The sequence below is a fragment of the Antechinus flavipes genome, chromosome 1 (assembly GCF_016432865.1).
Source record: "Antechinus flavipes isolate AdamAnt ecotype Samford, QLD, Australia chromosome 1, AdamAnt_v2, whole genome shotgun sequence".
In the NCBI taxonomy this organism is placed as follows: domain Eukaryota; kingdom Metazoa; phylum Chordata; class Mammalia; order Dasyuromorphia; family Dasyuridae; genus Antechinus; species Antechinus flavipes.
The window spans coordinates 431970291-432042379 of NC_067398.1; the positions used below are offsets into that span (position 1 = coordinate 431970291).

Genomic DNA, 72089 nt, shown 5'->3' on the forward strand with positions numbered 1-72089 from the left:
ACATATGCATACTATCCTAGACATCCGAGGACATCCAAAGATAAAGAAGATATAGTTTCTGCCCTCAATGAGTTAGCTGTAAAATATACCACAAATAAAAAAAAAAAAAAGGTGTATCATCTTTTCTGTCATTGATTCCGAAGGTCTTCCAAGCCTTACCAACTTCCCTATTCTCTTACCTTCCAGATCCCTAGATATTGTCATATGACCTTACCATCCTCCCTGTCACTGAAGCCAAAGGGCCATCTATTCCCTATATCTGAATCATCTTGTACATGTTGTCTTCCCAATTATAATGTTGGGTCCTTGAATGTAGTATCTCACTTTTCTACTTTTATCTTTAATGCATAACACAGTACAAGAAATATAGTAAGTGCTTAACAAATACTTTCTCATTATTCAATAAGCATTTATTAAATACTTACTATATATCAAATACTGTGCTTTATCTGGGGATTAAAAAAAAACAACAAAACATTTTCAGTCCTCAAGCCACTTATATGCTATTGAAAGGAAAGAGCACCATCACTGATTGTGGAATCAGAAATTTTCACTTTAAGTCTGGCTGCATCATTTCCTTACCAAGTGAGACAGACACTCTCTGAACAACAGGTTCTTCATTAGTGACAGTAATATAAAAATTCTTGCACTACTTTCCTCATAAATTGAAGAAATGAACAAAATGTTCCATAAACTACAAAGTATAATATAAATGTGAGGCATTTGTAAAGTTAAATTTAGAGTTTTTTTGTCACATAACTTTTTTCTTCATTATCTAACTTGTCCATTTTAAGTTTGCCCATTTTAAGATATTCACTTTTTTCTAGAGAAAAAAGAAAAAGTACCTTCTGGGTAAAAAATGAACCTACCTTACTAGACTTAATAAAAGTTGAGAAAAGCTTTGTTTTTTCCTTCTTGAGTTTCCTTTGACCAAAATATATCATTTTTTCACTTCCATAAAATAATTTGGTCTCTTGTTTTTAAAAATTATCTCATGAGAAAGAGTAAGGATTTAGGACCTCACTGAGTGACATTTATTTTGGAAAAAAAAAAGAAGAAATAAAATGAAAACCCACTTCTGATTTATGGATGGATATTTCAATTTTGAAGGGGAAAAATAACTTCAAAAATTTCAAATATCTAAAAATGATGGCTTGGAATAATTTTAACATTCAATGTGTGTGAACAATTGTTTTCTTCTATGGCCATAACAGGAAGAACATGTTCTGATAACAATGAGCAAACATTTGTAAACACATTGCAAATTAACATTGCAAAGCACAAAAGGGACATTGTCTATCAAGGGAAGTTGTCAAATGATAAGAATTATCTCAGGCTTCTCCTTCATACAAGATACCAGAATTGTGTTAACCAGAGAAATTGTGTAAACTAGAGAAAAGATCAGATTCCACATTCTTGGATTCATTATCATTAAAATACAATAGTGCTAGATCTATATCACAAAGAGATCATTTTAAAACAAGGACCTACATGTATAAAAATGTTTATAGAAGCTTCCTTGTGGTGACAAAGAATTGGAAATTGAGGGGATACCCAACAATTGGGAAATAGCAAGTTGTGATATATGAATATAATAGAATACTATTGTGCTATACATGAAATGATGAGCGGGAGGGTTTAAGAAAAATGTTGAAAAACATGAACTAATGCAAAGTAAAGTGAAAAGAATCAGGAAAACATTGTATAAAATAATAGCAACATTGAACAATTAACTAGCTCTTTTTGGCAATATAATGATCCAAGACAATTCCATAAGACTCATGATGGAAAATTCTATTCACATTAAAAGAAAGAACTGATGGAGTTTGAATACAGATTGAAGCATATTATTTTCACTTGTGTGTGTGTATAGGGTTTTTTTTTTGTTCTGCTTTTTCTTTCAAAGTATTACTAAATGGACATATATTTTACATTGTTGCAATATATAATCTATATCATCTTATGGAGGGAGGAAGAGAGGTAAAAAGAGAGATAATGTGGAACTCAAAATTTTATAAATAACATGTTAAAATTGTTTTTACATGTAGTTGTAAAAAATAGAATGCCATTAAAATATTTTAAAGATATGAGGCTCATTTTTTTACTTAGTCAAAGATGAAGATGGGTCCTTTGATGATAGACAAAAGGATCTTTTATCTTTTATAATACTCTCAGAAATCATGGGCATAAGCAGGGACAATAGAATAATATTTATAGTAGTTAATGACCATATGGATATAATATTTATAAACATTTTTCCCTCATGAAAACCTTATGTGATGGTACTTGTTTTCCCTGTTTTATAGATGGGAAAAGTTTCTTCTGATATTAAAAAAAAAACAAACTTGCTTATGACCCATTAACAAGTTTTAGAGATATGATTTAAATCCAGATTTTCTTGATTCCAAATCTAGTGCTTTTCCTATTATAATTCTGCCAAACAACCCAACTGAAATGTATTTCTTTACTTTAATTCAACTTTAGTTGAATTTAGTTTAAAATTTAATTTAATAACAAATATTTATTATGTATTTATGGAAGAATGGGGGATGATAACCAACTTTAAATGAGATATTCGTTTCTAATTCAGTCACATGTCCTTTAAACTCCACCATGTTGTTCCTAGCTAGGTAAGTGATTATATGAAGTAATTTGAGGGCTACTTGGAAAGCTGCCTTATCCAAAGATCTATTGAATAATTCATCATTTCATAAAAGAGATATTTAAAAGTCCATAATAAGCTACGTGGGTTACTTACATTAGAAAGATTCCCAGTCAAAGATTGATACCTTTGGAAGGAATAACATGTGAAGTCCCAGTTATTAAAGCTTAGGATCAATGAATTCATCAAATGCTTTCCCAGATGACAGTGGCTATAAGAAGTACAGTGACTCATAGTAGATAGTTAACAAATGTCTGTTATTGGATGCATTAATTAGACATTTATAGACAATTTTTAATAAGTTGGAAGGTAGAGAAAGAGGTTTAAAACTGAGGCACTATTCAAGGAAAACAAAATTGAATGAAGTGCTGCAGGTTGATCCTGAATGACTGAGCATGAAGTAGGAGAGGAAGAAGAAAAAGAGAGAAGGAGAAGGAGTTAAAGAAAAGAACATTAAACACAGAGATGGGAGACTGCCCAAAACATATCCCAGCTATTTCAGTGTTGCTTGGAGAAATTCTATTGGGGAAACACAATACCCTATGATATGGACTTAGTGTGATAATATTTATATTCCAGACTCATCTTTTATATAATTTTTCTTATACCTTTAGTTTTGTTTTGTTTGGAATTATGTCTCTATTCTTCAAAAAATGGCTTCTTCTTTATTAACAATAAGTGAAATTACAGGTTGGATAATGTTCAAAGCTTGAGGGGGCACTATAGAAAGAAATAATGGGCATATTCTCACATTTTGCTCAGATTAGTTTATGGAGGTAGTTGGCATTAGATTAATATTACTATTGGCAAGCAAGGCTACTATGGGAATCCCCAAGTGAACTGGATTTAAGAGAGGGAGGGCTGTGCAGAAGGCTGTGCCTCACTTTCCCCTCCAGAGCCATTTGGATCCAGGGGCCAGATATAGATCAGGATGACTGGAGGTAGCCTTGGATAAAATGGGTGATCCTGGCCTTTCTAAGTTAAGGTCTACAGCAGTTCTCAGTTTGACTGAGACCACAGGCATTCAGTAATTAAAGCTAGGTAGCAAATGAGGCAAAGCATCTCCTTTCACATACTCAAAATCAAACCAAAATAAATAAATAAATAACTCTGGGAGGGAAAGACCCTCAGGGTTGCTGGTCAAAGCAGAAATTATTGCTATTTACATTCAATCTGAATCGATCAGGACCCAAATAATGAGGGGGGCTTGGTTTAGGATTTATCTGTAGCCAATCAATAAGAATTAGAATGGTTCTGGATTAAGACATGGTCCTTAAGAAAAAAATCTAGCCAATAAACCCCAAGATATTTTGAGAAGGTTTGGAGATTAAAAAAAAAAAAAAAACCTAAAACATTTAAGAGCATTTGTAGGTAAAGGTATGATACCCTATGGAGACTGAGAGAAAGAAGGAAGGAGAGAGGAAGGAAAGTAAATAAAATAATAGAAAAGAAATTGTGGTATGGTAAATAGAGAACTGACTTTTTTGTCTAGAAGATCTGAGTTCAAATTTAGCTTTCTTCACACACTGGCTATGTGACCACAGGAACTCATCTAAGCTTTGTCATCTGGAAGGGTACAAGTGTAGACCTACAGAGGCACTCACTGTGTGGGTAAGACATAGGTTCAGGGGGAAAAAAACAGTAATAAAGAGAAGAAAGAAAATATGAGCTAGATAGAGGTGATGAAAAAAAAAAGTTCACATGAATTTGAAAGCAACTGTGATGAGAATGGAAGATAAGAATGAAACAGGGAGCCATAAGGTAAAAGCAAGGTTACAAATGAAATGCATGTATATATATATGCATATACATAAGCACACTCATGCATATGTGCATGTTTGCCTATGTGTATCTGTGTGTATGTTATATGTGTTTGTATATCTTTGCTTTTCAAAGCTAGGATTGTATTGTAGCATTTCTATGCATTCTTTTTTCATCTAGAAAGACTAATATCTTATTTATTTGATTGATTCAAGAAATATCTCAAAGAATCATAAAATTTCAGATTTGGAAGAAACCTCTAACATGAATTAATCAATCTATTTTTTAAAAAGTTTTATTTATATGTTTTGTTTTTATGTTTTACATAAATGTTTTACATTTAGAGATGATGCCAGGTTCATGAGAAGACTCTTGTAACACTTAAATAAAACTAACAATACTGTGACCTTATCTGAAACTGTATAAAACATTTCATATATATAGTACCCTTCCCAATGTCACTATTTAAAAAACCCCAACAAAACAGAAATCTCTTTCCCTCCCTCTACTCGACTCCAGTGAGAAGAAAAAAAAGAATTATAAATTTCTTGTAACACATATGCTTAAATAAAGCAAAACACATTCCCTCAATAGTGATATACATAGATTAGATATAGATCTAGACATACACATTAGATGATATAACTATAGATATAATTCTGCCTCCTAAATCTATTGCTGTACTATAATAGAGAGCACATTTCATAATCAATCTTCATAGTGGATAGATAACAGGCTTGGAGTTAGAAAGACCTGAATTCAAATCTATCTAGATACTTACTAGTGATTTTGGGAATCTCTATAAATTAAATTTCCTCTTTTCTAAAAATGGGAATAATAACAACACCTACTTCCTAGAATTGTGAGGATCAAATGAGATATTTGTAAAGAGCTAGGCACAGTCTCTTGCACATAATAAGCATTATATAAATGTTATTAACTTTTACTATTTTTCTTTTGAAATCATGTTTATGTACATATATGATATATCATCTTATCCTATTCCTGAATAAGAATGGATTTTACAATATCTTTGATGATAGAATGCACTCCAAGACATCCAATGAGAAAGTGCTAACAACTTTTCAGTGCTGCACATTCCATTTGCAGACATTATAATGCAGGAAATTGTTTACTTATGTTAAGCTGAAATCTAACTTATCACAACTTCACCTGCTTCTGCTAGTTCTTCATTTGGAACCAAAAGAAACTTGTTTAATCCTTCCTTTGAATGTCTACTATTTTCAAGGAATTGTGCTAGCCACAGATGGGAATATATGCACTTCAAGATTTCTGTCCAGGGCATTTTGTGAGGACACAGATCTACAATCATTTATCTTGTGTTAAGTGATGACAAGTTGGATGGCTAAGACTAAGGAATAGTCCTATTATGAACTCAATCAAATCTAATCACTATTTTTAACATGTTTTGACATGCATAGAAACTTGATCAGAAAATTACAATATGATACAGTTTGGTGCATCTAAAGAAAATTATCCCAAGGTCTATATAAATGCTTAAGCACCCTTGAAATAGCTACTGCTGAAAGGGACCAGGAAAGGTAGAGTGAACAGCAAATAAAATATAAGCTATGGTGAGATGAGTATTAAAAGAAAAATTTAAATGTAAATAGGCAAAATAGACAAATGCTTGGAATTCAAAGAGGATTTAGCCTGAGAATAAAATTATGGATGAAATGATATTGAAAAGAAAGTAACATTTTTCTCCTTCAACATCCCCCCCCCCAGCCAAGAAACAGTAGATGAATGGAAAGATTAATTCTCTTTTCACTGCTACCTCTTGATAAAATAATAAGCATTTTTCATCCACTTCTTTGTCATGGACAATTCTCTGAAAAAAAAATATTTTCTGGAAGTTCCCAAAACTTAACAATCATCAGATACCATGGTCTTGTTCTTTGGCCATCTTCTTTGACCTTTATTCATTGTTTGACACTGATGTCCATGACCTTCTTTAGAAAATTCCTTACTCTTAACCTCTCTCTTAATCCTTTTTTTCTGACCCTTTATATTTTGCTACCAATCTTTCGACAAGATATGCCGCTTCATGGTTGGATTGGCAGGTCTATTTATATGAGATTCTAGATCATTTTACAGATTCTCTGAAAGCTTCCTTATGGCCTCTTAACACCATTAATTTTTTGTGTCCTTTTACAGTAAGCCAAGTTTATTAAATCTTATAGCATTATAATACCATTTTCCAAAATTCTTCATTCATTTTATGCTTCAATGGATGCTATGTCATCATTTTGACTTTAAAGAGCTGATCATCCATTTGTGTAGACTAAGCTATCACTCAAAATCAACTAATTGTGTGAAATATGTCACAATTCCCACTGTGAGTATATCAACCTGTCTTCTTACTCACCAAGCTGACAATTCCACCTCCATCATATTTTCTTATACTGGATAATTTTGTCTACTATTATTTTATTAAAAATATTGAGGCTATCATTTCTAAAATATATAAAGAACTGACTCAAATGTATAAGAATACAAGCCATTCTCCAACTGATAAAGATGAAGAAATTAAAACCATTTCTAGTCATATGAAAAAATGCTCTAAATCATTATGGATCAGAGAAATGCAAATTAAGACAATTCTGAGGTATGACTACATACGTCTCAGATTAACTAAGATGACCAAAAAAGATAATGATAAATATTGGAGGAGATGTGGGAAAACTGGGACACTAATACATATTTGGTGAAGTTGAGAAGGGATCCAAGCATTCAAGAGAACAGTTTGGAACTATGTGCATATCCTTTGATCCAGCACTGTCTCTACTGGGTCTGTACCTTAAATAGATCATAAAAAAGGGAAAAGGACCCATGTGTACAAAAATGTTTGTAGCAGCTCTTTTTGTAACAGCAAGGAACTGGAGGAAACTGAGTGGATGCCCATCAGTTGGAGAATGGCTGAATAAGTTCTGATCTATGAATATTATTGTTCAATAAGAAACTATCAGCAGAATGATTTCAGAAAGGCTTGGAGAGACTTGCATGAACTTATACTAAGTGAAGTGAATAGATCAAGAGAACACTGTAAACAGCAACAACAAGAATATGTGATGATCAATTCCTATGGAAGTGGCTCTTTTCAACAATGAGGTGAGTCAGATGGGTATTGAATGTGTATTACAACATAGTATTTTCCTCTTTTTTTGGTTGTTTGCTTGTTTTTTGTTTTCTTTCCCATTTTTTCCTTTTTGATCTGATTTTTCTTCACCAAAAATATATTAGTGTCCCAGTTTTCCCACATCTCCTCCAATATTTATCAGCATGATAATTACTGAGATTTTCCTGGCTCACACACATATCCAGTCCAGACATTATTAGTGCTATCTCTTCTAAGATTATTTATGTGGGCTTTTCTAAAACAATAATTGTTTTTCTTTTATCTTCATATCCTCACTGTTTAACACAGTTCCTGGAACATAATAAATGCTTTAAAATGTTTGTTGACTTAAGCACAGATATATTTATATATACATATATTTAAATAATTTAAATAAATAAATATTGATTTGCAGTCAAGTTGGTAACTGAGTCTTCTCTTAAACTCTAGGACTCCTAAGAACTTGTGGATATACTAATTATCTAAGCAGGATACATCTCAAAGAAAAAGGAAAATAAACAGGTATGAATATCTGGGAAGGAAACATTTTTCAGCAGGTTCTGCATTCATAAGAACTGCAAATAATGAGAATAGCCACATTGATAAGTGTTTCTCTTTTTAGTAACAGTATCAGATCCTTGCCTCCAAAGGAAGGCAAAGAAGTACAGAGATTGTCCACACCATGTACAAAGTAATCCTATAATTTGTTAAATGACCTTTTATCTTCTATTAAAAACGAGAAGGCCATGCCTAACCAATGTTGTGCTTTTATTGGAGGATTTCCTAATTAGTCTCTTGATGCTTTCAAATGCCTGTGCTATGGTATGGGAAATTTAAATTTACATTCAGAGACCCCATCTCCCCCAAAAAAACTCCCAAAAAACCCAGGAATGCTTCAATCTTAACTTTATTTTTGTTCTCTCTTGCTATAATAGATCTTTATATGTACACCATCTTTATATATTTAGAACATCCTTCAACTGTTTATTCAATGAATCATTGTCAAATTCCTCTTTGATGCCTATCTCTTAAAAAATTTAATGCAAAAATCCTCTTGGTTCTTTGTAGACAATCAACATCATTCCTCCCTGCTTCTACCCTGTTCATTTATCCTCTGCTCCACAACATTCTTCCTTCTCAATATGTAACCATCTTGTCTAAATGTTGACTCAGCATCTAAATATAGAAAAAACCTTGGGAGGTTACCCCATTGCTCATTAAAGCACTGTAACTATATTCAGTGTAGATAGTCATCAGCAGAATGAATTTCTAGCCTGAGTTTTCATACTAATGAAATCACATGTAGACCAATATTAAAGTGAACTATTTTTTATTATTATTGTAAATCTCTGCTTCATCAGATGCTATTTTCTGGTGTTCAACATGTTATTGTTTCCACCCCATCCTGTATTTCACAAACTTCCTAAAAATCCTATCTTCCTAAAGATTTCCTCATCATGTTAAAAATCCCTTATTCAAAACCTTTTATGTTTACCTACTGCTTACAGATGATGTTGAAATGTCTTCGTTGGTTATTCAAGGTCCTTCGCAACCTTTTCCAACTTCTCTGAAAATATTATTTTTTGAACTCCCAACTCTATGGCAATATAGTATATTTGCAGTTCCCTGAGCATGCATCACACCTTTTATTCATTTAATGTCCATCCTAATTCTTTTCCTTTTGTGAAGCCTTCTTAGTTTCTTCCTGCCCAAGCAGAATCACAGAATCAACAAATCTCTGAATTGGAAAAAATTTTAAAGAACACTTACCCAATCCATAATTGAATAAGAATCCCTTCTACATCAAAGTTAAACAAATCACTATCCAACTTTGGTTGGAAAATTCCAATTGAGAAGGAATCCACTGTCTTCTACTACAGCCCTTTCTACATTTGTATATTTTTAATTGCTGGGAGGTTTTTTTTTTCTTATTCCAAAGCTAAATATGGTTCTTTGAAACTTCAGCCTATTTTTCTTAGCTCTGTCCCACCCCAGACCAAATGGGACAATTTTAATCCCACTTCCAATTCAAATTATTTCTCTACTTTCCCCTTTCTTCCACCCTCAGTCTTCTTTTCTCAAGGTTAAATATCTCTATTTCATTCTCATCTAGGTTTTCACCATAGTTTTGATACTCTACAGCTTATCAATATGCAAACTTCTCTCCTGAGATCTGATGCTACTTATTATAGATATCATTCATTTGCCAATGAACTCTGCATGCCTCCTGACATCTTCTGTATTATGTTGAAGTGTTTGTTATATTTTTGTTGTTTTTGCCCACAATCACACAGCTATCAAGTATCTGAGATCAGATTTGAATTCAGTAAGCTGAGTCTTCCTGAATTCAGATCTGAAATTTTATTATACAAACCATCTAGGTGCACTTATTCTTTTCTATTTTCTTACTTTTCATGTATTTATTCCTAGCTTCCTCAACTAGATTAAAGATCAAGAACAATGTCTTTTTCTTTTTTCTGTATCCTTTTTAGTGCCTAACAATGTGCCTTCCATTTAATTGGCATTCAATAAATATTTGTTCAATTACAAATTGATTCAAAATGATCCTCTTTTAATCATTCTTTTAAAATAGTTTGCTGAATCGTGTCAAAAATGTTCTACACTCAGTAGATAGATAACTCCTTCTTCAGTATTATACCAAGATGTAATGGGCTGAGGCTTGAGTTGATGCACTGAGGTCCCAAGCACGTGAGGCTAAATAGTAATTGGACCATACTCTCTTAATATATATGCTTGCAGAAAGAATGGCCCCGCCCACTCTTTGGGCAAGTCCTGATGTGTTGTATAAGAAATGATGTTTTCAGTGGGTGGAGGCAAGGAAGTGGGAAGGGAAGCAGAAGGAGAGACTGCTGGCTGGCGTCTTGACACAACTGCTGGCATTGCCATTGCGATGGCCTTTCATCTCTAATCCCCCTCTGCTAAATGGCTTCCTGTCACAGCTGCCCATATTGTTATTGCAATCTTTCTTGCCCATATTGCTATCGCAATCCTTGTTCACCTCTTCGCTTCAATAAAGATTGAAGATTTTTCCCTTAAGCTGAATTCCTGACTCCGGCTGATTTTAAATACGTGGTCATCACACCAAGAGTCTCTTAAATCATGATCAGCTCAAAGTGTGGTCATAGGAGTGGGATTGCATAAAGTCAACACGTTTGTAATTGTCTGCCCCATGGCAGACATTGTGATAAGTATTGGCCATACAAGCTGGGGCAGAAAGAAAGATAGTTTCTGTCCTCAAGGATCTTTTATTGGAAAACACATCCCTGGTAGAGAAAATCTTCTATCAGGCAAAATGCACAACTTACAGAGGACTGTTGGAACAAATTGTGCTCATCTGCCCATTCCACCAGAGGAAGTCTTTACATACTTGGGGGAGACACTCCTCTTACCATGAAGTTTGAAACCCTTTGCTTATTCTCAACCTAGTTTAGCCCCAAAGAGCATAGCCACTGTAGCTTCTTTTAAATTGTCCTTTTATTTCATTCATTTATTTATTTATTGCTGAGGTTATTGGCGTTAAGTGACTCTAGGCTCACACAGCTAGTAATTATTAAGTATCTGAGTCGGATTTGAATTCGAGTCCTCCTGACTTTAGGGCTGGTGCTTTATCCACTTCGCCATCTAGCTGCCCACATGTTGTACCTTCTTGGAGCCACAGGTAAGTGTTAGGTGGATCAGGTGTACACTGGAGGTGGAAAACAGTCTTCTAAAGAGCTCAGCAGCTTCACACCAGAGGTACTAGTCTTCCTGAGTACACCCTTACAGAGGAACAAGGACATGCTTGCCATGGGTTTCCGCTTTAAAATGCAGGTTCTGAGTGAAAACAGCCTATCAGAGGGAAAGGTCACAGAGTAAAATGTAACAAGTAGACTGTGATAGAATGAGCTTCCACGATAAAGAGTTTCCTATGGCATGACAGATAAAATCCCAGGAAGACAGAGGCAGCCTGGAAAGAATCTCTGAGTTTCTCTATAACTACCCAGGCTTTTTCCTGGAGCAGGTGAGAGTTCCAACGCTGCCCTAGAATTGCCCCACCTGTCAAGAACTATTTTATATCTATGCAAAAGACCTAAGCTCAGCTTCACCTTCAGCAGTGCTTTTTGGACACCAGCTCATCAATTTCTTAAGACAGTGTAGCATACGAGGGAGGCAAGCAGATACTGCTAAGGTTTTCTCATGACTCGAAGGGACCTAATTAGCCTTCAGTCAGAGACTAGGCAGAAACAGATGATCTTACTACCATTTACTTATTCCTTTGTACATATTATGATTGCGTGATTAAGTTGAATTCATTTTACTGAGTTACACTCGGTGTTTTGTGTTTTCAAATAGTAACTTAGTAACTGAGCTTTGACTATATAACAGCAACATTCTATCCACGTTATTGCATGGCCACAAATAATCAAATCTTGTAGTCTTCCAAAGATTCAAAATTAATATCACCCAAAGGGAAATGGAGAAGCAAGCTAGGAGCTGGGGTAGGAGAAATAGTCCAATGTTCCAACCCTCATCTATGCAAATCAGGCTAGTTTTTTTCCTTAAAAGGTAATGAAACCATCCTTAAGACTTGATTGGCTCAGGGTCACCTAACAAGGACTTCCAGACTGATACTTTGCTGCCTGACTATGAAGTTCAATTCAAAGGCTAGGGAGCTTAGTTTAGCTGAATCAAACCCAGAGTGTTGTCAATGTACGATCTTGTTTTATATTCTTCTGCTATGACCAAGCAAAGCTTCTTTTGTTAACATTGAATGATGAGTGATTGTATTATTTTATTCCGATATGGAACATAAACTATCAAGGGACTGGTAAGTCAGGTCCAACCCATGACTGTGGTATGAGCAGACTGCAACAAAAGAAAGGAGCAAAAGGAGTCATTGAAGGAATTGTGATCGAAAAAAAACAATGGACTGGGGAAGGAACTAGAATGAGAACTATCTTGTGCATAAAACTTGCAATGTTACTGGTATTCTTGTGATATTAAGAGAAAGTGAAAAAAATTGGCAGCATTTTGGGTGAACCATGTAGGGTGAACTTATGGGAGGTCCCATATGAGAGCCTCACAGAATAGATCAGCATGAAAGGTGCCATCTGCTTCCCTGGAAAGCTCATTCACTTCAGTAAAAATACAGATTCCTTTGAGAATATGGGTATTAAAAACACACTTGGTATGACAACTAGTCACTATTCCTAATCTTAGCAAAAGCTTTAAATCAGCTTGCAAAGAGGGTTTAGTCCTCCCCCAGCAGGCTCTACACCTTGAAGGGCTAAAGAGCTGATATTTCCAAATGAAAGGATAGGAGAAAAGTACTAGAATATGAATATGAATACACTGCTTTTGGGCAGACCAGTTGCCCTGTCAGTCTCAACTGCATCCAAATTGTAAAATGGGTGTTCTAGGATTACTTTACAGCAATGCCAGGTGCAGAGGCACTGAAAGGTCATATCTATTAAAGCTGGTCTTTCTATTACACTGGGATTTTTACAGAGTGGGTGTCATGCTTTGCCTCTTTCAAAAAGAATATATTTTGTGCCAGAAAATTGCTGTTAATTATCAGACAGTAAAAGATATCATAACATACTTTCCCAATCTTCAGCTTCAGTGTATCTGTCTGCTAGCATAAGATTTATCTGTTTTTTCTTGACACTCACCCCTACTCCCCATTCTTAAGGAGAAAGAATATTTAGACTTTTTTGTAGCCTGTGATTTCTAAAAGTGAAATATTTTCTTTAAAAACAAAACAAACAAACAAATAAACAAAATCTTCCATAATAAATGTCAACTTCACAATGCACTAGTGGTACCCACAGTTCCCATGTAACTAAGTTGTTGCTTCCCTTTGGAAGAAGAGAGAAGGCCTTAACAAAAAGCCTTGTATTCATCCTCATCAACCCTCTCTTACTCTGCACACATAAGCTTAGCATCAGAAGGAAGAGACAAGGAGCCTACAGATACAAGTTCAATAAAAAGAGAGGGAGAGAACTACAACAGCTGGTGCCAGCCTGAGGAGCAGCTCAGTTAAATCCCTAGCAACCTTTCTCTGCAGGAGGTCCTCAGAGAACTCCCACAGAGGCTGGGAGAACAACAAAAGATCATATTGTAACAACCCCTAGCTAAATCACATCACCAGGAATCCATCCTCCCAGATCAAATCACAACCCCATAGTCGCCACACCTATTCCAGTCAGTCTTCCTGAGAGACTTGTTTTACTATTCTGAGCTATTTACAACCTACAGGTCCTCCCTATTCTCCGAGGCCCTTCAGGAGATATTGGATTCTCTAGGTCTTGACTTGGAATTACTGCTGAAGAGGCAGCTGCTATCCTGGCTTTATTTCTTAGTAACTGGCTTTATTTCTTAGTAAACTAGTCCAGACAGGACAAAGTAATGTAATAAAAAAATAAAAAATAATGAAAACAAACAAACAAAAAACATGACCAAGGCAGAGAAGCTAAAACTTGGGTTCAGATTCTACATCTTACTCATTTAACCACTCTGCCTCAGTCTTCTCCTCTGGAAAATAGGATTATAACACTTTGGTATGTACATCACAGGACTGCTGAGAAACTCAAGTGCACAGTTTCCTTTCCTCTGGAATAGTTGTGATAATAGCACAACTCACAGAGTTGTCAGGATCAAAGGTATACCTAAAAGTACTATATAAATACCAGCTATTATTATTGGTATTTATATTCCTCAGGATATTGCTTAGTTATCTGAAATTTTATCAGTTAACAAACAAGTCCAGGAAGGGGTTAGGAGTAGAAAAATCAGTCAATACATAATATGCTTGTAAGAGTTCCACTACAAGATTCACTAATATAGGTTTATAAAAATGCACCAAATTGGAAATGTAGATGTGACTAGCCATAAATTCAGTTATGCCTTTTTACCATTTGTCTAGAGTTTCAATTGAACTAAATCATATAGGAATTTTTCAAGTTATAAATCTAAGTATTCCTCACACATCTCTGTAAAACTAACAATTAGATCTGTAATAAAACCAAATTATAAGGAATTTTTTAAAATTACCAAATTTGAAAAGTAACAAATTATTTTGGTCCCTCCAGTGGATCAAGAAAGGAGAAAGGGAGCCAAGAATCTATTTAGATATTTACATGAGTAATCTTCTTTACTGAAAGCCACTACTAATTCAAAAACAAAAATGGAAAGTTTATCAAAAGATCAGAGATCTTCAAAGTTCCACAAAACAGTTTATTTATACATTATATTGTTTTTTGTTAAAACATCTATATTAATAGTCTCAATTCTAATTATTTAGCTTATATGTGGCACTGCTCTGCAGGGGGAAAAGTTGGAATGGAAATGGAAGGCAAGGAAGAGTAATATATACAGCTCCACTTCCTGTTCCTTGAGTACAATATTGAATATAGCAATGCAGCAATTTGGGAAACTATGATTAGGATATGGCGTGTGATCCCTATATAGTGAACAGAAGACCTCAATTTTAATTAATGTGAAACTGGGCAATTCACTTAAACTTTCAAGGTCCTATACAATTCTTTAAAACTATCCATTACAGAGCAATTTTTATTCTATATTAGGGAAGGTACTTTCTATACTATGAGTATTGTAGTTGTTATCTTGAAAATACCTTGAACCACTGTATACATAATTGCTTCCTCAACTATTTGAGCCTGTCTTCTTTCCTTCCCATTAAAAATAAATCTAAAGTTAGGCCACATCTTAATGGTATATGACCTCAGCTTTGATTTTGCTCCTCAGAAAATCCTCCATTCTGCTTTTATTGATTCCTTATCTCATTACTCAGTTATTATTCCACTTCTTTTCTTCTCTCCTCAACTGTCCAACATTATCTTTACACTTTCTTAGTTATCATAGATGATCTAGTCTTCTGTTTCACTGAAATGGAGAACTTTGAATGGAAACTCCTTCACCTTTGTCTTCTAGTCTTCAAAATTGTTCAACATCATCACTCACTTGTGCTTGTTTCCTCCAGTCACCGTAAAAAAAGGAATATTTATTCCTCAAGAAAGAGTAGAGATTCCAGGACATTTATCCATATAATCCTACCTTTCCATGCTAGTGACAATTTGCTCTGGCAAATCCTTCTCCCCTCTCTCTGTCTCTCTGACTCTGTCTCTGTTTTTGTCTGTCTCTGTCTCTGTCTCTCCTTTTCCCTCTTTCTCTGCCCCTCTTTCTCTGTGTCTTTTCCTTTCCTTGCTTCCGTTTCAGCATGATGCCATATGAGAGTTGTTTGAAGAAAATAGGTATATATAGCCTGGAGAAGAAAAAATTTCTGAAATTATCCATTTTTCTGCTCCTCACAATGTTGAGAGTTCTCCCACCTCTTGCCCCAAGTCTCCTGATTTCCATTAAGTCTTCTTTGCAATCTGAGTTTTAGCCCTGCTATTTTACCTAAATTATTTTTTCAAAAGTCACCAATGACTTCCTTGTTGCCAAGTCCAATGACCTTTTGTTTTTCCCCAGTTATCTTCTACCTTGACCCCCTTATACAACTTGATACTGCTAATCACACATGCTTCCAAATAATGTTTCCTCCCCTGGCTTCAGAGACATCTCATTCTCCTGGTTTACATATAACTTTTAACTTCTTTTCTCCTTTCTAATCTGCTAGCTCCTCACCCTGTTCTTGATCCCTTAAAGTACTCAACATTCTGTTCTTAGCGCTCTGTTCTCTTTTTGCAAATTCTTCTTTGGTAACCTCATTTAATCTCCAATCACTTCAGTTATGACCCTTATACAGATGGCTTCTAAATTTGTATTTCCACTGCCAGTCTCTCTTCTGAGCTCCAAATGGAATCTGCAGCTGCAGTATGTCTCAAGGTGGAAGATGTAGATGCAGGGATACTGTGTTTGTAGTTAGAGGACCTGAGTTTGACTTCTAACTCTGATTTTAAAATATATATACCCTTAGATAAACCATTTAATATGTTTGGGCTTTAGTTTCCTCAAATGGAAGATGAGGGGCCTGGAGTAGGTAGTCTTTATATGTAGAGATAGTTCTAAATATAACAAACAGTTAAAATTTTATCATTTGGGGATTGAATTTTTATTCTTAATAACTCTTCATCTTATTGTACCTGCATATGATTCAAAAAAATGGAGTCACACAAAAATTCCTGACAGTTGTGAAGAATATTCAGAGACCATTTTAAAGCAAATGGCACATGGGTCATCCATGCCACCTCAATGTCTTTAAAACAGAGCTTGGAAACTTTGCTTTTCCCATGAACCTGGACTTAAACAATGAGTCATTCTACAGATAGTTGCTTCAAATACTGTACTAGATATAGTTCTTTTGTAAGCCTTATAGGACAAGAATCACTCAAGAGGGAATTAAAATGACAATCTCCTTTGTACAGAAATGGATCTTCCCATTACTAAAAAAGAATATTTAATGGTAAGGTTATAAAAAAATCAAATATTGTACATCCTTTGATTTAATCATTGACTACAGATAGTGGATTTGACCCAAAAGGAAGTGCACCCTACCATGTTTTGGTAGCTGGCCCACTGGAGTAAAGTGTTTCACAGATCAAAAAAGAAAATGCCAACATCTTTTCTAGCTCAGGAATACACTCAAGAGAGTGAAAAAACAAGCATCTAAAGTCACTTAGTTAACCAATCAATTTTGCAAGGATTTTTGATAGCTTACAATATAATTGGTGCTATGCTCAATTTTTAAGGCATGTGAAGGAAAAGCATTCAATGTTTTAAAAAAGACTATATCATCTTGTAAATTCTTTTCAGTTTCTAATTTTTAAAGATGAACCTGAGACCTCATAAGACAAATCAGGGGAGGCAGTTAAAATGATTTCTTGAGTAGGTCAAGATGACCTAAGAATCAATTAGTTTAGAAAGATAACGGGAAACTGAGGGAGGAAACCTAGGGTTTGGGTTTGGCCATAAGTGACCTTCACCTCCCTTGCTAAAGAGAGTTTGTCTGTACATTTGGGACTTACTTTCATGTTAGGATCTATTAGGCAATTATTTGAATCTCAGTACACATACCATCATTTTGCTTATCTTACTTTTTAACATCAGCATCACTTCCCTAGAGGCAAAATAAAAACAATTTTTTAAAAATTTATGGACAAAAGATTCTGCTGAACACTGTGCATCTGCTTGTGAAAGGTTCTGTCGTCTCATTAAGCCTCAAAAATTATCTGAGAAAAGTTACAAAATGTATTTCCCTCACTTTAAAAATAATTAATCCAAGACAAAAACAGGCATAAATAATTTCCCAAGAACAGTCAGTCATTCTATAGGAGACATTTTTAGATAAATGGCTTTCAACTTCAAGTATAAAGAATGATAATGATAATAAAGTCTTCCCAACTAGTAATTCTAGCTAATATTTGCTTATGATTTAACTTCTTAAAAAATGACAAAATCCTAAACAACTTATCAATATCTCCAATAGAGACTGTTTATATAAAATAATCAGGGTAATGAGTTATTATAATAGTTTATTTGGTTAGTTGGAATTTTTTCTACTTGAAAAATGTATGAACATTAAAAGAGAAGCACAGAATTGGATAATGGATGATGATGATGATAATAATAATTAGCATTTATAAAACACTTTACAAATAATAATTACATTTAATCCTCATGACAATCCTGGAAGAAACATGTAATTATTGTACCCATTTTATAGATGACAAAATGAAGCAGATAAAAGTTGCTCAAATCAATTTTATAAAACTTGGATGCTTGATTCTTCATTGGAACTGTTGGCTAATATTCTAATTGTGTAGGTCACGATCCATCGATTCATTCTCATAAGTCTCTATAAGAAGTTCATCCATGTGCATAAGGTCTTCCTGATAAATGTCTTGATCTTATATTGCCATGTGTCTAGTTGCCATGATATAGTTGGGTAACACTAGCCTATTCTTTTTTTTAATTATAGCTTTTTATTGACAAAACATATGTATGGTAATTTTTCAACATTGACCCTTGCTTTCTGTTCCAAGTTTTCCCCTACTTTCCTTTACCCCCTCCCCTAGATGGTAGGTAGTCCCATACATGTTAAATATGTTAAAGTATATGTTAAATACAATATATTTATACAGTTGTCTTGCTACACAAGAAAAATTAGACTTAGAAAGAAGTTAATAATAACCTGGGAAGAAAAAAAAGCAAGCAAAGAATAACCAAAAAAGTGAAATACTATGTTGTGGTTCATACTCATTTCCCAATGTTCTTTCACTGGGTGTAGATACATTACAGATCAATTGGAAGTGATTTGGATCCTCTCATTGTTGAAGAGAGCCACTTCCATCATAATTGATCCTCATATATATTGTTGTTGAAGTGTATAATTATCTCCTGGTTCTGCTCATTTCACTTAGCATCAGTTCATGTAAGTCTTTCCAAGCCTCTCTGTATTCATCCTGCTGGTCATTTCTTACAGAACAATAATATTTCATAACATTCATATATCACAATTTACCCAACCATTCTCCAATTGGTGGGCATCCCTTCAATTTCCAGTTTCTAGCCACTATGAAAAGGGCTGCCACAAATATTTTGGCACATTCAGGTCCCTTTCCCTTTTTTAGTATCTCTTTGGGATATAAGCCCAGTAGAAACACTGCTGGATCAAAGGGAATACACAGTTTGATAACTTTTTGAGCATAGTTCCAAATTACTCTCCAGAATAGTTGGATCTGTTCACAACTCCACCAACAATGCATCAGTGTCCCAGTTTTCCCACATCCCCTCCAACATTTATCATTATCTTTTCCTGTCATCTTAGCCAATTTGACAGGTGTAACACTAGCCTATTCAATGAAAAGGTATTTACTAGTGCTTTGATTTGGATTCTAGCTCTATTATTAAAATAGTCAAATCACATGAATGAAATATCATCTACAAAATGGAAATAATAATGCATAAGCTACCTAAGGTTGTTTTGAGGAATGTTCTTTTTAAACTTAAAGGTCCTATATAAAACTGAGTTTATTCCTTTCCTGGGCCATCCTGGGCCTTGATGTGTTTTATCTATTAAACAGAATGCAAGTTCCCTGATGGGTTTTCTGGCACATAGTAGACATGTAAATGCATGATGGTTATGATGAGGATGATAACATTAATGGGAATAATAAATAGAATGACTATTTCTTTCCATATCCTAACAGATTGACTTAATGAACTTTTGATTTTACTTTGCAATTTAATATATATGTGTGTGTGTGTGTGTGTGTGTGTGTGTGTATACATGTAAAATATTGGAGCTTAAAGAACCTTAAAGATCATAATATAAGATCATAGATATAAAGTTGGGAGTGACCTTAAAAGTCATTTAATTTAACTTTCTCATTTTACAGATGAAGAAACTAAGCTTGTGAGCTATTACATGATTTGTTCAGGGACATTTGCCAATAAGAATCAGAGAAGGATTTGATTTTTGGTCTGTCTCTGGATCTCCTGCTCTGCAATTACTCTTGGTTGGAGGCTTTGATGACTTGTGGCATCTTTGGTAATAGCAATATCAACTTATTTCTGAATTCTCTATCCCCAGTGATGTAGGGACAAACCAACACTTTGGGAGGGGTACCTTCTACCCCTTTGGTCTATAAATTGCCCCAGTAAGGGCTTCTGCCTCTCCTCTTCTGTTCTATGGTACAATAAAAGTTGGATTTGGAGTCTAACACACCTCTATAATTAAAAAAGACTTTATGGAAAGTCGATTAACCTGAGAGTCAGTTTCTTCATCTGCAAAATGGAGGTAATAATAGGCACAGGGTTCTTGTAAGAATCAAATGAGATCATTTAGATAAAGTGCCTTGTAAATCTTGAAGTAGTATATATTAGCTATTATTAGTGAATGTTTTAAAGTCAAATCTTGTAATTGAGATATACTAAATAATTGTAGGGATAGCTAGATAGCACAATGGATCATGAGCCAGATCTGGAGTCAGGAAAATCCAAGTTCAAATCTGGCATTAGACATTTATTAGCTGACCCTGAACAAATAATTTCACCTTGTTTCCCTTGATTTCCTCACCTGTCATATGAGCTGGAGAAAGAAATGGCAAACCAATCCAGTATTTTTGCCCAGAAAAGCCTCTAATGAGGGTATGAAGAGTCAGGCACAACTGAAAAGTGAATGAAAAACAACAGAATTATAGAGGGTAATAAAAGTTATGTCATAAGATGTAACAGGGGTAAAGGTTAAGTTGGGATTTTTCTTTGGTTAAGATTTCTTTATTATCTATTATAATCACTATAGGGAAAGCAGAATACCTTAAAATCACTTGAATTTTGTGGGTCGGTGTGTTTTTTAAAACATTTTATTTCTTTTCCATTTTTCCTGTTTAATACAAAAAATTTGACAATTTTTCTCTTATGATACAGGAGCCACCTGCCAGTCACTGCTGGAAGTCTAACTCAGACCTGTAGAATGGATTTCTTCATGCAAAAGGATGATAATGATATAAGGAGGCTGAGAGGCAGTTGCTGTTCTCTGACCTTTCCAACTGAGAGGCAGTTGCGTTGTCTGACCTCTCTCCTCTTCCCTTCCAATTATAAAATATTGGGACACAGTAAAATGGAAAGCATTATAAAAACCACAGGTAGAAGTATAAAATAAACATAAGAGAGAATTTGTATCTAACACTATTAGTCACATCAATCACAGCTCTGTCAATAGAAGAAGAAAACAGAAGGACATGACAAGTCTGAACTGTTTATATGAGGGAGAAAACGGTGAGCATTATTCTACCCTTCCACAAGAGAAACAGAGGATCTTTTGGGCATTCAGGACAGGTATCTGAAACTACAAAGGAATGAGTTAAGAGTTATAGAAGCCGATAGGTAAAAGAATATTTTTTTTAATAATGACAGTTCTACCATTTAATAGTGGTCAGTTCTATTGGTACTATTATTATCAGTGATAGTGGAACCATCATGATGGTACTACAAATTTACCTGCCTTTTGCTTTCATGAAATATATATTATTCATCTTTGTAAAGTTAACAAGCATTTTAGTGTGAAACAATACAAAAAAAAACATTCTCTGATGCTAGATTTTCATTTACTGGCATGAAATGTCACTTTTAAAATATTGTATATAACAAGATATTTAATATAAGTTTAATGCAAGTATTAGAGAAAAATTTTGAAGTAATATAGTTTATTAAAAAAACAAACTATATATCAAGAATCAAATGAAGATTTGCATATTTTTGTATATGTGTATATATTTTATCTTTCTAGGATCTGAGCACTGGAGCAAATTCTACCCCATTGCTAATGGAAACAGTCTCCTATTAACATTAAAGCCAAAGAGGTTAAATATGACACTTCTCTGAAATCCATTAGTATCTCCTACAACCCAGCAACAGCCAAAGATATTGTCAGCATAGGTCATTTCTTCACTGTAAATTCTGAGGACAAGGATAATCAAGCAAATGAGCCAAAATATTTTTCAGATCAATCAACCACCAATATTAATTTACCATCTACTATTTGATAAATACTCGACTAAGTGCTTGAGATACAAAGACAGTGAGGGAGACTGCATGTACATATACTGGTATTTTCAGAAAGCATAAAAAGGAGATATAAGGTATTCTTAAGGAAAAACACATTAGCAGCTGGGGAACTAAGAAAGTTCTACTGCAGAGAGAAACATTTGAGCTGAGTCTTCTAAGAAAACCAGGAATTCCAAGAAGTGAAGTTTAGAAGAGAGCATTGTAGGAATGGGAGATCATATCAGTTGTGTATGAAAATAGAGAATATAGGTCACTATGGTTGAAATGTAAGGTGAGTGGTGGAAGCCAGTTGGCAGAGGGGGTAGTGTATTGCATTTACAATTAGAAAGATTGGAATTCAAATTCGGCCATGAAATTCAAATGAATGAACAAATGGATGAAGCAACCATGATTTCAATGATGGGGCACCATCTCCAACAATATAGATGAAACTTTTTATCAAAGATAGAAAATTATTCAGTTGTGCTAAGTGAAGTGAGCAGAAGTACACAGAACAAGATTGTGATGATCAACTGTGATGGTTTGGCTCTTTTCACCAGTGAGATGATCCAAGACAATCCAACAGACTTGGGGTGGTAAATGTCATCTACATCCAGATAGAGAATTATTTCTTGGTCTTATCTGAATGTGGTTCAAAAATTTTTGTTGTTGTTGTTGTTTGCTTTTTATTCTATCTCTTTTTTTCCTTTTGAGCTGATATTTCTTGTGCATGATGAAGAATATGGAAGTATGTTTAGAAGAATTATACATGTTTAACCTATATTGGATTGCTTGCTGTCTTGGGGAGGGGAGAGAAGGGAAAGAGGGAGAAAAATTTGGAATACAAAATATTTGGAAGATTTTTCAAAGATGAATGTTGAAAACTATTTTTATATGTATTGTAAAAATAAAGTACTTTTAAAATTATACAATTGAATAATTTTTAAAATATAGTATTTTCTCTAGATATTTCTGAATATTCTAGAAAAACAGTAAGCAATCAAAAAAGGTAGGAGAAATTGAATTATTTTTTCCATTAGTAATATCTTACTTAAGAAATTCTCAGAATTTTAAGGAATCACATCACCTAATATTAGATTGCTTCCTTGTCATTCCTAAAATCATTTAATTAATGATTAAAAATCATTTAACTGAATAATTTTCTACAAAAATTTAACTTTTCTTCTAACAGTATCTGTCTTTGATTTGAATCTATTTTATTTCTTAAAGAAAGCATCTGAAAGTAAAATTTGGCCAAGTTCCCTGCTTTGTTGTGAACCATAACATGATCTTTATAATATTATAAAAAGAAAGTCGTATAATATAGAAGTTAAAGAATAATCTAGGTAAGAGAAAGGAAAGAAAAATCCATTAAAATTATATAATCTTATTTAGAGTATATTACTTATGTGAACTACATAAGAAGCCATATTTACCTGTTTGGTAAAATGACAGTCAACTCTGAATCAACTCCAAGTGCTTACTTTGTAGGGAGCCAGGTGAGATGTTGGAGAGAGGATTGAATCTAGAATCAAAAAGATCTGAATTAAAATCTAGCCTCAAATACTTGTTAGCTGTGACCCTAAAGAACTCATTTAAACTCTTTCTGCCTCACTTTCCTCATTGATGAAATAAGCATAATAACAGTATCAACTTTATATTGTATGGATTAAATGAGTTATTTGTAAAATTCTTTGCAAACCCTAAAATGCTATATAAATGCCAGCTATTTTTATTTTTTCCAGCTCACAATTTATGATAATATAAAGGGTTTGAATAAGAGAGAGAAAACAACTTTAGCTACTGATATAAAAATCAGTCAGCCAGTGTGCCATGAATGAATAAAAGCCCTACTGAGTTCTTCATCCCCAAGAGTGCTAGAGGAAACAAGATGTCATTTTTTTAAAAGTAACTACAGCATAGGAATGAAAAGAAAAGCACTTTCAAAGCTGAGGATTTTCATTTTATTTAATTCTGCCACAGAATATTAATTCAGTTATCTAACAGTAAGAATCTGGCTCATTTCTGCTTTCTGGCTAAATTTTCAACATGATTGCCCTCACTTCAGTTTCTTCTTTCTAGATCAGGTATTAACTTTTTTATGTTTCAAAGATCCCTTTGGCAGGCTAGTGAAGCCCATGGAAGCCTTCTCAAAATAATATTTTTAAATGCATAAAATAAAATACACACTTCTACAAAGGAAATCAATTATGTTTAAATATAGATATAAATTATTTTCTAAAAAGTTAAGAACTCTTAGTCTATGCCAGGGCATCTTTCTCTGGACTGCCAAGTGAAAATGTGCTTTGGTTACTAGTAACTGTTATCTGCATATAGAGGTAAAGAATAAGCCACAACTTAAAAAAAATTTCTTTTAAGTTACACTTAATTCACTGGAATTCTGAAAATATGCCAGCTTCTGTGAAGCAGCTCAGAAATTCAATGGCTTGGCAATTGTTGGTGTTTTTATGAAGGTAAGTAAGAAAACTATGCAAATGTTTCTTTTGTCCAGATTAGAGTTTGAGATAGAATGGAACAAGAGACCAACAGTATTTAGTTGTTCTGAGAGTTTTAATTTCATTCCTAATTCAAAGTAGATGAAATATCTCAGAATGCTTTGTATTTGGTTTTTCTATTGGCTTTGTTTCATTTGGCTTCTCCCTCTAAAGAGAGGATTGTGGAGGAGGATTCTGTCAGGAAGGAAAGAGGAGAAGAATCTTCCTCTCTTCACCTTTGTCCTCCCAAGCTTTCTTATACAAATTGCTTGAAGAAGATTCAGGGGTTATTTAATTTCTGTTTCAGACTTAATCTCAAAATTCCTCTAAGGATAATATATTAATAAAGCATTTTTAAAAAATTTTACTCCAATTGATTTAGGAGATATAAAATCAGATACTGGTCAACTTAATATACCAAGAAGTTCTTGAAACAAATAGAAATTGTATCTATTTGACCACTGTAGACATAAAAGGTTAATAGAAAACATAGAAAAGACCAGAACTAAGAAGGATTTTCATCTTATTATTATTCCTTGAGTTTTCATTATATATATATATATATGTATACACACACACACACATATATATATATATTACATTACACATAATAGGTTCTTATTTGGACTGAAAATATCTCTTCGTAAATTTAATATACTTTTTTTTTCCTGAGGCAATTGAGGTTGTGACTAGTGACTTGCCCAGGATCACACAACTAGGAAGTATAAAGTGTCTGAGATCAGATTTGAACTCAGGTCCTCCTTTCTTCAGGGCTGGTGCCCTATCCACTGTGCTACCTAGCTGCCCTTTAGTATACTTTAAATAAAATGTTACTACATTTTTTTCATATACTTAAAAATAGAAAATGTACTCCCACATACACCATTTTATTACAAAATGCCCTCTGATAGAACAGAGAAAAATGCTTAATTTCTATTCATTTAATATTTTGAATGAAAAGTTTATATTGACTTTATTTTTAATAGTATTTGATTTAGTGTCCTATATGTCAACTACTTTTTGGACAATTCTGGAGTCAAATTTTATAGTTATCTTGTAGAAAGGTACCTATGAAAGAATTCATAACTTAGATATGTAAATTCACCTTGCAAAGTTTATCCTATTTAAAATGTGATAAACTTTCATTTCATAAGCAAAGACATTTATTTTTCTCTAATAGCACAAAAGGATAAGTATTCAAGAAGCATTTTTAATACTAATAAAGAATTGACTATTGAAACAAGCTATCCTCATCTGTTAGCTGAAATGAAATCATAGGTTTAGAGAAAAAACTAATCAAAATAATTATTTGTCAATGACTTTTTAGCTCCAATATGATCTGGTATCAGTTCTATATACAAAATACATATATTCATAATGCAAAAAAATTACATCTACATCTATAGGCATGTTATATATATTTTTAAGAAGAAATCTTTATTCCAACATAGAAATACGTTTAGTACTTGCCTCTTTTTAGCCTTATTCAAAAGAGAAGAAAACCTAGAGGTCAAAACTTCAGAGTAGAATTTGTCATTTTATCCTCTATCACTGATAATTATGTCTGGTGAGATAATCTGAAGCAGTTTGGTGGTAACAGTTGCTAAAATGCTGACCCTAGATGCAGGAAATTGTTGTTGTTGGGTCATTTCAGTCATGTCCAACATTTCTTTAGACTTTGGGGGTTTTCTTGACAAAGATTTCCTTCCTTAGTTAATTTTACAGGTGAGGAACTGAGGCAAACAAGTTAAGTGACTTATCCAGGGCCATATAATTATTAAAATATCTGAGGCCAAATTTGAACTCATGAAAATGATTCCTCTTATTTCCAAGTCCAATGCTCTAAAACAGAATTCAAATCCAGCCTCAGAAATTAGCTGTGTAACCCTCAGCAATTCCCTTAACGTCTTCTGTCCCAATTGCTTTATCTGTAAAATGGAGGTAATAGTAACAGCACGTAATTCCACAGTACGAATAAAATGAATTAATATTTATAAAAGCCTTTGGAAAGGTTAAAGAGATTTTTTAAATGCTAGCTTTTATTAAAACTTATTTGCTCATTTTCTCCATTGTACTATCTTAAAATGTTTCAAAGACTGGTTAAATCATCAGAAGAAATAAGGTCATGTCTATAGATGATCATGAACCTATAATTATTCAAAACATTTTATATCATAACATTTATTTCAGGGCATGCGAGTTCAGGGCAAAATTGCTAATTTTGACCCATTTTATCTGCTGCTTCAATCCTTGGATTACTGGACCTACTTTGGCTCCATGACTCATCCTCTTCTTCATGAGAGTATAATCTGGATTCTCCTTACGGATCCAGTCAGTATTAGTTCAGAATAGGTAGAGTATTACTCAATGGGTAGTGGGAGGTAACATTAATTAATGAGAGAAATAGAATTTCAGTTGGGTTTTTAGAAATGTTAGCCCCCTTTTAAAAAATGCACAATAGTTTATTTTTGTTGTGGGTCTTGTTAAAAATTCATTAAAATATTGTTCCTTGTATTTACTCTTGACAAAGAGCCCTGCTTTCTTTCTTAAAGGAATTTCCACCTATTTTAATGTTTTTCTGGGCTACAAAGAAGAGACATGTATCTGGAAATTCTACTAGGCAAACATGCAGTTAGATCCCTTAGTTCAGACTGTGGTTCTGAACTATTACCTAACAGTTATCAAGATTTGTTTTTTTTACTGTTAAAAAGTTCATGATTTGAAAGGTCAAAATATTTATTTGCTCTCAGATCCTTGTCAAAAAAACTAAAATTCAAGGTTCATTTGGCATCCCTGAATTGATTAAAATTTAAAAACATGTTTCCAACCTATTCTTTAATCTATTAAATTTTGTTGAAGCAACTTTTGAATAATAAGTCTGGAAAAGCCACTATGGAGGATAGTTCAGTACATTCCTAAAGACAATAAAATTTATGACCCAATTTTTTTGAGGGAGTAAATCATTAGAAAATTAGGTTTTCTAAACACATGCTTTGGTTTTCCCAATCAAATTTTTTTCTCTTTAACTCCACAAATGAATTTATCATACCTTTCACAAAATGAAGAGTTGACATTTGAAGCTATCTCCCCTCCTCTTTGCATTAGTGAAAAGAATCTACTTCTTATTGTGAAGTCATTTTTGAAAAGAGAATTGCATTAATTCCATTGGGTATAGTGAGTATTGGATTGCCTTTAACAGATTTCAGAACTCAAAATAAAATCAATTTTTTCCTCCTAGCTGGCTCAGTTCTAAAGTCTTCTGTCAAATTTTAAAGATGAAAAAAATTGTCCCATACTATGCAACCACAGATTATCTCAAATATTGAGAGGAAGAGTAGTGAGAGCCTTATTCCAATGAATTGGTTATTAATTACAGTGAACATTATTTTCTAGTCTAGAAGACAAATAACTTTTGAAGACTTAAGAACTCTCATCAATGAAATTACCAATCCTAAGCATGCTCTTCATCTCCTGAAATAAAGGTGATAGATTCAAGATAAAGGATGAGACATACATTTTTGAACAAGACCAACGTGGAAATTTGTTTTGTTTGACTATATATATTTGTTTTAAAAAAAGTTTTGTTTTTATTTTAAGAGAGGGAAATGAAAGACAAGGGAGCGAAAATAAATGCTTGTTAATTAAAAATTTTTTAATAAAGAAAAAGGAGTAGAGAAGCAAGTTTGATTTCTATATTTAAGAATAGAGAATTCAACTTATTCTACATGCTGTAAACATTTATATTTACATCTTCTTTAAGAAATATTAAGATGAAATTTCTATCAAAAACTGAATAGTGCTTGTTCTAATTTATGAGGGGAAAAACAACTGTTCTGGGGAAGCAGGATGGATGTAATGAGTAAGACTCTAACAAATAACAGGAATTTAATAGGGTGGCATCTCATGGGATTTCTTGACTGATCTATAGTTTGGTTAAGATAATGGAGAAAAGTTGGGAGATATATCTGAAGCAATAAAAAAAGGAAATTCAATTTTTTGGGGGGAAACCATTGATTCTCAATAATTTTAGCCTTAATTTCTTGATAGAGATAATAATTGCATTTACCCCACAGATTTGTGGTGAAGATGAAATGAGACAACACTTACAAAGTACTTAAAGTACTACATAAATGCAAAATATTAATTATTCTATTATTATTCCCTTCATGGATTAGTTACTTTCTTTATTCCTGAATCCCTAACTATGACTAGCTATTTCCCTAGTGTGGACTGAGGATAAAAAAGAATTGGGCAAGAGTGCGAATTGACCATGTAATTCCATCACCAATACTGAAGTAAAAATTCACAGCATATGTTCTGCTAATGATGTATCAGTAGCAGTGTTTTCTCATACAAAGGGACAGAATCACCAATATTATTAAAAACCAATAATAATATTGCTCACAATTAATCTTTTAAAATGATTACTGTTTTACTGGAAATTGGCATTATTTACTAAATAATTTGAAAGCTATGAGTTAGGTGCTGGAATTGTGAAAACAAAATGGAAACAGTTGCTACAATCAAGTAGTTTATGTGCTATCATAGGATACAATGTAGAAACATATATAAAATCAATTCAAAATCAAAATAAGTTAATCAGAAGAAGAGTACACTAACAATTCAAAATTATGAAAAACAATTCATTTTTAGAGTGATATATTTATTGGAAAGAAGTATAATTTATATATTCACAAACCTAGACTAGAAAATAGGTTGTTATGGGATATTCAAAAATTGGCTATGGACATTCCATGGGTTGATGTTACCAAAAAATAGTTAATTATAATTAATTATTTACTAAGCAATCTAGCAATCAACCTTCTGTTAATAAGCTACTCAACATTCAGCTAAGTTGGTCCTTTGAGATGTGACATAGTTTGTCAAAGGACCATCCCTGAAGTCATTCTGGCTTTGTAGCACTTTCCAGAGCTTTTGTCTGGCATAACTTTTTACAACCCAGAATCATCTCCACAACAAGAAGAAGCTCTGTAGTATGAGTTTCCTAAAATAAAGAAGAAATTCCAGATAGTTCGTTATATTTCCTTCTCTGAATATAATGCCAAGTTCATTTTTTTTAATGAAAAGAAATTCATATTCTCAGGCCACTCTATCATTTTCAATGGACAAATGATTATTTTGTCAAAAATTATAATTTTTTCTGACTTAGTTTTGTCCCCTTTGAGTATAATAGTCCTAAATTCTGAGAACACATAATTTGTAATGGTTTTAGAATTTGGGAGCACATCTTATCCAGGCCAATTTATTTGTAGTCAACAATATAAGCCTGCCAAAATTTGTTTTGTGTCTTCTAAAGGCCTGTGAAGCACTATGAATTCCTGGCTAAGTTCTGAAAGTTTTGAAACAACTCCTAATTATAATACATGCTTTGAAAGTTCACAAACAAATGCTGTTCAATAATGGAATCAACATGCTTCTGAATTCTTTTAACCATAATCAAAATAAATATTAAACTAATTCTCTTCAAAAAGAACAAGAGACAGTATATTAAATAACTAGAATTCTATTTTTAATTTATATTCTATGAGGTTCAGTTCAATTTAACAAGGAATTATTTAGAACTTAATACATTCCAGGATTGTGCTAGATCCTGGGAACATATTAAAAAAAAGTGGGGGTGGAAATCCTAGTCTTTAAGGAGCTTTCATTCTACTGGGGGAGAGAAAAAGATTATATATATATATATATATGTATATGTATGATTGTGATGAGATGAAGGATTAATGCAGATAAAGTCTTTGAAGAAATGATATGGAATTGGTGAAAAAAACCAGCTCAGAGAAGTGGCATTTGAACCAAAACTTAAAGGAAAAGAATGATTCTGAACATAAGAATGATCATGGAGTAGGTTCCATTCATAAGCATTTACAGTGTAAATGCAATAAGTATTTTGAGTTTAGGGAACAGCTAGTTGCCCAGGGAGGCAATATGAAATTAAACTAGAAAGAAGAGTGGGAACAAAATTACATAAAATTATTTTTTTTCTTTAAAGGTGTTGAGTTTATCCTAGAAACACTAGGCAGTCACTAAATTGGATATCACCAAAAGGGTGACATGGTCAAAGCTATCTTGGATTATTTTGGCACTAGGTGAAGAAAGGGTTAGATAATCTTGACTACCGAGGATTGATGATAAAATGATATAATTTTCTCCTTTCTCTACAAAGATAGTAGACTATTTGGATAAAATAGTACATGTGATGTCAGAAATGGTCAATGTATAGTGTTCTTGTTTTACTTATCCATATTTTGTTGGTTATAAGCATATTCTGTGGAGTGGGGATAGAGAGAAATGAGTGATTATATTACAACAAGCTAATCAAGAGTTAATGAAGTCCTGAATTAGATTAAGCATCTAGGTAATGCAGTAAACCAAGTACAAGATTCAGTGTCAGAAAGATCTGAGTTCAAATCCTGCCTTAGACAATCACTAACTGTGTGATCCTGGGCAAGTCACTTAACCTTTGAGTATAATGAACCATCTTAGGGGAAACAATAATATTTCACAAGATTGTTGTAAGGAACAAATGAGTTAGTATGTGTGTGTAAAACATTTTGCAAGCCTTAAAGTGCTATATAAATATTAGATATTATTAATGGCAAAGCAGCAAAATTTGGAAAGATAGGATCAATGAAACTTGGAATTGATTGATTGGCTGAGAGAAAGAAGAACAAAGATGACTCCAAGGTGTTGAGTCTATATGAGTGTGAGTATAACAGTGCCAACAGCAGAAACAGAAGATTTTGGAGGAGGGGAGAAAGTTATCAGTTCCATTTAGGAAATGTTGAGTTCAAAGTTTTAAAGTTATCCACACCAAAAAGAGATGTGAAATTGACATTCTGAGAAGATATTGGGCCTAGTGATATTTGAAGTGGTCTTTGTATTAGAAGCAGCAAGCCCATGGAACAGATTAATTTCAAGTCATGTAAGCAAGCATTTATTAAGCACCTACTATAGTCACTGGGACAGCTAGGTGGTACAGTGGATAGAATGTTGATCTTGGAGTCAAGAAGATTCACCTTAAAATAAACTGTTGAAGGCAATGGCAAATTACTCCAGCATCTCTTTCAAGAAAACCCTATATGGGATCACAGCCAGATATAACTCAAAACATATTAGGCATTAAGAAAAAAAGAGACAAAACAAATAGTGCCTGCTCTCAAGAAGCTTAAATTCTATTAGAGCAAAACAACAGAGACAAAACATTGTTAGTAAGAAGAGCACTCAAAAATCTAGGAGAGGTTATTGTAGATTTTAATTTTGATATTTATAAGGAAGAATTACAGCAGGTACTCTTCAATAATATCCTTAGCTACTCAAAGACAGACCTAACAATACACATAAGAAAAATTAAGTATGTATTTCCCAGATTATGACAAACAGTTATATGGACAGGACATTGAATTAATTTATTAGGATACACATTTAGATCAAATATTATGGATTAATGGTAACTTGTGTCTGAACCTAAACAAGACGAAGAGAGTGAATAGTATGGTATTTGTGATAATTCTGAAGTATTCCTGGTGATTCCCAAAGTGTTCCCAAACACCAAAACCTGTCTCTTTTAACACTGGATTAGATGGCCTCTGAGATGTCAACCAGTTCTTTAATGCTATGAATAACAATATTATTACTGTTATGATATCTAGTTGTTATTTATGAGATTGCAGAGCCTACAAAGGACCAAAATTCTGATCAATAACCCAAAGTGTTATTTGGAGAAAGAAAGGATGGGCATGAACAAAAAGGTAGAATAAAAGTTATCATCCAAGAAATGTGTGATGGGAAGAGGAGTTGGATTGATCTTCTAGCATTAGACAGTCTGACTCCTAAATTATTACCACTGAGAAGAATTGTTTGCTAATATAAAAATGAAGGGAAGTGCTTATGCCATCTTAGATATGTGAGGAAATGATTATGTTATCTTAGATATGCAGAATGTAGAGGAAAAATAAGGAAAATCTTATGACTTAAAGTTCTTTAGGAGAATTTTGACTCATGAAAGATGCTAGGACCCAATTGTTAAAAGATCTGGAAGACCTTAGGTATGCTGGGTAGGACTTTTGGAAGAATGTGAAGAAGAATAAAAAGGTATGGATAGATCACAATCTACTCTGATGGAATGAATACCTATATTGAGGATATCTTGAATCCACTGACATATTGAAAGAATTCTAGTCAACCACATAAGCAGACACATGATACATAATCCTCAAATTTCCAACTTTTGACTTTAAGAAGTCATGTAAGTTTTCTTGTTAAATATCACTTCTTCAACATTTCAAGATATTCATGATTTTATAAAATCCTAAAGTTGAAAGAGAATGCAGTCTTCTAGTCCAATTGTTCCTAAATAAGAATTCTGTCTAGAACAGGAATTTATCACCTAAATGGAGTATTTAGGCAGTCTGGTAGAGTCTATGAAGCACTTCTCAAGAGTAGAAGTATAAATGTATAAAAATGATAAATGTATAAAATAACATATATAGCATTACAAAGGAAATACATTATAATGAAATAGTTATAATATTTTTTTCAAACAAGTTGACAAACCCTTGATTAGGAATCTTTTTTCTATAATATTCCTAATAAGTATTTATCCAGCCTCTACTTAAATATTCCCAGTGATAAGGAACCAATTACATAGTGAATTATACCTTTGCACCATTCAAATTGTTAGGAGCTCTTTCCTTTGTATCTCAAATGTATTTGTGATCTCAATAATGTGGACATTACTTTCAGCAATACAGATTGCAACCCACTGATGCTCACCTATGAGGAATACCAAAAAGGTCAAAAATTTTCTTTACCTTCTCTTGACATCATGAGAGTACACAGACTTATTCATTCTTCATTTTTTATCATTCCTACATCTCTTTGATGACATTCTTTGCTTTGTTTCTCTATTGTAATGTCTTATGTGCTGTGGGATAGAGGCTCTTCATGTTCACCCACAAGCAGCCTAAGTGGAGGTTTATGTCATTATTGAGGGGATCATGGGACCTTCCATTCTGCCTATGTATGTTTTACTGAAGTCTACCAATCAATAAGAAAAGTACAGTACCTTTCTGCTCTTTAGTTCCTATTACTTGGTTCCCACCAGGTGCTGAGTGCCCACTCTCAGATGGATGCAAACCTTCCCCTACCTCATCCCAACTTCTGTAGCAATAACCTAGAACCCTGCTCAACTCTTAAATCCTCATTCATTGCAAATCTCAGCTGTGTTTTTCTTAATGCTTCTATTATTATTCTTATAGAACTGTGTCACTCTTATATTTAAACTAAGTTATTATCTACCTTTGCTTTTATTTTTTTTCCTTACATGTCTTTCAAAAATCTAAAATTTTTGGCCCAGCCAACAATCTCTTTAGAGAGATATTCATTTTCTTCTTCATCAGGAGATTTTATTTTGATTCTTAAGGGCACTGCATTGTTCAAGAGTCAAAGTTCTCCTAAAAAACTTTACGCCATAGGATTTTCTTTATTCTTCCTCTAAACTTTGCATATCAGACTTTCCCCCACATATCTAAGATGTCATCATCACTTCTTCCTTCATTTCTATACTAGCAAATAATTCCTTTCTGTGGACCAAAATCCTTTAACATTTCAGTTCCTCTCATCATTACCACATCATTTAAAGATTAAAATTATCATGGCCAAGAAATTATCAGTTGCACTACTTTTAACAAAAGGAAAGCTCCTGATGATGTCCAAATATTTAAAACTCCTAATCATTACTATGGAATAACTAGGTGATACAACAGAGTGCTGAGCCTGAATTCAAGAAGATTCATATTTCTGAGCTCAAATTTGGCCTCAGACACTTAACTATCGGGGATAAATCATTTACTCCTGCTTGCTTCAGTACTTTATCTATAAAAATGAGCTGGAGAAGGAAATGGCAAACCACTCCAGTATCTTTGCCAAGAAAAGTCCAAATGGGGTCACAAAGAGTCAGACATGCCTAAAATGACTGAACAACAATAATCACTACTTTGTCAAGCCACATTTGTTACATAAACAGGTCACAAATCTGTATATTCTTGCATTAAAACTCACTCTAGTGCCCTCCTCTTTATAATTGATATACTTTCTCATAGAAGTGTTTTTTCTTCAGACACAATGCTACTACACACAGCCACTTTTGCCTAATATATTACTTTTTTACTAAGATATATATTTTGGTAGTAACACATCCAGAGTTTGTGATATGTTAAAAAAACATAACTACAACAAAAACAAAATAATTTTATTAACATAGTGACCATTATGTTGAGGAAAATGCTATCCACTACATGAAAGACAATCATAACCAATTATGGGACTTGTCTCCAACACTACCACACCCACCCTTTTCTCCCAACATTCCCAAACAAAACCCTCTCTTTTTCCACATAAGCTCCCAAACATACATCTTTTTTAGCTGGGCATTGACTTCTCAGGACAGACATACAGTGAGAATGTAACTAGCACTGGGGCACATATAGCAACAGCTACATAGTATCTTTTCGGAAATTCCATGAACTCTTTTCTAAGCATATCTACCACTTCCCCCAAATCACCTGGTAGTTTGGCTGACATCTGTTGGCTCATCTTTTGGCATAGTAACTGGTGAGCAACATTCCCAGGAACCCCATCCCTATTTTTTGTTTTGGGTGGGACAGAGTGAGTCACACAGAGCAAGCAGGCATAGGTTCTGACCTGCATCTCAGATTTCATTATAAAAATTTTCCCTCCAAGTCTTCACCTTTTCCAGACTTTTCCATTTTTGTCAAAGAAATCAGTATCCTTTCAGTCACCCAGACTCAAAATAATATTATCACCTTCAACTTCTCATTTACCCTCATCCAAAACCTAATCATTTAATAATTCTTATTTCTGCTCTCACAATATCTTTGGCCTCCATTCTTCTCTCTACTCAGACAATCACTACCATAGTACAACTTCTCATTACCTCTTACCTGGGCTATTTTTGTAACAATCTAACTAGTCTCTCTCTGTCTGGAATCTCTGTCCATTCCAATTGACCTTCTACACAGCTAGTAAAATAATGTTCCTAGAGGATAGATCTGACTATGTCACTCTTTTACTCAAAAGAAAAAAAAAAAAAAACAAATAAACCTATAGCGGTTCCTTCTGAATTCTAGGGTAAAATATGATTTCACATTTATCTCAACTATTGTCAATGTCTACTTCTGTAGGTGCTTTATAATGTCCATAATTATTTCTATAGCAGTAAATGTAGATAATTTATAATTACACAAATATACAAATAGGGATAGCTCAAACTTAAAAAAAAATTTCTATCTTTTTTACATTGTGGGGGGCAATATTTCTGTGCCCTAGTACATAGTTGCTTTTTATAAAAATTCTATGTAATGCTGAGTAATTTATAAAGTTTCATATTATCAATTTTTGTTTATCTTTCTTCTAGATTTATCTAGAATTGAGAATGGGAATCTGAGGCCCCCTGTCACCATTGTGTTAGTTTGTCTTCTTATAGTTCAGATAATGTTTCCTTCATGAATGTGGATGCTAAGGTATTTGCAATATAAAAGCCTATACATGATATTGGTTTTTCTGTCTATAGTTCCTTTCAGTATAACTTTTTAAAATTTATTTCTTTCCTTTTAAAAAAATGTTTGTTTTTGCTTTATCTGATAGCATGATTGCAGTGCCTATATTTTTGATTCAATTGATGCATAGTAAATTTTTCCATCCCCTCAGTTTTATTTTGTGTGTTTTTGGTTTTTTTTTTACACTTTGTAAACTACAAATTGTAACCTTTTCTTTTCTTATTCAATGTTATTCTTTTTTCATTTCATTGGAAAGTTTAATCCATTTACATATTCTTTTTCACTTTATTGGATAGTTTAATCCATTTACATTTAAAGTTATAATAAGTTTATAGTTTTCTCCACCAGATTCTGAATTTTTCAAGACATTACTTTCCCCCTCTTCTGCTGTAAACATAGTACTATGTTCCTTCAGTTACTTTATCTTAATATCTTTTTAAAAGAAGCTCTCTTGCCACTGACTCTCTTCCCCTCATTCCTTTTCCCTTTGGAGTTTTGCTTATTATTGCTTTTTCTCCTGTTTTTATCTGGTAATAACCTCCCCCACCATCATTTTTTTCTCTCTTAATCAAGTTGATTGTCCTTTCCCCTTTCCCCCATTGTACAAGTTTTTTTTTTTAATTTCATTTTTGCTTCCCTTTACAAAAAGAATATTTTTTTATTCTCTTCATTATCCATTCATTCTCTCTTTTTATCTAAAACTGTCATTATATGATTCACAACCCCTATAATTATCTGGTCTCTCCCTTTTCTCTACATTTCTCATTCAATCAAGGCTTCCAGGTATTCATTCTAAACTCTCATGCTATGCAACTTCTGCTGTTGCTGTAGAATTTGCTCCACGGATTCCTCCTTTCTATTGAGTTATACTCCTGAACAATAATAATTGTTGTAGGTATCAGAGATGACACTGCCCCATAGTAGGGGCCCTCCCTAATCAAATATGCAGTCCAGCATCAATCTGTATCCTCTGTTATGAACCTTTTCCCCCCATTTGCCTAGAAAACTTCTTTCTGTGACCATGTTCTTTCATTCTTTCAAATGCCAATTGGCCTAACCCTAGGACAAATAAACTTTTCAAGCACCAAATTCCCCATTTTTCCTTCAGGGTAAGGTCTTTTCTCCCACCTCCAAAATAAGGCTTCCTTCCCTTCCTACTCCTTTTCAATCTTTCCCCCTCATAAAATTTTCTTTTTCTATGACCCCAGGAATTGCCTTTCCCTCATTGCTAATTTTTTATTTGATCCCAGTATATCACACATGCCTTTTTCTTCTCCAGGTCTCCTCCCTTCTCTTTTATGAACCCTACTACATTCTAATGAAGTCCCACAAAACAAATAAACAAAAATATTGATTTATTTGTATGCAGAGTGTCACAAGTTCTGTCCATTATATCCCAGACCCACTTTTTCACTCTGACTTCCACCAATCTTCTATGTTCATTCCTCTCTCCTTTTGTATATTTAGAAAGAAGTTTCTTACTGGTCTCTCTACTGCTCACCTGCTGCTGTCCTTCTCTGCTTCATTTATACTCCTTCTGCATCTCTGTTGTTTGGAACATTTACAAAGCAAATAATCCCTTCAGTTCTGATTCTTTAAAAAAAAAATTTTTAAACAAGTTTTTTTTCATATATGGTTAAATTTAGATTTCAAGATTTATCATCCTGGACTGCATTCTGAATCTACAATATCTGATGGATGCAGAATTATCTCAAATTATTTGAATATCCTTTCCTTTGTATTTGCAGTTCTCTCCCCTGATAGCTTTAGAACTTGTTTTTGAACTGAACTGTTAAATGTAACAACTTGGAGCTTGTGTCTTGGAGCTTGAAGCCTTGGCTTTATTTTCTCCTGAAAGTGGCCCATGAATTCGTTTGATTGGAATTTAATTTTCCATGTTCATAAGTTCTTGGCAATTCTTTTCTATTATTTCCTGCATCATGGCTTTAAGATTTGTGATCTTGTCATGTTATTCTGGTAGCCTTATAATACTTAGGTTGTCTTTACAAATTCTGTCTCTGAGATCAATATGTTTTGCTTGCAAAATAACCATGTTTTCTCCTAAAATTATTGGGTTTTTCCCCTTCTCTTCAGATTTGTGGATTTGTATTTGCAAGCTATTGTTATTTCTTTGGTTTCTTTGGTGAAACTTATCATTTCAGGTTCAAAGCACAGTGTGTGGCATACAGTGGGTACTTAATAAATGTTTATTGATTGATTTCAATTTAGGGATTTTTTGCCCCCCCCCTTTTTTTTTGCTGTGCATGACATAAGTTTTGCTCTCATGATTTCCATTCTATTTTTTTTTTAACTCAGGAACAGAATGTTGTAGTTCTCCATTCTCTCCATATACCAGAGGACCTTCTGACTTACCACTTAAATCATCACATGTGCTTTATCTGTCATGAAGTCAAAGTTCAGCATTTCTTTAAAGGAAGGGGGAAGAGTATCAGACTTCTCCTCTATCTCTTCAAGAAGAAATTTGAATAAACTTGACCTAACATGTAAAAAGAAACAAGACTTAGGACAGATCATTGCCCTTTTAAAGATCCATTGAAGCACCATCTCTTCTGGTTCAGTAGCCAATAAGGAGATGACTTCATCACCTCAAAGTTCTAGTCCTGTAGAATTTAACCCTATATTTCCTCATTGTCCATAGAAGTTTCATGGGGAACTCCAGGACAAATCTAAGACTTGGTCCATAGGCCCTCTCTCCAGCATGATCCAATCTTGCACAATACTCTATGACTAACAAATCAATGCAAGAATTTGCTTTGCTTAATTATGCATATCTGTTACAAGGGTCTTCTTTTTGTTTGTTTCTTTCATAGCCTATACCTATCTCGACTTTTCATGTTTTTATTTAATAATACAAACTCTAAAATAACCCTAAATGATTAAAGGAGCATTGGGGGTGAAAGTGTGGACATGATAACAACTATCTTAGAAATGGATCTTTGCTTAATTTGTAATTAAGAGAGGACAGGAGGACCATTTTGAACCATGTGCTCTCTGATTGGGGGTGGGAGAGTTACAACCAGAACTTTTATTTAACCAGACTCTCAGGACAATCATGTTCTCATTTCCCACTTGACTCTGGACTTCTCCAATCTGTATCTATACTAAATACCCTTCTCTTACCCTTTTTAGCTTTCTTTTGTGTATTGTCTTTCCCCATTAAATTTTATGCTCTTTGGGAACAGATACTGTCATTTCTCTTTTGTATATGTACTCCCAGAGTTTAGCACAAAAATAATTTAGCACATAAAAGGTACATAATAAATGTTATTGACTGACTGATTTTAGGCCAGAACTAGGATTAGAAATAAGCAAGTTAGGTAGCCATCTCAGATGCAAAATGTACCAAGATGCAGAGGAACACTTTTTAACTTTATTTTTTTTATAAACATGAATTTTTAAATCCAGAAAATATCCCTTTCCATTAGTATAGGGATATTTATTCTGTTAAAAGTTAAGTCTGGTATATCACATCAAAGTCTCAGTCTTGGACAGAAATAAATACAGAGAATAAATTTCAAGTGTAGGGCAAAATTTTCAAACTTTGCTTCTGATATGTAAGTGTTTTATCCCAAACTGCTTGGACTCCAAAATTTGAGCCTGTGTTTCTGACTATGATAGTAATTTAGCCACATCTAAACAAAATGTTCTTTTCTAAATGAGCAAAGTGATAGCGACTCTTACTACATATTTGCTTAATATTGATAGAACATCCAAGTCTCTTCTTACATTCTCTTATCCCCTCCTTGATATGATTCCTAGTTCAGGATTTTCAAAGGTCATTGGTGAAACTGATGATAAAGGATGGTCAAGGAAAGAGAGACGAAGGGTCATTTTGAGAAATTCCTCAGCAAATAATGTCCAGAAAGAATTCTGGGAAAAGAGGAGCAAATGTACCATGAAAAAAGCCTTTTACATAAGGGAATTGGAAAGGTCTCTCTAGATGCCCAATTCTTTTTAATGGAGTTAAAAGCTGATCTCAGGATTTACAAATGTTAGCCCTATTTCAGCTGATAGAAAATAGATGATGACCAGCAGTGTTCATGCCTCAGGCTTTAAGCTGAAGATCAGCTGAGAAAGCTTGTTTCCCCTAGGGCTTCTGGCAGAATTTAATATATTTGGCTCAACTACCTGGGTGCATTATGGGGGATTTTCACATTCCTCTGAAGTAGCCGATATAAGCAGCTGCTCAGAGAAAGTATGTGGATAGGCTGTCTATTGGTCTATTCTAGCACACAATTCATTTGTTCCTTTGACTCCCCCCTGCTATGCACCCTCATCTTTTGCCAGCTTAGGTAGAGGTTCTGAACATCCTGCAAAGATTCCCAGATTCTCCATGGTGGTTGGCAGCTGACCCTTTCTTGTGCCAAATATATTGGGTCTCTAAGAACCTAGAATGACAGTGGCAGCTGATAGGGCTGGAGTAGAGGGGTCATGGCTGGACTTAACTTTTAGCCCATTTTTGTTTTCTGTGTCTTTTTGTTCTTCAAGAACACCATGCTAAAAATTTGTAAGATTTGTCTTTCAATCATAATTATTGCCCTAACATTCTCAAAAGTTTTCTATTTCTAGAAGTTTGAACAAAGTAATTATTTTAACATAGTAGAATGTCAAAGGTGTCATCATCATCAATATCATTACCAACAATATCTATTAAATCCTGCCTATGATATATGTAATAAACAAACATGCCCCAACCCTGTACAAATCACATCCTAAGATGATAAAGAGAAACATATTGACCAGTATTGATAGAGAGAAGTTTCTTATTTGGTATTTATATAATTTAATTTAAAATGTAAATACATTTTTATTTATTTTATTTATTGACATTTTTTTATTGACATTTACTTCAATATACACCTTTCAAGATATTTTTTGAGAGTCATCCTCCCAACAAAACATACTTCTCAGTGCCAAATGGACTTATGGTAATCTACCATATATTTTTAAAGATGAAGGGGAAAATAATGTATATTATTTTATATATGCCCAATATATCTCAATTTTACACTCACTATGATTATCTTAGTTTTAAATACATACAATTTCAGAGTTGCAAGAGACTTCAAATCATCTAATCCAATGCCCTCATTTTTACAAAAAAGGAAACTGATATTTATACCAAAGAAATGAAGCAATAGATGAGGGAGGCCTACTTTGGGGAGTTATAAATCTGGGAGGACAAGCATACTCCCTTGGAAGCTTTATACTATGGGTATTTGAGAGTGCTAATCCCTTTAATATGATAGGGGTGGAAATAGAAATTGTGTCAGATAGGAAGGAAGCTTAAGTGGCTTCATTTATTTTTTTTTCCAAAGACAAGAGAATCCAAAAACTTTTCAAAGTCAGCAGTAAATATTTCAAAGGCCCTTTTAACAGAGATACATTTCAAGCCCTAATCTATTTGACCATACTTAATTTTTATCCTTTTATTATGTGTTACATAAGCTATCCAGCAGATATGTTGAACAACATCATTCCAGGGGAAAGAGGAAGGGAAAGGTTTTTCTGCTAGTCTTTGTAGTAGATGCTGGGATGAAACATTGAGTTTCTTGACTTCTGCCTCAAGACTTGATTTTCAGAGTCCCTTCCCTTAGATTTAGCCTCAAGAATACTTTAATTTGTCCCCTATTCCCTTATATTGACAGAAGCACAAAGGATTAAGAGTTAGAAAAGAACTTAAAATTATCTAATTATCTAATCCAATTCTTAATTTTAAAGTTAAGGAAATTGAATACCAGAGTTAATAAGTAATTTACACAGATCACAGTGAATAAGTTTTTGAAGCCTGATTTGAACTTTCATCTTCCTAATCCAAGCTCATCACTTTAACCACTATTATCAATAAAGTTCCTTTTCTTCCAGAGTAAGAATTGATAAAGCTATGGATGACTTAGAGATAGGCAAATTTAGATGCTAAATGTAGAAGAAAGAAAAATCCCAGTCTTTTCTAGCTTAGGAAATATTTTTTTGTATCTGTCCTTTAGGTATCAGTCCTTGCCCACCCCTGCCCAATAGAATGTAAGATTCTTGAAGTCAAGGTCCAGGTTTGCACTTTTATTTGTATCCCTAGCATTTAACTTGGCACCCCCTAAGTGCTTAATAAATGTATATTAAATTGACTTACTCAATATCTTGTATTTGGATGCTTCCCTCCAGTCACCTGAGACTCCTAGTCTATCCGTACCTACATTCTTCTCTCCATTTCTCTCTGAGAAATCTGTATTCCTTTCCTACCATTTCTACCAAAATACAAACTAAACTTTCTCTGAGCCTCTTTGGCTACTGAAAAAAAGCAATTCCATCAAGTCCTCAAGTTCCTGGATTATGTCTAATTCCCCTGACTTACTAGACAGCATGGTCTTTTAATACTCAGGCTCCCACAAAATTCTTTCAACTTCCACTTCTCTGTTTCACTAGCTGTCCCTTAATAATGTACTAATCTGGACACTTGCATCTTAATTTTATCTCTATATCTCAAATTGGGATTTGACATTTATCCCAGAACCTAGAGGCCCTTTACTTTTTTATAAATTTTTTCTATTTGTTAATATATATGAAAATAGTAATTAAACAGAGTTATTGTTTGTCATTCATGTGTCGTTCTCAAAGAAGACAAATGACATCCAGAAAATGATGTCTTGACTTGCAAGTGTATTGGACTTAAGAGACTGTACAAAGTCATCAGCTTCCCTCTCTCTTCCAGAGCTATTTGCATCCAGTGGCAAGACATACATCATCAGGATGACTAAAGATGGCCCTGGATGTAGTGGGAGGTTTTGGCCTTTTTAAGCTAAGGTTCTTCCCAGGGTCTCAGTTTGTCTGAGGCAACACCCATTCAGTGATTAAGATTAGGTAAGAAATGAGGCAAAAAAATGACCTCTTTACTAAAAAAAAAAAAACAAAAACAAAAACAAACAACCTAAAGAGGGAAGAGTTCGAGGGTTTCAGGTGAGAATAGAAACAATTGCTATTTACACTTACTCTAAGCCAACAAAATCCAAAAATGACCAAATGAAGTTTGGGTTGGGATCCATTATTGGCCAATCAATGAAAGCCAGAGTGTTGTGAATTTAAGGCACAGTCAGGCAGCTTTATTTAAATACAAATGGTCTTTATCAAAATAATTTATTTAATAGGGATCTATTTCAAGACATTAATATTGCTTTGAGCAAAGCACTCACATGTAAATTATGATTTGTGGAGAGAAGAAGGAAAGAAAGGAAAAAGTGAAAGGGAAGAAGAAAGGAAAGGAGGAACAAGAGAAGGGAAGAAGGAAGGAAAGAAAGAAGGAGGGAAGGAAGGAAGGAGAGAGGGAGGGAGAAAAAAAGGGAGGGAGGAAGGAAGAAAAGGAGGGAGGAATAGCATTAGTAGAAATAAATAGCCAAGAAAAGTCCCCATTTTTTTTGTTCTTAATTTTTACAAGATAAGGAAACAGGTAAAATGACTTGCCCAAGTTCATGCAGTTAATAAGTAGCAGAATTAGGATTTGAATTCAGGTCTTCTGGCTCTTTCCATTTCACTACTACATAGACAGTGAAAATGGTCTTATACAAATGAAGCTCTACCACAAACATTAAAATAGTTCTAGAGACTTCCAGTTCTATTCTTACATAAATATATTTCCCCACAAGTGGTTTACTGCTTCCCAATAATAGAATTTTTGAGCTGAAAGAAATCCATCATCTTGTTCAATTTTTTTCATTTTACAAAACAGAAAATTGAAGTCCATATGACTTGCCCTATATATCATATAACTATAATCTGGAACTGGTCCTAGATTCCAAATGTTCTGACTCCCTGTTAAGTATTCTATTTTCTATGCCACAATTTCTCATGATCTTGATATCTTTCCTCATGGGCTTTCCTTGCCAAACAATTTAGCCAAATTGTACTTTAAGGTTTTCATACACTCATGATATCAGTGATGTGGTCCCTCCCTCTAATGGTATATGCATTCATACATTCTCATTCTGTGCAACCCTTATTCTTGTCCTCTTCTAAAGGTTTCACCAAGTGTAATGGGAACCATTCTCTAGGCATCTAAACATAAGGTAGGTACCATTATGTCACCTAGATTGTCCATTTGCCATCCCTCATTTATATGATATAACCATCCCATTGCTTTTTTCTAAACCATACATTCCTGGCATAACTTTCATGACACTCCTTGTATTATATTGTTTGTAATATGCTGTAATCTTTTTATATATGTAACATGTCCTTATTGTGTCCTTGCTAAAGCTTATAATTGTGTTTTTTTTTTTCCTCCCAAAGGCTGAAATTCACAGCTATTTAGCATGAAAAGATGAATTTTTGTTTCAGGGAGAAGTTTGAGATCACTGGAAATACTGGCAATCAATAATTTCTCTCACAGTTTTCCTCCTATTCAGTTCTAAACACAGATAATCATCCATCTGCATCCGAAGATATATTCTTGCTTCCAAGTATCTGCATCCAGGATCTGTATCTAGGATCTATATTCAAGGATCTGCATCCAGGATCTGCAACCAAGATATATCCAGTGTTGTACTAAGTCAATGGATTGTCTGTACAACTACATATCATAGTCTAGACAGTAAAAAAATTTTCATCTATTTGCATTTTTATGTGGATAATTAGCCCTGCCCAGATGATTCCACCTAACATTCCCTTCAATGACTATATCCACTGAAGTGAATGTGAGATGGGAAAATTAATCTACTGTTTTCTTTTGAAAAATTCATCCACTCACATACCTTAAAAAATAATAATTTAATCCTAAATTTCTCATTCTCTCTTATCAAATTCCTGTTCTCCCTTCAAGGACAAATTACAAAATGCCTGTGATGAGTACAAATAGGAAGGAATTTTTAAAATAGGTATTAAATCAAAATAATAATATCTACATGTGTGGTTGTCAAATTCCCCAATGCCAATGCCAGATTTATTTGGCAGTTGTGATAAATCTGTCCCACTAGACTCTTCAAGGTCAAATGTGGTCAAACAAAACTAAGAGAAAGTCATTTTAAGCTAAATTTTATTTTAGAAGGAAATGACTCAGCATTCTGAAGAACAAATGGGCTATTCTGTAAAAACACAGGATATTTAGGAAATCTAAGAAGTCCAAATGTTTCCCACTGTGGAGAGTAGACAAAAGAATTTGCCAGTAGTCACTGAACTACGGGGGTCATCCAACATATGAGAACAATTGCAAGACAAAATCTCAATGATCAACATTATACATGATCTGACAGAACTGTGGAATGAACTTGTGAAATCTATGAAAACAGTGGCCAAAGAATTCTTCAAGTAGAAAATTAACAGAGTGACTTAATAACAACTTTGTCAAGATTTTCTTGCTACATACTTTCCTTAGAATAAATTCTTTACCATCATTTGGTCATTTGTTTTTTGATATGTGTTGTTTAAAGTTGGCATAGTGTTGGAGACTCCAGTGTTCACTCACTGATTGTACTGTGTATCTTGGCTAGTTGTTGTCATGATGAAAGTTATGGAAAAGAAATTAAGTAGTGTCAAGAGTGCTCTAAAAGGCTCTCAGTAAAATCATCAAAGAATATCAAATGAAACTAGACCTGGGTAAAGGGAAAGGAACAATAATCAAATTCATTCCTTAACTGTTCTTATCAGCACCAGGAGACAACATCATTGGAAAGGTGGAAAAAAGATGGTTCCATATTATAAAATTATGTTAGAGGATGTTAGATGGACAAAAGATTTTCTGAGGAATGGGTGTCCCACCCATGTTAATATTTTAAATTAACATGCTTCCTTATTCCACTACCCAGGTTGATTTTAAAATTCAAAGCAGAGACAATACTTAATTGATTCTGTCATATGTATTCTTCGATTTTATTGCTACCTGATTTTCTTTGCTATCAAGTAGGCATGTCCTGCTTTAAAAAAACAAATAAATAAAATAAACCAGATCTGCAAACCTATTTGCATATGAGATTTATCATGAAAAACTTCCTTTACCAATGAAGATTAGCAACTTCCCTTTTAACTTACATTCAGAAAGTTGTCTAGAGTACTGACAATTAGTGACTTGCACACAGTTACACTTTTTATTTATTAAGCGAACTCCTATTGTGAGGGACTATGGTATGTACTAGAGATTCAAATACAAAAATTAATTAGGCCCTGCCCTCAAGGAACTTATATTCTCTTAAAGGAGACAATAAGTAGATAAATGAATATATTAAAAAATAATACAAAATAATATTTGGGGAAAATAGTTGGGAATTCAGGATTCTACTAAAAATGAAACATAAAAGACTTTAAAATTAAGCAACTGATTATGGATTATTTCACATTAATTTTGCAATCAATTTCTCAGGGACCATTGTTTTAAGATTGCAAACTGGAAGACTATTATAGTTTAATTTTTTAATGTTAAAGTTAATCATGTAATATTATATAATATCACAAAATTGCAGTAACAATAATAGCCAAAACTTATATATGAGATACATATATAAATAGAACTTATCAAATATAATTGATTGTAATTATAATTATATAAATATATTTATATCAATAAAATTATCATCATGTGAATTTAAAAATAACATGTCATAAAAATATCTACCATACATATATAGGGGGAAGAGAGATAGAGAAAAAGAGAGTGAGAGTGAGCACTTTACAATTTTCAAAATGCATTATGTATTATTTCATTTCCAGTCTACATTTTTAGAGATTGGAAGAGTGAACAATATTTGATCCTGGATTGCAAAGATATAAATATTTTACAGGTGTAGAAAATTAAAAATAAAAAAAAAATAGCAACAAAGCAATATATTTTGTGGGTTTATATGACTAAGTCTAAATACTAATGAATTGAGTCAATGAGCCCTATATTGAATCCAATATATCCCTAAAAAGGACAGAATATTGACATGCCCTGTGAATATTGCAATCTGTGCCAATAAATTAATTTTTAAAAATCCATAGAAGAGAACTAGCAGGAAAGCTGAGCTAAACTTAAGAGTAGGTTATGCCACACTAACCCCATTTCCTTTCTTGACAAGGTTGATAAACTGGTAGATCAAGGAAATGATGAAGCCTAATTTACCTAGCTTTTAGTAAAGCATCAACTTTTCCACAACTACTCTTGTGGAAGATGATCATATAATTAGCTGAATTTGGAAATTGGTGAATGGCCTAATTTGAAAATTAATCGTTATTAGTTGGATGTCCACTTTATAAGAAACATTGCATTAAGTACCCAGGGGATTTGTATTTGACCCTGTGCTATTTAACATTGGATGGTATCTCTTGTCAAAACTGAAGATGACACAAAGCTGAGAAAGATAGCTAACTCCCTGAAAAATAAAGTCAGAATCAAACATGACAAAATAAAATGCTAATTGAATTAAGTAAGGCATAATTTAATAAATAAAAATTCATTAAATAAATAAAAGATATATATATACATATATATATATAACCCCCAATTAAGCACCAAATTGAAAATCCTACAAACTTAAAGTGAGATTAATAAAATGTAAGCAAACCATTGAATTAATAAATAAAACTAGGAGCTGTCATAAAAAATAATAAAATAAACCATTGGTTAATATGATTTCTAAAAGAGATCAGAAAATCAAATCATTAGTATCAAAAATGAAGGGTGAATATATCACTAATGTAGATGAAATTAAATAAATTATTAGGGGTTTTTGCCCAATTATATGCCAATAAATTTAACAATCTAAGTGAAATGGAAGAAATCTTACAAAAATATTAGACTCAGATTAACAGAAGAGCTAATAGAAAATTTAAATAAACCTCTTAGAAAAAGAAGTTAAACATGCCATAACTGGAATTCCTAAGAAAACAGCAGTAGTGGCGAGACTTACATGAACTGATGCTGAGTGAAATGAGCAGAACCAGGAGATCATTATATACCTCAACAATGATACTGTTTGAGGATGTATTCTGATGGAAGTGGACCTCTTTGATAAAGAGAGCCTTAATTGATCAAAGATGGACAGAAACAGCTACACCCAGAGAAAGAACACTGGAAATGAATATAAACTGCTTGCATTTATGTTTTTCCTCCCGGGTTATTTATACCTTCTGAATTCAATTCTCCCTGTGCAACAAGAAAACTGTTTGGTTCTGCACACATATATTGTATCTAGGATATACTGCAACCCATTCAACATGTAAAGGACTCTTGCCATCTGGGGGAAGGGGTGGAGGGAGGGAGGGGAAAAATCGGAACAGAAATGAATGCAAGGGATAATGCTGTAAAAAATTACCCTGGCATGCGTTCTATCAATAAAAAATTATTAAAAAAAAAAAAAAAAGAAAGAAAAAGAAAACAGCAGTAGTACAAGATGGCTTTGCAAGTAAATTCTACCAAACCCTTACAGATCAACGAACTCCAGCATTGACTTGAAATTTGTCCTCAGAAACTTTTCCTCATGTATAAAATGAACTAGAGAAGGAAATGACAAACCACTAGAGTATCTTTGCCAAGATGGATTCACGAAGAGTTGGACATGATTGAAAATGACTTAATCACAATGAATTCCAATATTAAATAAATTATTTTGAATAATAGGCAAAGAGGGAATTCTACCAAACTCCTTTTATGAAAGAAATATGCTGCTGATATGTAAACTAAGAAGACCAAAAATAGAGAAAGAAAAATATAGGCCAATTTCACTAATGACTATCAGTACAAAAATTCTAAATAAAATACTAATTAGGAGACTACAGCAATATATCACAAAGATTATTCATTGTATCCTAGTGGAATTTATACCTGGTTCAACATAAAACTACTAATACAATTAATTATTTCAATAACAAAATCAGAATGATGTCAATAGATAAAGAAAAATCTTTTCACAAAAATATAACTATAATATTAAAAACACTTGAAAACATAAGTATAAATGGACTTTTCTTTAAAATGATAAGCATCTATCTAAAACCATCAGCAAGCATTATCTGTAATACTGATAAGCTAGTAGTCTTCTCAATAAGATCAAAAGCGTAGCAAGGAAATCTATTATTACCATTATTATTCAATATTATACTTGAAATGGTAGCAATAACATTATAAGAGATAAAAGAAATTGAAGGAATCAGAATAAGCAATGAAGAAATAAAACTGTTATGATGGTATACTTGGAAAATTCTAGAGATTTCACAAAAATTAGTTGAAACCATTAATATTTTTAACAAAATAACAGGATATAAACTAAATCCACATAAATCATCAGGGTTTCTATTTGTTACCAACAAAGCCCTGCAAGAACAGATGACAAAAGCTATTTCATTAAAAATAACTATAGACAATAAAATACCTGGGAGTATACCTGCCAAGACAAACCCAGTTACTGTGTGAACATAATTATAAAACATTTTTGTACAAATAAAGTCAGATTCAAATAATTAGAGAAATATTAGTTGTTCATGAGTGGGCTGAGCCAATATAATAAAAAATGATTATTCTCCCTAACCTAATATATTTACAAAATTATTTTATTGTGCAAGAAAAAATAATTACACAATTTATTTGAAAGAATCAATAGAATTGATATTTTTTTAAGTAAAGGAAGGAGATCTAGTGTACCAGATCTTAAACTGTATTTAATTTAAATGATAATTAGCAAAACTAAAAGAGTGTCTAAAAAATAAAAGGGAAGATCAATGAAATAAAATAGGTATATATTACTCATTAATAAATTGCTAATATCACCACATGTTTGATAAACACAAAGATCAAAATTTGAGTATTACTTATGTTTTGTTTAAAAAAAATGGTTGAGAAAATGAGAAAGCAGTCTGCCAGAACCTAGGCATAGACCAATATCCTCACCTTACATCATAATGGATACATAACCTAGCTATAAAAGGAGACATCATAAGTAAATCAGAAGAGCATAGAACATATCACCTATCAGATTTATAGAAAAGAATAATTTACAAGTAAACAAGATGTGGGATGTAAAATGGATCATTTATATAAAAAGGGGTTACACAAATAAAAATATAGCTCAGATTAGAAAGCAGAAAATTGAAATAAAAATTTTATAGCCAGTTTCTGAGATAAAAACCTTTTTTTCTCAAAAATAGAAAAGAGTCAAGTTTATAAGAATATGAGTCACTAAAAAGAAAAAAACAAAGTTTCTTGTACCTCAAAGAGTAAAGTCAAAAAGTCATCTGCCCCAAAAGAATTCACAGAATTTAAAAAGACTTTAAAAATCAAATGAGATTGACAAGGAAAAATAAGAATAATCCAAGAAAAACAAGATTATGAAAAGAAAATAAAGCAACTAGAAAAGGGGATCCAGAATCTTAAGGACAAAAATGATTCCTGGAAAACTAGAATTAAGCAAGGGGAAGCCAGAGAAGTTATAAGAGACCAAGAAATAATAAAACAGAATATGAATAATGAAAAAAATTTAGAAAGAAATATAAAACATCTTTAAGAAAAACAACTGATCTGGAGAACAGATCAAGAACAGAAACAAAAGAATAATCAAACTATCTGAAAGCTCAATAAATACAAATCTTGATACAATAATACAAGCAATAATTCAAGAAAATTGTGTGAAGTGTTAGACCAAGAGGGAAAAGTATCAGAAATAGGAAAAAAAAATCCACTAAAACCATCTGAAAGAGATCCTATAAGAAAAATTTGTAGGAATGTCATAGTTAAATTCCCAAACTCTCAGGTCAAGGAGAAAATACAAGCAACAAAGAAAAAAAAAAAAAAAAGACAATTCAAATATGTTAGAGTCACAATTAAAAATCACAGAAGACCTAGAAACAACTACATTAAAAGATCCCAGATTTTAGAACACTATATATCAAAGAGCAAAAGAAATGAAGTTGCAATTAAAAATATTATACCCAGCAAAGTTAAGCATAATCCTGAACAACTCTGCATATTGCAGAGGGAATTCTTTTTGGGGTCTTAGTTGGAGTTAGGGTGACTACTAAAGTAAATCGGGGGACATTGTTCTTATCACCAAACATGGCTTGGCTATAAATAGGACTTTTTCACTCAACAGGACCATGATAATGAACATATATTAAGCATTTATCCTTGTGCCAAGCTATAAAATATGCTAGCATAGATAGAAGGATAAACAAGATACAGTCCCTGACCTCAAGAAATTTATATTCTTGTTAACCTCTCCCAGTCCAACTTAACCTTAGTGCTCTCCATCTGAAACTAAGACCAATTTGTCTGGTATCTCTCTTGTTTATATAGTTATTTGTATGTTGTTATTACCTTCATTATACCAGAAGCTCCATGAAGGCAGGATCTGAGAGGATTTTTGGTGTTGGAAAGGGCTTTCTTTTGTTCGTCAGTACTTAGCCCAATAACTACTATATAGTAGGTATATAGTAAATACTTTATAAATGCTTATTGACTGATTGACAATCCAGTGGGGATGATTAAACATGTATAAAGATAACTATAATACAAATAATAATACACTAAGTGTGTAGAAATATGAATTGTTTGTATATCAGATGGGTAGGAGGTGAGAAAGTATTTCCAGCTGGGAGTTTCAAAGAAGACTCCAAAGAAAGATATGAACTTTAAAGTTTAGCCAGAATTTTGATAGGTGAAGATATGGGAAAGGGGGTACATTCCCAGCACTGAGTACAACATGACAGAAGGTACAGAGGTGAGAGAGCACAGGGTGTGTTTTTATAATGTCAAATAGCTCTGTTTGGCAGGAACATACAGTACATGAGGGTAGAACAAGAACTAGAGAGGTCATCAAGAAAGGCAGCAGCCTTGGAGAACACACATGGAGACGTGGAGAGTACAGAACACTGTTTAATATTCTTTTTTATAAATGAAGTTATTTTCAATAACTGAAGAGTCTACTCTTCTTGGAATATATGCACTCATTTCATGATGGAGGGTTTCCTATATAGAAATCAACACTTAGAGTAAACAGACGGACAATATAACATCATCCACTGGGTCCAGGGATGGAATGGACTAAATCTGAAGTAAACAAGTTTGTTTCTGGGAGCCACCTTTATGTTCTTCCTTTCCTTCCCTCATAGTGCTCCTTTCTTTATCTGGTACCCAGAAAATCTTGCCTGTCTCTACCCTTCTCCCTTAGCCCTTAGCTCCCTTTGATCTCATTCATTTATACTACAGGGAATTTAAAACAAATATTGGGTCCTATATAGACTGAGAGATGGATGGGGAGCTATGGACAAGAGCTGCTTAGAAGAAGGTAAGAATGAGTTAGTACTCATACTACATGGGTTGGTGCACACATTACACACTATTCTCTTGCTTGAGAGATTATGGATGCAATGAAGTACAAATCATACTCTCTCCCAGGATATTTGCATTTAAGCCTTTTCTTTAATTGCAGAATAGAAGCTCGCATGCCCTGGTTACAAAAAAATATCAAGTATTAGAAAATAGATAGTAGAAGGACTAAGTGGAGATAAGAGGAATTTCCCTCAATCACTGAAATTATAGAGAATAAAATAACAAACATTGGAAGGAACCATGGAGATCTACTGGTCTAACCAGAGTTTTAATTAACAATTCTATCATCCTGAGTAGATATCTTTGGAACAAGTTGCAAGAAAGAGACCCTTAAATCAGTTTTCTAAGCCAAAGGCAGATGATGAGAGAGAGAGAGAGAGAGAGAGAGAGAGAGAGAGAGAGAGAGAGAGAGAGAGAGAAAGAGAGAGAGAGAGAGAGAGAGAGAGAGAGATCTCTTGGATCTTGAAATACCCCATGAACATAAGACCCCATGAGACTGAGACTAAGGAAGTGATTAGCAGTGAAGTTTCCCATGTCCCATCATTCCTCTTTGGTACTTTCAGCCTCATATTTTATAATCGCCAATATCTTTCCCCCAAACAGAAATTGCCAACAAAATTCTGGATCTCTGACATCCTCAAGGTTTGCTAAGACTTCCAGCCACATATTTTCCTCTGACTATTTGATTGTCCTATTCCTTTCTTACTTTTTTTTCCCATTTTGTGTTTTTAAAGATCTTAAATGAGGGAAAGAGACCTGTATGTGCCAAAATGTTTGTGGCAGCCCTGTTTGTAGTGGCTAGAAACTGGAAATTAAATGGATGCCCATTAATTGGAGAATGGCTGGGTAAATTGTGGTATGGAATATTATTGTTCTGTAAGAAATGACCAGCAGGATGAATACAGAGAGGCTTGGAGAGACTTACATGAACTGATGCTAAGTGAAATGAGCAGAACCAGGAGATCATTATACACTTTAACAACGATACTGTATGAGGATGTATTCTGATGGAAGTGGATTTCTTTGACAAAGAGACCTAACTCAGTTTCAATTGATAAAAGATGGACAGAAGCAGCTACACTCAAAGAAAGAACACTGGGAAATTAATGTAAACTATTTGCATTTTTTGTTTCTCTTCCCGGGTTATTTTTACCTTCTGAATCCAATTTTTCCTGTGCAACAAAAGAACTGTTCGGTTCTGCAAACATATATTGTATCTAGGATATACTGCAACATATTTAAGATATATAGGAATGCTTGCCATCTAGGGGAGGGGGTGGAGGGAAGGAGGAGAAAAATCGAAACAGAAGCGAGTGCAAGGGATAATGTTGTAAAAAAAATTACCCTGGCATGGGTTCTGCCAATAAAAAGTTATTATAAAATTAAATTAAATTAAAAAAACTGTTTTCCACTAACTTTCATTCTATTTTCAATGCCTCCTATTACTTATTAGATTCACCTTTTCTATTGCAACGAATTTCTATTTCTTCTTACTGGCTAAAATCCCTGGGTGAGATTTACGCTGCTAGTTATTGGCTTTTGTACATTTGTATAAGATTACCTACTAGAGCTGGAAGACATTTCAAAGAACATCTCATCCAAATCCTTCATTTTGAAATTGAGGAAATGGAAGGTAAGAGAATGAAGTGATTTGCTCGAGATGCCACAGGTAGGCTTTGTCAAAGGGAGAACATCCAGGTCCTCTGAGAGTTCTGACTACTACACTCCACATTCTCCTGAAGTATTCAAAGCATCATTTCAAAGTTCTCTTTAGCCATAAAGACCAAGGATCTAAGGATTTAAAGCTGGAAAAGAACATAGAAACCAGTTAATACAAACACCTTATTTTATAGAAGAGGAAAATAAGGCTTGAAAAGCTTTAGTGCCTTGCTGATGGACACAGCCATTATTCCACTCCAGGTCCTCTAACTCCAAATACAATATTCCCTTATTACCACTTGATTTCAGGTTTTCTTATAGTAAGATGTGACTTAAACGTACTCAATTGGGGCATCAGAAAAACTGAATTCTCAGTTCAGCTTGTCATCAATTATGCAATCTTGGTCAAGTCACTTAAAACACCTCTGGGTTTTGGTTTCCTTTTTTGTAAAAAGGATGTGGATTGGATAAATTGCAAAGCCTCTCATTCAGCAATAAAATTAAACTAAATGTTGCCAGAAATATCATATCTGTCTCAATAATCAATCTTTCTCAATTTTCTCACCAAAAAAGAAAAACCAAAAAAACATTCAATACCATTCAAAACATTTAAAGCTTTAACAAACCTTTGAATAAAAAAAAAAAAAAACCTTTTATTTTCATCACCTCTATGTGGGCCTTTTAAGATTCAGATTATTACCAGCCTTTGTAATACAATATGAGAATTTGTCCCATAGAATAACATAGGCTGTGGATTAGACAGATCTCTGGGTGAGGGAGATTTAATCCTAGCTGGCTGTGTCTCTATTATGAAGTATGAGTTCAAATATAGGCCACTAAATCCAACTAAAATGAGGTACTCTTGAAAGGAAAAAAATTATATATAATATAATAAATATAATATATCATATTATAAATATAATAATATAACATAACATAATATAATACATTATATTACACATAGTATAACAAAATATGTTATACTATATATTATATAATAGACTTATACTTTATGTAATATATGATATAATAATATAACAAAGTATATTGTATATCATTTTAATGAACTGAATCATACTATAATGTTGTATTATAATAATATAATAATTTCTAACAACATAATATAATATGTTACAATGTATTCTCATATCTTATTCATTTGTGCCACATTGTACTACATAATATTAATATTTCTAATAATTTGTATGTGTGCATAAGTGTATATATGTGAACATACTATCACATATTAACAATATAGTTATCAGGAGAATGTATATTTACTTAGAATTTTTTTTCATATTTCACTACTTAAAATAAGATGTTTGATTAATGTTTATCACCACCGTTCTTCCCTTGCTTCTTCATGATTCTTTTCTTCTCCAACTTCCTATGCTAAAGCATCTTTACCATTTTCCAGCACATTTGAATTGTTCTGAAGCCATAAAAGAAAAACTGAAGGTATTCTTTCCTGTGCAGTTAAAATCTAGTTTCATAGATTCTTTTGCTTTTTTTGCCTGTTGTTAGGACATGACCTACTAACGGACTAGCGAATTATGAGCTACACTCTACTTTTGAGTAAAATTGAAGATAAAAACATCAGCTCTTTATGGAACTATGCATTCAACAATTACATTCAGCCTGGCTTTATACAAATAATACTAACAAGAGGAGAAACTCACTATTCTCTGACCTTAAAAATTGGTTTGAACCTGCCATATCTATTCTCACAGGAGCAACATGGCATGATCAGAAGTTCCCTGGGCTTAGAGTCAGAAGCACTGGATTTGCTTTTCAGCCCTGCTCAAGTTCTTTAACTTTCAGTGGCACCTTACTTCTTAGAGACTCAATTTATTCATATGTAAAATGGATATAATTGTATTTCCACTACTGACTGAATGGATTGTTGTGAGAAGCAAATGAGATTATGTATATAATGTGTATAAATTGGACAATTATGCAAACACACATATATGTATCTATAGACACATAGATGCATGTGCATCTATATGACACAGACACAAATGTCAGCTATCATATTACTGGAGCCAGCATTGCTTGATGATAAAGAAAATGCCTTTTGGAAGACATACTTGTTTGGATTATTATATCAGCCATGTGCTACTCTTGTTTCTCCAGTATCTCAACCCTCACAGATTTAATTGGTGATAGATGTTGATATTTTGTATTTTCTAGAGCACAGATAATAGCAGACACAAATCATGATTAATAAAGAAAGGTCAGAGGACACAAGATATCCTGGGTACAATTGCCATTAGACCCAGTATTCTATTTTGTTTTGCTCAGATCAGATTTTCTAACTTCACATTGGGTATCCAAAGTCATGACCTGGTTAGGTCAGAATTTCTTAAAGCTTCTTCTTGTTCCTCTTGTATTCTTGTAGCCACTATGAGCCACGCATTTTCTCCTAATAGTTTATAAAAATCTTATCTCAGGAAATTTTTCTTTGAGAGCTAATATTTATGAGACCAAAAAAAAAAAAGAGCAAACAAATCATGTATCATTACACAGTGCAGATAGGATTTGAGTTCTTATTGTTGGTTTCCCTAATGGTGTATTCTCCAAAACAATAGGCAAATAAACTGAATCTCATATGGCCCTTAAAGAATTTGATCTAACTATAAAAGAACTCTATTAAGAAGTTTAAAAATATGCCAATAAAAATGGAAAACTACATAACCAGTGGCAAGTCTAATGCTAGTTCGAGTATGTCTCTCTTTAGGTTGATGAATGCCAAGCTCTGTGAATTTCTGTTAGAACAACCATGTAAAAGGAATATGTGCTCCCCTTAGTTTGCTTCAAAAAGATGTTTTTAAGAAGTTCCTTCAGAGGATTTAAAAATTGCACACAATTTAACATTTTTAAAAAGCACCTTCTGAATTTGGTCTTAAACTACATGGACAAATGAACTCAGAAAGGAGGTTTCTATGGCTCAGTCTTTGATACTATGCATCATAGAAGGCATTAACAGTATGTTACATCATTTGGCCATTTGTATCTCAGTGATTCTGTCTATGGAAGCCAAGTATGCAAAATGTTAGAGGGAGAAATGAATTTATGAGCAAAGTAAATGAAAAGATAATAAAATAAATTATATGCTGGTAAGAATGGCTCCCTGGAGCAAATAAATCTAAAATGCAGCTTATGTCTATTTTATATGACATAATAACTGTTAGAGATATATATTACTTACCTAATAAAGCCTTACCCAGATAGTATAAAAATATACCGAGCATCTTGTATGCAATGTTAAATGCTCTGGCATAAAGAGGTAGTTCAGATATACCCTGTGCTAAAAACTGCAGTATAAGAATGTTCAAGGCATTCAGAAAGCACAGTCCCTACTATTATTTTTCTTCTTATCTAATGAACCCCATATGACTGTGATTACTGAATTATCTACAGACTTCTATTCCCTATAATTCTTCTTTACTTTTACCCCATTGGAGATATTTCTTGTTTATCTTATGAAAAAATGTATTTTTTAAGTCTATCAAATATATGTGTCTGTCAATATATGTATATATCAATAATCTATATATATAGATACAGTAATCAATACATATTGATTACTGATATATACATATGTTGACAGATACAGACAGTAGTTTATATATATCAGATTACTGTTCTGTTAAGTAAGGAAATTGAAAAAATAGACATTTGCTAAAAACAAATAAATTTCTTCACCCATAGAATTTTAGAACTGTCATCTGTCTTGATTTTTATCTTGATTTTGGTCAAAGAGAGAAAGCTCCTGTTTCAATGTCCTTCCAATTACTTAGTAAGAAGCAGTCAAGGATGACAACTCTAAAATCTTTATGAAGAGAATTGTCTTAAAACAGAAAAATATGTGCTTTTTTGCTTCAAGAAAAATGATCTACCTTAGCCCAAATTCAGAATGGGCCAGAATAGAACTCATCATGAATGAACCAAAGACATTGGTTTAATGAGGCTTCTCTGGAAAGGGTCTTTCTTGTACTTTTAACAACTCTCATAGATTTTAAAGTTCTGAAAAAAAAAAGTTTTGCCCCCATGTTCCTTCCATTCTATATTTCATGTGGGCTCTTTGGGCAATTTTTCCTTCTTTCCCAAACCAGGACAAGAAAGGATGTTGAAGATCCATATGATGAACATTTGTCTGACTATATGCACAAATTTTATGGCGTGAAAAGCAATGTTTTATAGCTATGTATTCCTTATCTGTAATGAATAAAGAACAAAAGTGATTTATTGTGATGACCATGCGGTGATTTAAAATCAGCCGGAGTCAGGAATTCAGGTTAAGGGAAAAATCTTCAATCTTTATTGAAGTGAAGAGGAGAAGAAGGATTGCAATAGCAATATGGGCAGATAGGAAGCCAGCTAGCAGAGGGAAATAGGAGGTGAAGGGCAGTCGCCATAGCAATGAGAGCAGCTGTGACAAGACACCAGCCAGCAATCTCTCCTTCCACTTTCCTTTCCATTTCCCTGCCTCCACCCACCAAAATCGTCATTTCCTATACAACACATCAGGACTTGCACAAAGAGTGGGCGGGGGCCATTCTTTCTCCAGGCATATATATTAATAGAGTATGGTCCAATTACTATTTAGCCTCACATGCTTGGGATCTCAGTGCATCAACTCAAGCCTCAGCCCATTACAATTTACCATACTATTACCTGGCTGGTCCTCTATATGTACTCTTCCTATACCCTATTCCTTTAGATTATTCATCTATGAGAATATAAATTCCTTAAGGGTATCTTCAAAGATTAAGAGAGTCCTAGAGACCCTGGTATTTTTTCATTAATTCCTTCATTGTGAAATTGTTATCCCTCCCCAGAACATTAGGGTTTGAGGAGGGAAAATATTAATTAATATGAGGTCCCAATTATTGGTATGATAACTTTGGGCCACGACTATAGCTAGTTGTATTACCTTTTCTCTTGTTTGTTCTATATCAGATATTTCTCAGAGTAGTCTCATACCTTCCTCTTATTTCACTTATATACCATTCTCTTCTCTCAACCTCTCCCTCACTCTTCCTTCCATAACCTTTTCCTAAACAGACCTGCATTTCTTCTAGTTAAGTCACCTCTGAGAGCTCTTATATCATGCTGATTTTTTTTGCCACATTCCTTCCTAATACATAACTTTTCAAAACAAATACCCCCTCCTTCATATTCCCCTTGCTTGATTTTCTTATATGTTTCTTATCTTTAGGAACAAGTGAAAGGGCACAACTCTGGCTGGGGAAGGAAGAGAAGGGGAATGGAGCTAACTCTTTTCCCACAGCTCCCTTAAATTTATTTCAAAGGACCAAGTTGAGAAAAATGGTAAGATAAGTCACTCACTTAAGTCATCATGTAGATTAGAGTTTCTAAGCCTGAGTTGCACATATTCTGAAACATTTTGTAGACAGATTCCAAGGGTTTCAAAATGTATATATTGATCATTGTATTTCAATGTATTTCTTTTGTAATGTTGTGTATTTTGTTCTTTGTATTTAAAAACATTATTATAAAAAAGGGAGCCACAGGCTTCACCTGACTACCAAAAGTGTTTGTGGCATACCAAAAAAAAAAAAAAAAAAAAAGTCCCTGATGCAGATTAATGCTTGATAAAAAACTAGGCAATGAGAATTTGATTACCCTGTTGTATGCTAAGTTGTAAAAGGCCTTCAAAAGGCATTTTAAAAACAAGTTAGGAAAAAGTTAAAAACTCTTCTTGAATTAGAAACACTTACTTTCTACCCTGAGTACTAAACCCAGGAAAAGAAATAAAACACAAATACTTTTGTGAAGGGGTAAATTGATATTCATTGGGTGTTTTCTGCTTCTAGCCAAGAACAAACAAATTATTCTCATTTAAAAACAACTCCTTGAAGGAAATATTTGACCATACTTAATTCTTCAACTAAACTGGGGGATGAGGTAAAGAATAAGAATAGAAAAAAGATAATCTGATATCTCAGTAGGTAGGGTGTTACTATCCCTACTTTAAAGATGAGGAAATTGAGACTGAAAGACACAGTGATTATCTTAAGTCACATAGCTAGTAATTGAGGCAAAATTTGAATTTAAGTCTTTCTAACTCAAGTCCAGTGATCTATATACCATACCACTTAGTTTGATACTTTTTCTTCCCATTTCCTTCTCAAGCTGAAATAAGACAGGAATCAAGTATAAAGCTAAAGAAGTTAGAATCCCACTATACTCTTCCTTAATCAGAACCACTCTGGAGGACTGTGTTCAGCTCTAGGTACCACATTTTAGAAGACAACTGGATAGCATATGGAAAGGAAGATAGAGAGCCCCACGATCATGACATTTGAGAATGACTTGAAGGAAACAAATAATATCAACCTGTACAATAAAAGACTTAGGGGGACCTCATAGCCATCCTTGATTATTTGTAAAACTTTCACATGGAGGATAAACTAGACTTTTTCCTGCTGGGCTCAAGAGGGCAAAACTAGGAAGCAAGAAGTTGAAAAGAAACAAATGTCAACTTGAAGTAGGGGAAAACTTCCTAATAATTCATAACGTCCATAAGTGGAATGGGTTGACTTAGAAGGTCCCCTGAGAATCTTTGAGCTAAGACCAGATGAACACATGTAAGAACTATCTTATGACATCCAAGTCCTCAAAACATGATATCATTCATAGCATATGCATAAGAAAGGTTTTTTGAATTGCTACTTATCTAATGCTTTTTGAGGGTTACAAGAAGCATTCAACTAAAAAAAAAAAAAAAAATCCTTGGTCTTTCTGTGTACTCTTGTCAACAGAGAGTGAATTTCTCTATGCCTTCTACTTCTGTCTATCCAAAAGAGGTATCAGGTCTCAGATTTACTACCTGCCCTGTTTAACTTCTGGTGTACGTCATACTTTTTAATACATGCTATACATTCAGCCAAAAGCCTTATTTTCTGCTGTCATCACAGTGAACTATGTTGCCAGACTACTAAATCATAGATGGATACTAAAATTCCATCTTGCAGCCAATGTTAATCATTTCTGGGTCACATTAGCAAGAGGTGCCAAAGAGTTTATTGGGAGTTGTGTTGGACTCCTGGAAAACTGGCACACCAAATGAAGCAAAGAAAGAAGGAAAGCTGCAGATTATAACACACAAGAGCTGGGCTGGTGGGCCATGTTACTCTTTTCCATCTTTGATTTGCTTCAAATCCTGACTAGACATTCTTCTCCTAAGAGAGAAGATAATCTACTTTTCTCCTTTCTTTGCAGAGATAGGGGAGCAAACATTCTTCAACTGTCCATTGATATGTAAGTTTTGTTGTTTTGCTTTTGTTCCTCCAGTTTTTATTTTTTACTAAAAGCTCACTAGATAGAAGAGAAGGGAAATATTCAAAAATTGTTCTACAAAAACAATATATCAATAAAAATAATTTTTTATGAAAAATTAAATTTAAATTTTTAAGAAGAAATTCTATCCTTTATCACTTCTTGTGTCTGTTTGGATTTCTATACCTACTATAGCAGCTAAGTAGCATAGTGAATAGAATGCCCAACTTAAAGTTAAGAAGATCTGATTATCACTTGTCTTACAGGGTTGTTATGAGGATCAAATAATATAATAAATGTAAAGCACTTTGCAAACTTTTAAATATTACATAAAATTATTTATTATTATGAGATCATTGAGGTAAGTCTATTGTCTTTATTTCCTCTTCAAAACACCCTGAATAAAAGGCCAACAGTGTACCAAGAACAACTGGGCTTCTCCATGTATTTTCAGAAGGTCCCATCTTATATGCTGTATCTGCATTACATAGTAAAAATAAAATATTTAGTATCTTACCTTAACTCCAGTGAAAATAAATTTAAATTAATAGGAGAAATTACAAAGTGTTTTCCTCAAATTAACCCTATAAGGTAAGTACGCTGCATAGTTAGTTGAATGAATTATAGGTCCAGTATCCCCATTTTACAGATGAGCAAGCTAAGCATAAAAGTAAATGAGAAGCAACAGGATTATACAGCTTGATGGTAATAGAACCTGGTTCTCCTAACTGCTTGTCCAGGATTATTTCATTGGCACAAAACTTCTGGTCAAAATATAACATTGTCTTTTGAGAAGCAAACAAGGAAAACTAATCCCATAGGTAAGGAAAAACCAAAGTATCAAAAGGGCTTTTGTGCTATTCTGGAGTGTCTGCTCAGATACCATGCATGAGGTGACTGACGCCAGCTGGCTGAAGCATGCATAGTTTCCAAAATAGGACTCGTTTTATGGGGTTTGTTCCATTTTCTCTTGTTTTTTTTGAATGGTTTTTAAATGCAGCCCTTTCAATAGTGTGGGAAGGTAGGGAATGGAGCCCAAACCTCTGAAATTCTCTTTAGTGTTATGATTTTCTGCACCTGAATTTTTCCTCCTTGTATAGTAGAAGAGTGACTATTACTTCTGTCCAAGCCCTTTTGTGGTTGCCCTGTGACCTTTATGAAATGCCAGTCAACCATCTCAAGTTGTCTCTTCCCACGTCATGGCTCCTTCATAACTGGGATTCCCTGTATACCTCAGTCAAATTAGGGAGAGGTTATAGTAGGCACTAAGATCTTTGGAGACATTCAAAATGGGAAAGTACTTCAAGGAATTCCGTGTGTGTGTGTGTGTGTGTGTGTGTGTGTGTGTGTGTGTGTTTATCTCTGTCTTTCTCTTTCCACCTGTCTCTTTGTCTCTGTATCACTGTGTCTTCCTTAGTATTCCTCTGTGTTTCCTCTTCCCCTTCTCTTTCTAATTGTCTCTCTGCCTCGCTCTTTCTCTATTTGTCTGTCTCTTTGTCTCTGTTTCTGTGTATGTTTGTGTGTGTGTCTATCTCTGCCTTTTTCTTTCTGTCTCTTTGTCTATTACTTTATTTCTCCCTCTGTATTCTACTATCTCTCTTCTTCTCCCTTTTCTCTCTAATTGTCTCTCTGCCTCTCTCTCTCTTTCTCTATCTCTGTCTGTCTCTGTATGTGTGTGTATATCTGTCTGTCTCTCTCTGTTTCCTCCCCCTTTCTTTTCTGAACTATGCTCTATTTTCTTCCCTGACCAGAAGGAGGTTACACACGTGGTCACTGGCTAGCTCCCTTATTTTGGATCTTGCCCATAAGTAATTTGCTACTTCCACGATTCCCTGGATGGACTGGAACAAAAGCCTCGAAATGTAGCAGTGTTTATTGAAATCAGTAACTGCCTTAGCATTCCTCTTGCTATTCCACTTGAAATTGTCATTGCTATCAGAATTAGAACTGTGTTTGAGAAGAGTAGGCTGAGGATGAAGAACTCTGGACACTATGGGAATACTAATAATCAGCAGAGGAATAGGCAGGATACAGGGGGTGGGGTGATGGCACGAAGTTGCCAAGAGCTGAAATGGGGTCAGGAGAAACCTAGTTTTGAGCCTCAGCCCACTAGGTGTGTGATTATAAGTATGTCATTTCACTGATATCTAAACTATGTACTTTATAGAGCTGTTTTAAGGAAGACCACATAAACAAAGGCAGCTTGGTAATGCAGTGGATAGCATAGTTGGTCTTAGAGTAAAGATAACCAAAATTTAAAATCTATCTCAGGTAGTTTCTAACTGTGTGATTCTAGATGTATCATTTAACTTCTCTCAGTCTCAATTTTCCTCATCTCCAAAATAAAGATAAGAATAGTACACTACCTCATAGGATTACTTTAAGATAACATGCAAATTGCTTTGCAAGCTATAAGTACAATATAATTATTAATATTTTAATAGCTTTTTTATTTACAAGTTATATGCATGGGTAATTTTACAGCATTGACAATTGCTAAACCTTTTGTTCCAATTTTTCCCCTCCTCCCCACTCCCTTCCCTAGATGGCAGGATGTAGATGTTAAATACAGTATAATTATTATTAAAAGCTAAAGTACTATACAGCATTATTGCTATTGTTAATTATGATGATGATGGTAAAGAACCCATGTCTCATCTCAAATTGAACACTCATGTGAGTGTTCTTACCAGTACAAAAAGGAGGTAGAAATCTCAATCATCTCTTCTTTGAAGAAGATTTGAAGATTGCAGGGTCTTACAAGAGTTAAGTTTGCATTATGTTGCTGTCATTTGTTCTTTAAAGGATTTCTTTCCTTTTTTTTTACTTTTTCCTCTACATTAATGAAATCAGAGAAATCCATTTTATAAATCTACAAAAACCTTAGGGGAAATATGAAATGAATGTGATTCAGTTTTCCAAATACTCCTTTGTATAATTCAAAGGTCTAGTTTTAATATACTAAAATATTTTTTCCCCAACAAATTTCCATGGGAAAGAAGTTCTATTATTGCAAAGTGAGGAACACAAGAAAATTAATATACTACCTGTCATGTTTTAATATCAATAATAAGAATACAGTATGCCTCAAGCACAAACAAAGCCTTTTCCAGGAATAGATTAGTAGATCTTTCTTCTCAGTTTTTGGATATTAACCCAAACCCCTTAATGCTTAATTTGGGGCTATCACAATTTGCCTAAAATCACACAGTTGCTTTGTTTCTTGAATGACAAACTATAGGCCTTCCATGCCAGTCCTTCCAGTAGATTCAGATCTGCTTACAGTCTCTAATTTGTGCCTTTGTACTAAGTGGTTAATACCATAGAATATTAAACTTGGAAAGAATGTTAGAGACCATATAGCCAAATCTCCTTCTACATTCACAGAAACCAAGCCCCTAGTAAGTTTCAGTGACTTTTCCTTTGAAGTCACAGCTAGTTAATGGTAGAACCTGAGCAAGAATCTAAGTTTTCTGATACCCCCAGCCCCACTCCAGTCTAATACTCTTGTACCACATCAAGATGTCCTCTTAGAGGGATCTAGTTCATACAGACATCACGTAAATATTAGTTTCATATCCCCAGGACCTAAGCACTTGTCATTCTAAAACAATTGAAATTTATATAGCCTTTTACATTACAAAGGAATTACCTCGTAATTACAAAGTCACACAATTACCATAAAATTACAAAGCAATTTCCTCACAAAATCCAAGAAGTACAATGTTGTATGATGAAAAGACCACTGGAGATGAAATTAGAAGACGTGAGTTCAAATTTGGCCACTGTCACTGTGTGGCTGTGGGCAAGTCAGTTTTTTAAAACACATTTGCTTATTTACTTTTCCCCTATTAAACTGTGAGTTCCTTGAGGGCAGGTTTTGTCCTTTGCATCTCTTTGTATCCCTAACACTTAATAATGCCTATAACATAGTAGAAATTTAAAAATGTTTGCTAGTGATAAATATAAAATATATGTTTAGAAGAATTGCAACTGCTTAATCTATATTGGATTGTCTTGAAAGGGGGGAATGGGGAAAAGAGGGAAAAAAATGGAACATAAGGTTTTGTAAAGGTAAATGTTGAAAACTATCTTTGCATTTATTTGGAAAAATAAAATATTATTCTAAAAAATCTGCTGAATAACTTGGAAATTTTGGAATTCTCTAGAGACCATAGGGATCATTGTTCTTGAACTACAGACTATTAAATCATCTAGTCTAACCCTCTCTTTTCACAGATGAAGAAACTCAGACCAGAAAGTTGAAGCTTTTCATCCAAGGTCATACACATAGTAATTGGCTTAGGCAGGATTTAAATTTGAAGAATCAGAAAAGTGAATTGATTTGCCAGTGATTACACAATCAATAGTGGTCAGGAAGCTAAGATTTGAGCTCATATCTCCTACCATCAAGTTTACTCCTTTTCCCACTACACAATTCTGTCTCTGCTTTTTGTAGTTATATCCATGTTCTTTTCTGTACCCTACAACATGACAGCATTCTAGCTCCAAGAGCCTCTAAGGCATATAAAGAGGCAAAACCATAACAAAGTTAAAACAACCTATATCACTTGGGTACAAGTCCCTGAAACAGAGTTGGAAATCTCCAAGGATTTTGAACCATACTGTTCTGTTGTCCTGCACAGGCAGTTCCTCATGACATCAATAAGATCTGAATATGTAGGCAGCTGTGAGGATGTTATGATCTGATGGGGTCAACACGCAGGCCTCTGCCCCCGACTCTGCAAAACTTCAAATGAGCTCTCCTCTCCAAAAATCTAAACATCAAGATATCAAAGCTAAAAACTTCAAATAGAGTTTTGATAGGAAAATTCCTGGTTGCTACTTGATTCATGGATTTAAAGATAAAAGATTAGTTCTTCCTTTTTCCCCTTCCAACATGAATGGTTTCATCGATATAATCCAGTAGACTAAGTCCATCTGTTTCATAAGAGGAGACATGATTACAGGGAGTGGAAAGTCAGAGGCTCTTAGTTCAAGTGTGAGCTCTGCCATTCACTAAGGTCTACAACTACATCATTTAAACTCTATAGTTTCAGATTCCTCACCTGCAAAATGAGGAGACTGGACCAGATGATCCCTAAGGTTCCCCCACCCCAGTTCTAAATCTATGAAAGTAATAAAACCTCGGGCAAGACACCTGCGTGAGGTTTATTTATAAGCCCATCTTCCTCTACCTTATCACCACAAAAAATGCTAAAAAATATTCAAAACAATGAAAAACATAGATGCAAAGAGAAGAAAGAAATTTCAGGGGAAAAGCAAGGAATCAGCAGAACAATTGATGATTTCACCAATCAAGAGGGGAAAAAAACTTCTAATATAGTGAAGAAACACTATTGGGCAAGACAATAGGGTAAAGAAGGAGAGACTAATTCTTTGATAACTACAATGAGAATCCCAGAATGACCTTATGAACTCTGGCAGTACTTAGAAGACTTAATAATGGAAGTGAGGGGGGATCTTTGAAGGGAAATCAGAATCCTTATATTTTATCAGGAAATTATATCTCCTCTTCATTCCATAAGGGATGACATTTTGAAAAGTGCACAAAGACACAAGACACAATTGCATCTTGTCCTCTTTGCTAAGCTTACAAAAGAAAAATGCCAGCACTAGATGTTTTATACCTTTAGTTTTCCAATAAGAGACAAGTGAAAAGAGATCAAGGCAAAGAATAAAGGGGCCTATGCTAAACAAATCTGTGTGTGGCCTTAGGTGTGACCTACTACTACTTCTCAGTTTCCTTATCTGTAAAATGGGATAGCAATACTTTCACTATTAGTCCTTGTTAATCTAAAAAGAGTTCAAGAAAACATAGTTATTGCTTGTGATTAGCTGGGTAGCAATGCATACACAAATAACCACAATATAAAATTATGTTTTATTATGTTTATGTAAAGTTTGCAGAGGCCTATCTCACAAAGACTCTGTGAGGTTGTTAGTATAAATAAGTATTAAAATTGTCTTTTACAGAGAAGGAAATAGACTCAGAGAAATTAAATATTTATAATCTCAATATATTTTAAATAACTTTTTATTGACAGAACTCATGCCAGGGTAATTTTTTACAACATTATCTCTTGCACTCGCTTCTGTTCCGATTTTTCCCTTCTCTCCCTCCACCCCCTCCCCCAGATGGCAAGCAGTCCTATACATGTTAAAAAGGTTACAGTATATCCTAGATACAATATATGTGTGCAGAACCGAACAGTTCTCTTGTTGCACAGGGAGAATTGGATTCAGAGGGTAGAAATAACCTAGGAAGAAAAAAATTAGAAATAGTCACATTGTCCAAACTTCTTTTTCAACAGATAAGAAAAGTAATGCCAGAGATTTCTCACCTGCAAAATAAGGAGATTGCATCAGATGATTCCTAAGGTTCCCCTCAGCTTTAAATTTATGAAAGTTATGAAACCTCTAGCAAGATACCTAAATGAAACATTATGTATAAGCACACTTTCCTCAACCTTATCACCACAAAAATACTAAAAAACATTTCAAAACAACATGGATGCAAAGAGGGGAAAGAAAATCCCACAAAGAAATCCCGGGGGATTGTTACCAAAAGCCACATAGATGATTGTGGTACATATGGTATTGGCTAAGAAATAGATTAGTTTATCAGTGGAATAGGTTAGGTTCACAAGACAAAATAGTCAACTATAGCAATCTAGTGTTTGACAAACCCAAAGATCCTAACTTTTGGGATAAGAATTCATTATTTGACAAAAACTGCTAGGATAAATGGAAATTAGTATGGCAGAAATTAGGCATGGATCCATACTTAACACCGTATACCAAGATAAGATCAAAATGAGTCCATAATTTAGGCATAAAGAACAAGATTATAAATAAATTAGAGAAACATAGGCTAGTTTATCTCTCAGACTTGAGGAGGAGGAAGAAATTTGTGACCAAACATGAACTAGAGACCATTATTGATCACAAAATAGAAAATTTTGATTACATCAAATTAAAAAACCTTTGTACAAACAAAACCAATGAAAACAAGATTAGAAGGGAAGCAACACACTGGGAAAATATCTTCACAGTTAAAGGTTCTGATAAAGGCCTCATTTCCAAAATATAGAGAGAATTGACTCTAATTTATAAGAAATCAAGCCATTCTCCAATTGATAAATGGTCAAAGGATATGAATAGACAATTTTCATATGATGAAATTGAAACTATCTCCACTCATATGAAAGTGTTCCAAATAACTATTCATCAGAGAAATGCAAATTAAGACAACTCTGAGATACCTCTATACACCTATTAGATTAACTAAGATGACAGGAAAAAAATAATGAAGAATGCTGAAGGGGATGTGGGAAAACTGGGACACTAATGCATTGTTGGTGGAATTGTGAATATATTCAGCCATTCTGGAGAGCAATTTGGAATTATGCCCAAAAAGTTATCAAACTGTGCATACCTTTTGATCCAGCAGTGTTATTACTGGGCCTATATCCCAAAGAAATACTAAAAAAGGGAAAGGAACCTGTATGTGCCAAAATGTTTGTGGCAGCCCTGTTTGTAGTGGCTAGAAACTGGAAAATGAATGAATTTCCATCAATTGGAGAATGGCTGGGTAAATTGTGGTATATGAATGTTATGGAATATTATTGTTCTATAAGAAATAACCAGCAGGATGAATACAGAGAGGCTTGGAGAGACTTATATGAACTGATGCTAAGTGAAATGAGCAGAACCAGGAGATCATTATATACCTCAACAATGATATTGTATGAGGATGTATTCTGATGGAAGTGGATTTCTTCGACAAAGAGAGCTAATTCAGTTTTAGTTGATCAATGATGGACAGAAGCAGCTACACCCAAAGAAAGAACACTGGGAAATGAATGTAACTGTTTGCATTTTTTTTCCCAGGTTATTTCTACCCTCTGAATCCAATTCTCCCTGTGCAACAAGAGAACTGTTCGGTTCTGCACACATATATTGTATCTAGGATATACTGTAACCTATTTAACATGTATAGGACTGCTTGCCATCTGGGGGAGGGGGTGGAGGGAGAAAAGGGAAAAATTGGAACAGAAGCGAGTGCAAGGAATAATGTTGTAAAAAATTACCCTGGCATGGGTTCTGTCAATAAAAAGTTATTTTAAAAAAAAGATGATTGTGGTACAAGGTTTGTAGTGAGAAGAGACTGGGTTCAAATCAGGATGACCTCTGATTCTAGAGAAATCACTTAATCTTTCTCTGGGACTAAGTTTCCTCATCTGTAAAATGATTTCTTTGGATTAAATATTCTCTAATAATCCTTCTACTTCTAATCCCTATGACACTAAGTAGTAATATTTGAAGTCAGAGTCTTTTCCTGCTATTCTTTGCCAAAAGTCTTTGCTCAGGATCACTCAAGTTTTGGAGCCAGGATTTGAAACTAAAACTTCTGACTTCGAGACCAACTAGAATTGATCTTATCATTTACATTGCTACTTCCCTGGCTTCTAACACATAATAAATAACCAGGAAGATTTTTTTTTAAGTGTTTTTTGAGATCCAACATGGGAAAGCTCGTTAGCAACCAGAGATTTCCTAGTGAGGTTGACATGTGCATTTGACTTCTGAGCATAAGTAGGCATTTGACCAGCAAAAAAGATGACAGGATTATGCAAAAAGAAAAGCATGGTGAAAAGAAAGCAGTCTAGCTTGATTGTGATAATAGTAGTAGCAATAATAATTATTGAAATAATAATAATTGCTAGTATTTGTGTAATGCCCAATATGTGTCAGGCCCTGTGCTAAGCATTTTACAATCATCCCATTTGATCCTTAGAACAACCCTGCGAGGTTATTATTATTATTACTATTATTAATTACTATTATTATCCTCTTTTTATAGTTGAAGAAATTGAAGCAAACAGAGACTTGGCTAAGGTCACAGAGCCAGTAAGTGTTTGAATCTAGATTTGAACTCGAGAATACCTGATTCCAGGTCCAGCACTTTATACAAAGCACCGTCTAACTGAATAGTACATAAATGATGCATCAAAGAGCAATGTGAAATAAAGCTGGAAAATCAGGGTGACATCAGCTTGTAGGGGGCCTTAATACTAAGTCAAAAATCTAAACTTTACTCAGTGGGTATTAAAGGACTACTCCAGATTTGGGTAGAATGATATGGTCACATATATGTGAAGATTTGTCTGACAGCAATAGGAAGGATGGACTGAAGGGGGAAAGAAAGATCTGTTAGGAAAGAACGATAGATAGGAAAGACTATCCCAATAGTCCCTATGCATACTAACAAAGGCATATATTAGATTAATGGCAATGATAAAGGAGAAACAGAGAGGAATACCATAGATATTGAAGAAATAGGATCAATTGATTAGATGTTCCAAGTAAGGGAGAAGAAATTCTAAGGGCTCAAAGTTCCAGCTTTCAGTATCAGGAACACATTTCCCCTGGCTCTGTGGTAAAGGTAGGAATTTCACCTCTTCCTACCTTCCTTAACTTTCTTTAGCCTGAAGCTCCCACTGGTAGTTACTTTAGAGGTAGGGATATGGGATAAAGACTGGGGCTCCTTGGGGTCAGATATAAGGGCTTCCTCTGCTGGCATAAATCCCTGATGATATTTAGCCCTGGGTTGCCTCTATAAAGTGCTCCAAAAGTCTTAATTTTTTTGAGTTTTACAGCTGAAAAATTCACTAAGTTTTGGCCCTTTGGCCTCCTAACACTATCTTCTTTAGCACTATCATTTTCCAGAGTTTTTCTCCTCCCCTGGACTATTGAGAAACAGTTTGGACTATTGGTTTTCTTGTACCTTGTTTCACTGCTCTCCAATTCACTTACCACCTAGTGGCCAAACTGATTTTTCTAAAAACATATGTTTGGGGGTGAGGGGCAGCTAGGTGGTGTAATGGATAGAGAACCACCCCTGAAGTCAGAAGGACCTGACTTCAAATATGACCTCAGACTCTTAACACTTCCTAGCTATGTAACCCCACAGACAGCTTGACCCCAATTGCCTCAGAAAAAAAAAAAAAAAAAACCAATAACAACATATACTTGACTCTTACCTTATTTTCTTAAAAAAAACAAGCAAACCTTTTTATGTCTATGATTATATCATCTGGAAGAGATAGAAATGCATTAATAATAGCATAATAATAATAATAGCTAGCATTTATATAATGCTTAAAGATTTGCAACGTTTACATTTGACCCTCATAACAATCCTGTGAGGTATGTTATCATCCCTATTTTACACATGAGGAAATTGAGGATGAGAGAGATTAATTTATTTATCTCAGCTAGTAAAAGTTGAAGGCTGGCTCTGCATCTCCTCCAAGACCCCTAGGCTTCTAAAGTGAAATTCTAACTACAGAGAATAAGGCTATCTACCAACTACAAAATTTGATTCTACTTTTAGTCTGTTTCTTCTCAAAAAGCACTATAATTCTATGATAGGAATTCCTTACTCTAAGTTTTACTTATTCAAAGCACAGAACTTCATCTACATTACATTGGCCTTCAATAGGAATATAAAGCTTTCTAAAATAGAAAAGTAGAGTTGACATAGTTATTGCTACTTTTACATAGTTTATGTATCATTGCTTTTCTTCTCATTCATAGACATAGGCACATGCTTTCATCCATACTCCCAAGT

General features: G+C 33.8%; 1 pseudogene; it reads left to right on the top strand.

The window, feature by feature from the left end:
- The first annotated feature begins 11216 nt into the window (after positions 1 to 11216).
- LOC127546435 (carbonic anhydrase 1-like) lies at positions 11217 to 27926 on the top strand (annotated as a pseudogene).
- Positions 27927 to 72089: the final 44163 nt, after the last annotated feature.